Source organism: Lepeophtheirus salmonis, chromosome 14 (assembly GCF_016086655.4).
Source record: "Lepeophtheirus salmonis chromosome 14, UVic_Lsal_1.4, whole genome shotgun sequence".
NCBI lineage: Eukaryota > Metazoa > Arthropoda > Copepoda > Siphonostomatoida > Caligidae > Lepeophtheirus > Lepeophtheirus salmonis.
Genome location: NC_052144.2, coordinates 15,904,418 through 15,975,543, shown reverse-complemented (window position 1 = coordinate 15,975,543; position 71,126 = coordinate 15,904,418). Strand labels below are relative to the sequence as shown.

Below are 71,126 nucleotides of genomic sequence, written 5' to 3'. Positions count from 1 at the left end.
TTAACATAACTCTAAAGGCGTGAAACTGGCTCATTGTTCTTAAATTGAAATGTGAGAATGATTTTAAATTCGAAGTAATGGATGTAAAGACACTCACGATTATTTACCCCTGTAGAACTTCCTGCAGGTCTAAAAAAAATCATTAGACAAATTCAAACAATGGACTTTTAAACCATACAAATTTTATATTTTAGTTTATAAAGGAGATTATTACACCATCCTTTTAATAACTATGGAATCTTTGATGTTTTTTTAAATAACTAGAGAAAACTGTTTTTTATTGATCTGTTTTAATAATTTAAGTTATTGTTATGAGTGGGAATTTTGTACATGTGAAAGGATAATAATAAATTAAATAATATACATATATTTAATATCTTTTCTTAAAAGTAAAAGTAACGCACAAATAAAATCTTATATAGACATGTTCCAAAACAATAATATCTAAGAATGTTCGTTAAGAACATAAATGCATGATTATTTCATTTACTCGTAATACGTTGTGAAATAATTACAAAAATTGATCGGTTTAATCTAAGACTTTTACAATTTAAATCATAACTCTATTAACGATTAGCACGATATGGTGAATGTAAGAAACAAAAAAAAAAAGACATTCAATAGTATGGGATCATTTTTATCAGTTAGATAATGCCTTTCGTTGAGTAGTACATAAATAAACGTATATAAATTTTGAGCCTATTCCATATTTCAATTGTTTTATTTCACATCGAATAGAAAACATACTTGGCTTTCATTAACACGTCCAGATAGTCTTCGAAACGGTAATTGTTGACTTGAAGAGAAAATCAAAACCAAGATGATCCTTTAAAAGGGGATTGGGGAAAAGTGTATTAAAAGTAATATAAATATATATATAATTTACATTCCTTACCCAGCTTTTAATTATTTTTAGTAAAACCTTTCGAACGAGGAGGATCGGATTACACCATCGGTTATCTCTTACTTATTGTTTCAATTCATCTCCATCAAAATTATTAACACGACACAGAACTCTCCCACGACTAAATAGTAAAAGTAAACGATTGCCTGGTAAATTGACTTTTTTATAGATATATTTTTTCTATATGGAGTACATTTTCCGACATGTTTTCTAAGGACACATGTATAGGGAGATTTCATTGCATTATACTACATAGCAATTAATACAAACATTCCGCGAACGATAAAAGTTGCTCTCTACCCCCAAGGCCACCAAATTTCAGTTTCTTCATGTACCAAACGTAGACATTATCTTTGAATGTGTTACCTCACCGAAATTCTATGATCAAATAATATTTTCAAGAATTACAATTTTAAAAAGAGTAATGACCGTTGTGTACTTTCTACAATCCAGATAATCAAGTTGGTATTGTCGTGATTATGAATATATTTTTTTTTTATTATTTATGTATCAATTTTAACCCTTAAATACTTTCTGCACATATGCACTATTTAAAGTTGATAATATTGTAGAGAAAAACGCGTGCAAGGAGAAGGGGAGGAAAAAGACATATGGTATCATTGTTTAAAATACTGATGTGATTATCATCTGCCTGCTTTATTATGATTTTTGAGGGTATAACAAATGTATTTATTAGCAAAATGTTCAATAAAGATATACTACGTATAATTGATTTAGACGTTTTTTATCCGTTACAGTAGATTTGAAAACGTCACACTCCATGAAATCGTAATTCATTATGAATCTTATTATCAGAATAATAGCTAATGAAACGAAAAAGTAAAGTATTTCGAAATATATTTGAAGTTCAAAGTTTAAAAAGAAGGCTTAAATTAAATATAATCTACATACTAAAAAATAAACCATCATACATTTATGTTAAATATACAATATTAAACAATTGGAACCAATAACAATAAATTGTATATACAGAATATTGAAATAATAGATTGATCCAAATAATATTTTCTTGTTCTGACATCGGAATCCAGTTAAATATGTCATAACTTTAGGTTGCAAAACACAAGCGAGACGTGGAGTTTAATCAAAAAGATAATCACCCCTCTTCTTCATGTGGAAGTTGCTATATACAATTGTGCACAGGATAGATATATCTCTACCGATGAGACCTAACTAATTATTAATAATAAAGTAACTGTCAAAATCATAAAATTAGACAATAAATATACTAATAAAAAAAATGTTATAAATAAATCCATCTTAAAGATTTAGAGCAAAAGCTAATTATGTAGTAATGTCTGGCAATATTACTCTTTATTAAGAGTATCAAAAAATATTTCCCCCCCCCCCGTTATTTATGCTTATATAACAACATACTATTATTATGAAGGATATACACAATTGCTGATTATAATGCTACACCCAATGTAACTACTCCCGTTGTTGTGACCATTTAAGCAGTTGTTTTTGCCTTTTATGAGTTTTCTGAACACCATTTCTTGGAGCTTATCAACCATAGCTAATCCTTAAGTGATAAAAAAGTAATATTTACTGACTATGTAATATTGGAAAACCTAATGATCATACCCAAGTCTTTAAGTGAAGAAACTAGTCTCAGACAAACTAGTTGCGAACGATCCAAAGCTACTACCCCCGTTGTTGTGACCATTTAAGCACTTGTATTTGCAATTTAATGAGTTGTGTATCATAATTATTGATATGATTAGCTAAAATAGAATCATATTTTATGGTTAGATTTAAAAAAAATTGAATACTTACTGTTAGATAGTACAAAATTCAGAGTTCCATTTCGAAATTAGTAAATACTTTTTACTGATAACTTGATCGTCATTTGGTGTGGATGACTCAAAACATTTTTATTTGTATTTCTATAAATGACATCAGTATACCAACATCCTCCATTAATTTAATGATGGTTCCTCGTGAAGGGATAGGTTTACCCGTGTATTTCTCCATAAATTTTTTGAACATAGATTATTAGCAATGGATAAGGTTATATTAAATGCAATAATCATCTTTGTGAGATCAGAGTTAAAGTATTATAGTTATGTATTCATCATTAACTTGATTTTTTAGATGAATATCCATGCTCTTGATATGAGATGAGGATAATGAGTGGCGTGTAATTCTAGACAAGGGACTAAAGGCACATTTATATAGACAAATCCGACAAACCATCTGTTTCTCATCTGGTAAGTATTTTCCAAATTCCTGGGCCTCCATTTTCATAAATTTAGACAGAAGGCGACGTTATTTTAGGCATTTTATTCAGTTCTCTATCGACTATCACCATCTAATATTATATTAATATTGAATAATAAAGGCGGGAATGATAACGTTCTTGATTGATAGAAGAAGATGTATATTATTTAATCAATGATGCCATAAGTATTTCTTCTCTTCTCCTCGCACGCTTTTCTATTCTTACCAAAATTATCATTTCTTCTCTTCCCTAAAATTATCACCCTTACTGATGTGTATCTTCCACCACGTGTTTTCTTATTTCTTTTTTTTCCTTTGTCGATGGAGTGTGACGTCACAGCCGATATACTATTAAATATTGTCAATATACCAAAATAGCACTTATTTATCTAATATTTAACTCTTTTTTTTAAATCTGAAACAACTTTGTTGGTAAGTGTGATTAGATTTTAGTATAATTTTGCATCAAAAACATGTTAAGTAAATAATTATAATTGGAAAAAAAAATCCAATTTTTTTTTTGGGTTATATTAATTATATGAAACTTTTAGTGTAAGATTATTCTTTATTCATTAAGACCGGAAAAAGTGAACTTCTATGTTCCCCAAGAGTTATGATCAAAGGAATGTAGAGGGAATCAAACGAAGATTCTTCTAACTTCATCCTCCATCTCAAAAGATCTTCGAATTTGGATTCCGAGTTCCTCGAAGGACGACTGGATAATAATTTATCCGAGGAAAACTACCAGACCTCATAAGGGAGTAGAGTAATTGGTAATGAGATACCAGGATCGAAAAAATGAAGAGATCCATTCACGATGAGAAGATAATTTTAATATTCCAAATATCCAATTAATAATTATTTAATATTTTATTTGAATTTGTAAAAAGCGGGGTAATAAATTATGATATTACTTATTATTATTGATTACGGGTTGACGTCATAAAATTGAAATTAAAATCGTAAACAATATTTATGATACTGTTGCCTATTTGCTAGTACCCCCTCGACCCCCCCCCTTATAAAAAAATAGGATAACTTAAAAGTACAAAATCGAACAAAAATCCTTAGAGTTGCCTATTTTAAATAGATTTAAAAAAAATTAAACATTGAATATTTTTCTATAATTTATTACATACATACTATTCTTATTCTTATTGATTATATTATTCCTTATCACTATGAATGATGAATAAGTTATAAGAATTTAAAAAAGAGAGACATTTTTCATAATTTTTTACCTTAAAAAAGGAAATATATCGAGTTCAAGACAAGATTCAGAATCAATATAACACCTTTATAATCATAAAAAACACTTTTACATAAGCTTTATTAATTGTAGTTTTAATTCCATTAATTGGCCTTAAGGTAAAAAATGACTCTGAACAGTTATAGTCCGATTATTATAATCGCAGATATTTCAGAATTCAGACCACTAAGAGAAAAAATGAGAGCAGTTTTGGATTTCGTGCTCAAAGATAAATTCCGTAATTGGCTTCAATTCAATTTTACAAAAATTTCCCTCTGTAATTGTTCACAGGTTTGTGAACGGAACACAAAATTGAAAGCGGTTAATGAAGGAAACGCTGAACAGAGCAGACTATTATAATTATCATTTTTTTTTTCTTTTAAAGATGAACGCCTCATTTTTAGCGTTCTGTTCCAATAGTACTTCAAAGACATTCAAGAAATCAAAGTTTATACATTTTTTAAATGTGATTTGAAGAGCTGATAAAGCAAAGAAGAACGCTTGGAATACCTATTTTGTGGATGTGTCATAGGGGGAGCTGTAATAAAGACTAAAGTTTGCCGCTTACCTTAGTAATATTGAATATAATCAATTTTATTAGTCAAATGCCTTTAAAAAGTTTCCCCTCCACCTGTATTGCATTTTCCTAAGGAGTTTATATTTTTCCATTTGGATATCCTAGCTACACGTCTTCTGATCCTGTCTTCATGTTATGTTCAAAGGATCTCGTCTCTTTGTGCCTCACTCGATGGATCTCATCTTCTTTAATGAAAGGATCGTTCATTGTCTAGATGCCCCTTCCCTTTCAAGGTCTGTGATAGTGACTTCCGACCTTGTGAATCATTGCCTCTATGTTCAAAAATACATAAATTGTTTGTTTTCTGTCGGAATACTAATATAATAATGTTCTTGCCTCATATTATGGTTGTTTGTCAACCCATGAGTCTTTTCTTGTATGAATAACCCATCATGTCCTACAAATCTTCTACGTATCGTATACTACTTTTCGTATTTTCGTCTTATCAAAAATACAAGCCCTGATTTTCGCAGTTGTAAGTTTAGTTGTATCTGGATTTAGTAACAACGAAGAACAACTGCCTGAATGGTCTCAAAGGGAAAATGGATTTTATTAGTTTTTGATTACTCATTGCATAAAATATGATATTAGCAACTTTAAGGGAAGAAATTCAGGAGATTTCAATGTTAATAGATCTATAATATAGAAATATGAGTTATTCTTATGAGTTTCATGAAGTAAATCAAGTATTCCTGAATTTGAAAATTTGGACGACTTTTTAAATGTTCTAGTGTGATTTGAATATAAAAGATTATCATCTTTTGTTGAATCACGTGATATTCTATACTCCAAAATCGTCACTTAAATCAACAGTACCGTATGTCTCACTCCCGCTTTTTACCCTAATTATCACCCTTAACTATAACTTATACTTAAGGGTGATAATTTTGGTAAGAATAGAAAAGCGTGCGAGGAAAAATAAATAAATACGCATGGCGTCATTGATTAAATAATATACATATTCTTCTATCAATTAAGAACGTTATCATTCCCGCCTTTATTATTCAATGTTAATATAATATTAGATGCTGATAGTCGATAGAGAACTGAATAAAATGCCTAAAATAACGTCGCCTTCTGTCTGGATTTATGAAAATGGAGGCCCAGGAATTTGGAAAATACTTACCAGATGAGAAACAGATGGTTTGTCGGATTTGTCTATATAAATGTGCCTTTAGTCCCTTGTCTAGAATTACACGCCACTCATTATCCTCATTTCATATCAAGAGCATGGATATTCATCTAAAAAAATCAAGTTAATGATGAATACATAACTATAATACTTTAACTCTGATCTCACAAAGATGCTTATTGCATGTAATATAACCTTATCCATTGCTAATCATCTACGTTCAAAAAATTTATGGATAAATATACGGGTAAACCTATCCCTTCACGAGGAACCATCATTAAATTAATGGAGGATGTTGGTATACTGATGTCATTTATAGAAATACAAATAAAAATGTTTTGAGTCATCCACACCAAATGACAATCAATTTATCAGTATAAAGTATAAAATATTTACTAATTTCGAAATGGAACTCTGAATTTTGTACTATCTAACAGTAAGTATTCAATTTTTTTTAAATCTAACCATAACATATGATTCTATTTTAGCTAAACATATCAAGAATTATGATACACAACTCATTAAATAGCAAATACAAGTGCTTAAATGGTCACAACAACGGGGGTAGTAGCTTTGGATCGTTCGCAACTAGTTTGTCTGAGACTAGTTTCTTCACTTAAAGACTTGGGTATGATCATTAGGTGTTCCAATATTATTTTTTTATCACTTAAGGCTTAGCTATGGTTGATAGGCTCCATGGCCGTACGTCAGTATTGCGCTTTGTCCGCTTCAGCGTACCAAAAAAAAAAAACCTTACTGAACCGTCCACCAATCATATAGGTATGTAAATATAGATGAATTAAGTCATAATTAATTATTAAAATCTATTATATATATGTAACTTATGACCAACTCATAATAGTACTGAGTCGCCTGATCCAAATTTTCCATTTCCAACCTTGGGAAATTTGAGTTCATAACATGGAAAAACAGTTCCTCGTTGAAAGTTCATTCTAACAACAAAAAAAAAACTGTCGATGGAAAAGTGGATCAATTTCCTCACATCAAAGAGAAAGAATACCTCGGTTCTCGTCCATGTTCAGTCTCAACATGCTGAGGAAGTCGTGAAGTGGCGAGCTTATTTGAGGTATCTTTTCCAAACTGTTGGGTTCCTCGCAAAGCAAGGATTGGCTTTTAGGGGCGATTCCGAAACAAGAGAAAAGTTGACGGAATCGAGGAAACTTCTTGGAGCTTTTGTCCCTGCGTTCACACGACAATCATATTCTCAAAGATAAACTGGAGGCCGAAGTCAAAAAATTTGGTTCAGCTGGGGCAGGTTTTGCCAAATGGACTTCACCTGACATCCAAAATGAGCGGATAGAGATTATAGCATCCAAAGTGACGGAAAATATAATTGAAGATGTCAAGACTTGTGCCGGCGATGATGACTACTGGTTCTCTGTGATTGTTGATGAGACATCAGATATGTCAAACACGGAGCAGTTCAGTCTGTCACTGGGATATCTGACGAGTGAAGGCATCAAGAAAGAGAGCTTCCTCAAGTTTGTAAAAGTTACCCAGACTGACGGCAAATATTTGTTTGAGAAGCTTCACGAGGCTGTCAAGGATCTCGGCCTGAACCCCGCCCGTACTGTCTCCCTGGCCGCGGACGGTGCCTCCAACATATCCGGCATCAAGAAGGGTCTTGCCGCCAGGTGGACGAAAGCAGCCCCACTGTGTGTCTACATCCACTGCTACGCCCATGTTCTCAATCTTGTAGTCAAGGATCTTCTCTCAGATATAACCCTGTTGAGAAATACAATGGGGACAGTACAAATTTTATACAACTTCATTGAAGGGTCACCAAAGAGGTCAGCAATCTACAAGTCGGTGAAGATAACAAGTAAAGATGAGGAGCATGCCAAGGTGATGACCCTGAAGAACCAGTCTGCTACCCGCTGGAGTCTCCGCTACGATGCTGTACACGCTGTATCTCTAGGGATGGTCAGAATCATGAAGACCCTCATAATAATGAGAAAAGATAAAGATACATTGTCGAGTTCAACAGCAACTTCTCTGCTCAACAGCATCTTTAGTCACGAATTTGTTTTCGGCATTGAACTGTTGAAGACACTCCTCAGACACACATCTAGCTTGTCAGATGAACTTCAAGGCAGAAAGGTTGACCTAACAAAGGCCCGTAAACACGTCAACCTAGTGATTAGGACTCTTGAAGATCTTAAGAATGATAAAATCTTTGAATCAATCTGGAAACTTGCTGAGTTGAAGTCGTCTGAGAGGAAATAAGTATTTGACCAGGAGGACTCAATTGATTTGGAATTCAAGGAGGCGAAGATTCAAGGGGAATAAAGTGGAAAGGAACAACTGAATCCTACTTCCGTGAAACACATTTCGATGTTGCAATCAATAAGATTGTATTAGAGCTTGAGAGCAGATTTGCCACCGACGATACAAACATCACAATGGATCTCATTGCAATCGTCAATGACAGTGAAGTGGAGACCTGTGTCATTGAGCGTGTCGCCAAGCACTACAGACTTGAACTCGAGCAGCTCCAGTCAGACCATGTAATCTTCCAGCAATTCAAGGTTAATATTATAATGTTTCATTTTGCATTATATGTTTAAAATTTATGTTTCTCTAGGCCTCACCCTCTTGAACATGGACAGGGTGATGGTGGACAGGGTGCTCCATGAAGACATGGACAGTTTGATTGACACCTTTGTGTCAAGGAAAGAGAGGAAAAATTTCTTCTTCTAATCATGACACATGCATTTTTTTCTTCATTTTTTTTCAAACACATCACCACGTATGGGAGTGAAGAACATTAAGACTTGTAAACATAATTTATTTTCGGTCGATGTAACCGTTTCATTGTATATTATAATCTCGTTCATTATCTTCATCCGTTATTATTTTAAAAATATTTAAGGAGGTTTAAATTGTTTGACTTAATTGTATAGTTCAAAAATTTTCTCTCATTCTTGCACCGTGCATTTTATACTCCATTATACTCCTTCCTTTATGAATAGGACGGCATTGACTTTCCGTCTAGAGTTTTTCCTTTTCATTTTATTATTCCCAATGTTTGCCTGAAGAAAATAATGGTCAGACAGTCCATTGGACGATATTCTTGCAAGATTTAATCTATGTTGTAGCATTTGCCCTGTTTAAATATCCCACGTTCACCACTGAAAATCAACCGTTCACCCTTGTAAAGCGGACCGAAAAATCTTCTTGACATACGGCACTGATAGGCTCCAAGAAATGGTGTTCAGAAAACTCATAAAAGGCAAAAACAACTGTTTAAATGGTCACAACAACGGGGGTAGTTACATTGGGTGTAGCATTATAAATAGCAATTGTGTATATCCTTCATGATAATAGTATGTTGTTATATAAGTAAGGGTGATAATTTTGGTAAGAATACAAAAGCGTGCGAGGAGAAAAGAAGAATTACTTATGGCATCATTGATTAAATAATATACATCTTCTTCTATCAATCATGAACGTTATCATTCCCGCCTTTATTATTCAATATTAATATAATAATATTAGATGGGGATAGTCGATAGAGAACTGAATAAAATGCCTAAAATAACGTCGCCTTCTGTCTGGATTTCTGAAAATGGAGGCCTAGGAATTTGGAAAATACTTACCGGATGAGAAACAGATGGTTTGTCGGATTTGTCGATATAAATGTGCCTTTAGTCCCCTGTCTAGAATTACACGCCACTCATTATCCTCATCTCATAACTAGAGTATGGATATTCATCTATAAAATCAATTTAACGATGAATACATCAAGTCAGACTTTAACTCTGATTTCACAAGGATGCTTATTGTATGTGATATAACCTTATCCATTGCTAATCATCTACGTTCAAAAAATTTATGGAGAAATACAAGGGTAAACATATCCCTTCCCCAGGAACCATCATTAAATTAATGGAGGATGTTGTTACTGATGTCATTTATAGAAATACATATAAAATGTTTTGAGTCATCCACACCAAATGACGATCAAGTTATCAGTAAAAAGTATTTACGAATATCGAAATGGAACTCTGAATTTTGTACTATCTCACAGTAAGTATTCAATTTTTTTTAAATCTAACCATAAAATATGATTCTATTTTAGCTAAACATATCAAGAATTATGATACACAACTCAGTAAAGGGCAAAAACAACTGCTTAAATGGTCACAACAACGGGGGTAGTAGCTTTGGATGGTTTGGAACAAGTTTGTCTGAGACTACTTACTTCGTTTTAAGACTTGGGTATGATAATTAGGTTTTCCAATATTACATAGTCATTAAATATTACTTTTTTATCCCTTAAGGCTTAGCTATGGTTGATGGGCTCCAAGAAATGGTGTTCAGAAAACTCATAAAAGGCAAAAATAACTGTTTAAATGGTCACAACAACGAGGGTAGTTACATTGGGTGTTGCATTATAATTAACAATTGTGTATATCCTTCATGATAATAGTATGTTGTTATATAAGCATACCTTAATAACGGGGGAAAATATTTTTTGATGCTCTTAATAAGGAGTAATATCGCCGGACATTACTACATAATTAGCTTTTGCTCTAAATCTTTAAGATGAATTTATTTCTAACATTTTTTTATTAATATATTTATTGTCTAATTTTATGATTTTGACATTTACTTTATTATTAATAATTAGTTAGATCTCATCGGTAGAGATATATCTATCCTGTGCACAATTGTATATAGCAACTTCCACATGAAGAAGAGGGGTGATTATCTTTTTGATTAAACTCCACGTCTCGCTTGTGTATTGAAACCTAAAGTTATGACATATTTAACTGAATTCCGATGTTAGAACAAGAAAAAATTATCTGGATCAATCTATTATTTCAATATTCTTTATTTATAATTTATTATTATTAATAGTTATATGATTTTAATTGTTTAATTTTGTATATTTAACTTAAATGTTTAATGGTTTATTTTTTTAGTATGTAGATTATATTTCATTAAAGCCTTCTTTTTTAAACTTTGAGCTTCAAATATATTTCAAATACTCTACTTTGTCGTTTCATTAGCTATTATTCTGAGAATAAGGTTCATAATGAATTACAATTTCATGGAGTGTGACGTTTTCAAATCTACTGTAACGGATAAAAACGTCGAAGTCAATTATACGTAGTATATCTTCATTAAACATTTTGCTAATAAATACATTCGTTATACCCTCAAAAGTCATAATAAAGCAGGCAGATGATAATCACATCAGTATTTTAAACAATGATACCATATGTCTTTTTTTCCCCCTCCTCCTCGCACGTATATATAAGCATAAATAACGGGGATTTTTTTTTTTTTTTTGATGCCCTTAATAAAGGTTAATATCGCCGGAAATTACAACATAATTAGCTTTTGCTCTAAATCTTTAAGATGGATTTATTTCTAACGTTTTTTTCATAAGTATATTTATTGTCTAATTTTATGATTTTAAGATTTACTTTATTATTAAAAATTAGTTAGATCTCATCGGTAGAGATATATCTATCCTGTGCACAATTGTATATAGCAACTTCCACATGAAGAAGAGGGGTGATTATCTTTTTGATTAAACTCCTTGTCTCGCTTGTGTCTTGGAACCTAAAGTTATGACATATTTAAGTGGATTCTGATATCAGAATAAGTAAATATTATTTGAATCAATCTATTATTTCAATATTCTGTATATATAATTTGTTGTTATTAGTCATATGATTCCAATTGTTTAATTTTGTATATTTAACATAAATGTATGATGGTATATTTTTTAGTATGTAGATTATATTTAATTAAGGCCTTCTTTTTTAAACTTTGAACTTCAAATATATTTCGAAATACTCTACTTTGTCGTTTCATTAGTTTTTTTATTCTGAGAATAAGGTTCATAATGAATTACAATTTCATGGAGTGTGACGTTTTCAAATCTACTGTAACAGATAAAAACGTCGAAGTCAATTATACGTTGTATATCTTCATTAAACATTTAGCTAATAAATACTTTCGTTATACCCTCAAAAATCATAATAAAGCAGGCAGATGACAATCACATCAGTATTTTAAACAATGATACCATATGTATTTCCCCCCTTCTCCTTGCACGCGTTTTTCTCTACAATATTATCAACTTTAGGATAACCTTGTATTTCTATTAACCTTGGTTATTTTATTAGTATACCGTTGTTATACTCTATGACGTCCAAATCTGTTTGTCTTGCCCAGGAGTCGGTAGGATACATTAAATTGAAAATTCTGGCAAGCCAGATTACATGATGTTATAACCTTGTATTTCTATTAACCTTGATGGTCAAGAGCAATACTTTTTAAATTATTAATTTTCTGTTAGAGTACTATTCCTAGTAGATAGATTATATGTATACTAAAAATGTTTGAAATAAATCATTGCAGTTATAAGTACATACTGCAGGGATTTGGCCAAGTACTTGTATATAAGTGTCCTTTAGTGTAATAAAATAGTACTTGTACTTCTATATTCATGAAACACGAGTACTGATACTTGATTTAAGTAGTTGTAGTTAAGAATACTTAAGTACTTTTATGTACATTGAAGACGAAATTATGAAGAAAAAAAAAATAACTTATTTCCCTTAAAAATGTTTTAAAAACATTAAACATAATCATCAATTCTAATAATTGTCAACATAAAAAAATCTTCCAACAAAAATCAAGCAGATGAGAAAATCCCAATTATTTTTTTAATTTATGTACATGTATGTAAATAAAGCCAAAATTTCATTGATATATTTAAGTCAATTAAGAATTTGTATTCAAGTTTCAAGGTTTTATTAAATATACTCTACCTTTATTTGATTTATGAGGCTTATATTGGTCTTGATATTGCCTTTCAAATAAAATCACAATTTCTCATTTTTTTATTATTGTAACAATCAATTTCGGATACTTTAAGTGCAATTTGTAGCGCAATTAAAGGGTTAATAGAATAATTTGTGGATAGAAATTGACGATAATTTGTCAATGAATACTTGAAATTAATAATTTTTTTAACTATGAACTAATAATTATCTAGATGCGTCAGAGGAGAAGCGCGGGGCTTCCCTTGGGCAATATTAAAAGATGTAATTCTTAATTTATGATGATTCTATTTATCTGTCGTCTCCATCTGGACGATAAATTGACTTCTTTGAAGGAATTTATTAGCTAGCTTCGAGTAATTTACTTCTCATAATAAGAAGGCGAACTCATAAAATGGAATTGAGACAAAACAAATATATTCTTCATAATATTTGCATTTGTAATCAAATACATTACATGGACTTGAAAAATTACTTAAATACGACAAAGAAAGGTCTAATACTTGAACTTCAAATTTCCCTGAAGTACTTGTAGTTTCCCCCAGCCCTGGTATGTAGGTTTGAATCAAAGGAGACATCCAAAAAGAAAATGTTATCATCATCAGTAATTGACAAATTTAAAATATAAAGTATTCATATATTCGTACATTAATCGATTGACAATAATGTATTTTTGCTTATAGAACTCTTTTAAGTATATTGACATTATGGAACGATAAAATTATTTACAAGATGTAAGAAATAATTTTATCATGGTATAGAGAACGATCAAATATTATTCTTATTGACTAATTATACCAATCATTAAACTTATCAGGAGGGGGTGGCACACCAATCATTGGATTTAAAGGCTCTAATCTTGGTTTTTTAGCAGCTGTATCATCACTAGAGTCTTTAAAAATGTCTATACCTAGACCTTTGACAATAGTTTCTCTAATTTTTACATCAGTAACTTCATGAATTTCCACAAAATGTCCCATGATTCCACACTTAAAACAAACTTTGTCTTTTGACTTGCACTTTGAACTAGAATGTCCAACACGAATACATCTTGGACAAATCTCACTAGAAACTTTAGCAGAAGGACAACTCTCAGAATCCACAGGCCAATCTCCATCCATTCCTATGGCTGTAGGATGTTGAGCAAGAATAGTACGCCGTAATTCATCAAAAAGTTGCTTTGTCCCATAGAGTCCCAGTTTAAGAGGAGAACTTAGCTCGGGTCTTTTTGTGCCAAACCAATTTGTTTTAAAATCCATGTCACCGTCAAATTCAGTCTGTGTCTTTTTTATCAAGAATGGAAGATGCAGAATTTTAATTCTTGGCCAGGGAATAGTCTTAAGCGAATCTTTGACCAGTTCTTCCCAATGTAAATGTACTTCAACTATTTCATCATAGCCTCGAGGTGGTAAAACAACTATAACAGAATTAGAAGGAGATATATTCAGAATTTTTTGAACAAGAGACTTAAGTGTGCAGACTTTTGCATAGAGTATGGGGAAATTATGTTTTCTAACTTCTTCAAGACTTCCTTTTTTAAGATTTATAAGAGACTTTTCACGAAGATCACGGGCTCCAACCGATAAAACAAACGTACGAGACGCTGCTGGAAGAGGAACCACGATTTGTCCCCGTTTATCATCGAAGAGTCCAAAGAGGTTTTGTCCCTCTTTTGAATTAATACGAGCAGTTGGCATTTGTTTTTTAAGTGAGTCAAAGTCTTGGGATTCTTTGAAATTCTTCCAGAGTTCGTCCCCTGAAAAGAGTACATAAAGAAATAAGGAATTAGAAACTGTATGCTAGAAAGAAGAGGGAACAGAGCTCTAACCAATTAAAGAGAGTCCATTGGCCCATTCATATTCATTAATTACAGGCATTGGTTCGGGTTTTTGAGGAGAAGTTGCATGAACCTTGGGTTTAGTGGTGTTCGTACAGGATTTGTTAAAATTCGAGATTTGTTTCATGATTTTCTTCTGAGTGTCTGCACATTCAGAATAAAGTCGAATTAACTTGTCCACTTTCTGGTGCAAATGTTCATCCTGAAAACACACATTAAAACAATCATCTCAGTCAATGAAAACCCCAAGTTTTACTTCGCCCTAAAAGATAAATCACCTGACCAAACGCCGGCTTCTTCATTTTACTTATTTCATTTTCCAATGTTTGTATTCGATTTCCTTTAAGGGCAACATCCTTTTTAAGTCGAAAAACTTCCTTCTGTAGAATCATAGAATCCTCCAATACCTTAAGACGATCGGATATTCCCTTTAACAAGCTATAACAGTCAAATTCAACATGCTTATCCATTATGATTTATACCCCTCATATGACATATGAAGTTCCGTTCAAGTTGTGTTTTGAAATTAATCGTAAAGCCAAAATGTTTGGATATTTATTTACTTCAATAACAGGCATACCAGCCTTTTATATTCTTGACATTACTTACCCTCATGTAGGGGGGAATATATTTTTATGGTTAAAAGTTAGATGGCAAAACATAATTGACTTTGTACAATATCACTCACTTTTTATTTTATTAGCATTAGAGAATCTTCGACAAGTCACGTGTTACAATTAATGTCTCTTCCTCAAAGACAACATTTTTGAACTGAAATAATTAAGTTTTTAATTAAAAAAAACTTGAGTTGATTGAGTTTTTAAACCGGGGAGTTCTACAGATATTAATTATTATCTTAAAAATTTCTCTACAAGTCAATTACAAAAAAATGACGAAAAATGAAGTATAGACGGAAAATTTTATCTGTTAAAGTTAGGAATCATATTTTGCACAGTATATTATGGGACTATATATATATTCGGGGACTTACGACTTTTTTTTGACTCACAAAAACTTTGGACTTAGAGACCCAATTATCAGCCTGGGATATATATATAATAATATAAGTTTAATATGTCTGTGTCTATGGTTTTGCCCAAGGAAGGCGGTATAATATAGCAACTAGTAATGTGCCACAAGCAAAACTCGTAAATTGGTACTCGAGTTTTATTAAGTAAATAAAACAAGACACAAAAAATTGACTCGTGGGCATAAAAAGCCAAGTGTTACTCGGAACTCGTCAAAACTTGGAATTTCTGCTTTTCTTTTCGAGCCCATAATAACATGTAAATCTTCCAATACTGACTTCTTTTCTCTGTTAAATTTAGGATTTATGATCTCCCAGAGGTAATACTATGTCATGGACGTCTCGAGCATAGCTTTAGATGTCCATGATTATGACTATGTGTACTCTTAATTCCATTTCGTTTTAAAAGTAGTCTTTCGTTTGAATGTTTTAAGCCTAGTTGAAGTACTCGACATAGCTTGGAATTATGCAATTTATTAAGCCCACACTCAAAATTCATCATCAGAACAATAGACAAACGATAAACTTGGCTGAATTAATTATAGATTATTGAATATTTAATCTTGAATATATGTAGAATATCGACCATTCTACATATATTCGAATATTAAAATATGATTTTCACTCTGCTAGTAACAAATTCGTTTGGTGTATCCCTTGAAATTTAAGCTAAAACATAATCCCCATTCCTCTTGCAGTATTAGGGTAAATTAACTTTGTAACTATTATTTTTTTTGTTTAAATAGTAGTTACATCTTTAAATTAATTTATTGTTTAAAATTTTTATACATATCCGTACATTTCCGAAAGAAAAATTCATAACAGCTTCCTTTATTTAAAAAAGCGAGCCGTAGATGGAGTCTCCTTCAATTATGATTTATGTATTGTGATGCAATTTAATACCCCAACAACAAAAAAAAAACCCTCACTTTTCTCCTTAAAAAATATGTATTTAGCTGTGTTGTTGCGATATTTCATTCTTAATATTGAATGAATAAAAATAAGACATAAATAGAACATATATTTGAACCGTTATAGTTTATAATATAAATTCATATTTTTCTACTTCAAAATAAAAAACATATACCTACCTAATATAATTTAAAATAAATTGACTAACAATCTTCGTTTCTATATAAATGGGAAATACAATTTTTGTATTCCTCAATAATGGTGTAGATACATGTTGAAAGTTATAACTTAAAAAAATATTTTATATAATTTATCACATGACTGAGACTAATATAAGCCACTGAATCGATCAATAGTCCTATGTGATCTGGTCAAACTAACAGATGCCCTAGATGGGGCATATGAAGACAATCTACTGCTTCGACCTCGACTAGAAGCTTCATCACAAAGACTCTCTAAATACATAACATCTCCTTCGTCTTGAGAAGACAGACAATTGTTCTTTTCATTAAAATGTCCAATGAGTTTCTCAGGAAATAAAATACGAGCAACCTTAAGTCCTCCACTGAGCATGAATATGTTTGTATATCCTCTTTCTACGAGGGTTGTTGCTAATTTGGAACTTAGGGATTCATCCTCATCAATTACAACAATTATTTTCCGTTTACCTGGAACTAAATTGTGAGTATATTACATCTATGTTCCAAAAAATACGGAAAATAGGAATAAAAAATCTTTTAAGAAAGAGAAAAATATAATACTTTTAAATCTTAACATTGACTGTGATTCAAAGTTAACAGATCTTGTGAGTCGAGACATTGGGTAGTTTTCAGCATGAATTATAGATCCATTTTCGTTAAAATCATTTTCTGGTCGTACATCTAAAATTAAAAAGGGTCTTTCAAACTTTTCGTCCTCTTGGCATATTGATGAGCTGAGTTGACCCTCGAAGTTTGCTTCACTCATTAAATCCCCAACAGAAGAGAGTAAATCGGATCTAGAGCGAGTTGTGATCTGTTTTCGATGATCAACAACAGACTGAATAAGTTCACCATTGTTATTGTAAGGATTAGAGATTACATCCATATCATTGGCTAAACTACTTTCAACCTTAAATAAACAAATACATCTTGAATCAAACTAACTACATACAGCTTATTAGTATGGCTTGTTAATTGTTCAAAACACTTACCTCATTTCTTCTCTCACGATTGGATCCATTTAATTCCCTTTCTTGGATTTCTAATTTAGCAACTTCAACCATTAGCCTGACTAAAGCCATAATTTTGATTCTTCTAAATATTTCATCGGACCGAAATCTGTAAAATGTCCGAATTTCCTCCATTCTGTAAGTAATAATTAATAAATAATTATTCATTTCAAACTGAATAAAGTCTTTAATAGTAATAAATAATAACTAATAAATGATGATTACCTTTCAATCTCTTTGCGGATATTATTACCCGAATTAACAATAGACTCCACTCCAGCATATCGAGGATTTGGCTTAACTTTTTTGTCCATGGGAGATATTTTCTTGGGAGTGTGCCTTCGATAGCTCATGATGATGGGCCCAATTTGAATCCCTTAATTATTAATTCCTTATGATATATTATATTTTTACATAAATATTATTTTTTGATGACAATAGTGGAATTTATGAATTTTAAACCCAAGTACCACCGACCATCGTCACACCATACAGTCAGCTCTTCAGCTCCTAGTCGTTTTTATACCTCCTTTTTATCATGAGATTTTGAATACCAAGAATGAACCTCTACCTTAGCGACATCTATTCCCTATATTTTACAGCTATCTTCTTATCTATTTTTAATAAATAATATTTAATCGATATTACTTATACTAAGTTGACAAGTAAAATTCAATCCTTTTTCATTAAAAAGAAATAACTAAAGACGGATATAGATAGCAAAATTAGATTTATAAGTAATTTATTGTTTTTTATTAATATACATAATATCCTAAGTATCAATCATAATTTTTGTGTGTGTTTTGTGAGCAAAAGCGATTATTTAGTTGAAGAAATTAGAGTATAGTACAAAAATAAATGCATTAAAAAATGAAGAATAAAATATCTATCATAATTAGAATTATAATTTATATTGTAACGATTTGATTAACACTGAAGTGTTTATCCAGTTTTACCAATCATCTTTGTCATAATACATTTTGTTTCTGTATAATTTTGAAGACCATATTCACCCAACTCTCTACCAATTCCAGACTCCTTATAACCACCAAAAGGAATGGAAGCACAGAAGGTATTAAAAGTGTTAACCCTATTTTAATAATTAATTGCCATTAAATTCAATATAATACGTAATGATAGTCTTTCTTACCAAACAGTTCCAGCTCGTAAAGATTGCGAAATATAATGTGCTTTATCCAAATCATTGGTAAAAACACCAGCGGAAAGACCATAATTATTGTTGTTGGCTCTGTTTACTACTTCCTCCAAAGATTTAAATTTCTGAATAACTTGAACTGGGCCAAAGATTTCTTCTCTGCAAATTCTCATGTCATCTCCAACATCTGCGAAAACAGTTGGCTAATCAAACACAATCAGGAAAATTAAATTATTTGAAAAAATATGAGGGGATAAACCTGGACAAAGTATCCATGTCCATCTACACTCTTCCCACCAGCGACAAGTTTAGCACCATCATTATTTCCAAGCTTAATATAGTTTAAGACAGTATTGTACTGATCTTGATCTACTTGAGGTCCTTGAGCTGTATTAGGGTCGAAAGGGTTCCCAACCACACGTTTTTTTGCAAGCTCCACGGATTTTTCAACAAAGTCATTATAAATATTCTCTTGAACGAGGATCCGAGAGCCAGCACAACAAACTTGTCCCTAATAATATATATATATTTAAATAAATGAACGGTAAAATGTAGAAATTTATTTTTTCCTTTCTTCATTAAGTGGTAAAGAACAAATAGATTACCTGATTAAAAAATAAACCATTATGAGCTGTTGCCACTGCGTAATCAAAGTCTGCATCATCACAAATAATACTAGGATTCTTTCCACCAAGCTCAAGAGATACTCTTTTAAGTGTATCAGCCGCTTCTTTCTGAATAATTTTCCCAACTGCTGTGGATCCCGTAAATGCTATCTTATCAACATGAGGATGATTAACAATAGCGGCCCCTGCTGTATGTCCATAGCCTGGAATTATATTGACAACTCCGTCAGGAAACCCTGCTTCTTTAGTTAACTGAGCAATATACAATCCAGTCAGTGGTGTTTGTTCAGCCAACTTCATTACAACACAGTTTCCAGTAGCCAAAGCAGGTGCTAACTTCCAGGCCTGCATCAATAAGGGAAAGTTCCATGGAATTATCTGTCCTGCAACACCCACAGGCTCATGTCGAGTATATGCAAAAAAATTGCCATCAACAGGAATTACTTTTCCATGGACTTTATCAGCCCATCCTCCATAATAACGATAGCATTTGATAACGAGGTCTAAGTCCACGTAGTAGGAATCCTGGAAAGTTTTTCCATTATCGAGTGTTTCTAAGGACTAAAAAAGATTTAATGACTATACTTTAGTTATAAAAAGTGCAAAATATATAAATATTAAATGTAATATTATTATTACAGCAAGATATTCTCTGTCTCTTTCAATGAGATCTGCTAATTTGTAAAGAAGCCTTCCTCTCTCTGATGCATCTGTGTTTCTCCATTGAGATCCCAAAGCAAACGCATTTCTCGCTGCGGCCACTGCAATATCCACATCCGCTTTGTCGCCTTCTTGAACATCGCAAATCACTTTTTCAGTAGCAGGATTGATACTCGGAAAAGTTTTACCACTAACAGAGGAACGCCATTCATTGTTGATAAATATCTATAACGAAGCACAGAAGAAAAGTTCAAATCTTTAGTTATTAGTCAGACTCAGGTTATGTTAAAAACTAGTCTCAAAACGTATGAAAATTCGTACTCCAGCATGTTCGATGGATGGAGAGGGTTGAGGTTTGGGGGCTAAAGGAGGAGCAGCAAGTTTAGAGCTACTACTCAGAGCACGGCTCAAGAATAAGCTTCTTCCAATGCCTGACAACATAACAATTAACGACGGCAGTGTTATATATTATATTAAAATAATATCAGAACTAAAATTTTCAATATATATAAAAATATTGATACACAGTTTTTTTGTTTCAGCTTCTCCGTATTTACTAAAGCATCTTTCCTGTCTATAGCTTGCAGCGACAGCGTAGGGCAAGACTTCTAGAAAAATCAATATTTTGCTTAGCCGCATGAAAATGTAATGATGCCGTACAACTGAGAAAATAAAGATTAAAGTGATATTCACTGATAAACAATCAGTAAAATTTTATTTAGATTGTAGATATAAGTCATTATCGAACAAAAAGTTGAATTAACTTGAGATTGGATTTTCAATATTATAAATAATACATAATTTATTAATACCTGGAATTGAGATTTACATAATATATTATGTAACAAGTATCTATGATTATCCTCCTGTGTTATGGTTTTTTTTTTCACCTTTATTTCTGTGCAAACCATGTATCTATGTACCAGCCTGAACTATTCGAATCAAAGATGATGCAAAAAATATATTTAAATAGTACACTAAGTCTTAATATATTGTTATATTAAAAGCGTAGGTATATATTTGTCAGTAAATAGTAAATGGTGTGTCTCTTGACTCAAAAGAAATAACCTAGAAAATAGTCCATAGGACTTACTATCATGGATTACATTACATTTTTATAAATTTTAGGACAAAATAATTTTTATTACTAATCATTGTAGATTTCTATACTGCCCATGTCTGAAAAATTTATATGACAGGGGAACTTGAAATAAAGAAAAACTCCCAGGGAATAGAATTTACATAGGCAGTAATTACTGACGCTGTTAAACAGCTAAAATGTCGGAAGATCAAAATAGTTTAATTTGATCCCCTGATTCCAAAAATGAGCTTAATTTTTCTCTATCGTCCTCAGGGCCTTCAGACACGTTTTAGTTTTTTTTTTGGCTATTTTTAACATTCAAAGCCCTTTTAAGCTATTGAAACTTAAGATATGGATAAATAAGTTAAATATATTTCAAAGTGTAATAATAAAAGATTCCAAAACAATTTTTAAATGAATTTCTCATATTAAAAACTCGATTCAACTTAGTTTAAAGTTGAAAACGTTTTTATTTTATTTTAGAGGCTCATAATAGCTCCAAGATTTAAATAATGTATTAGAAGAGAGCAGCTTTGCTGTCATGGGTTTTCATTAGATCAGCTATAATCAGCTGTGACGAGGGAAGAGAAGAAAATAAACAATGACGTTGACAAGAATTACTCAGATGTCAATCCTCAAGTATAACAAGGACTTTCAATTATAACTCCGCAACCAATCTTGAAGGATACTCTCCGTCTTTTATGAGCAAACACAAATGTTTTATCAGGGTTTGAATCTAATTGAATGTAGTAGAAAAGGAAGTTCAATATATATATATATATATGTAAAAATAAGCCTATATATTTAGATAAATAATTATATTACGGTGTTGATAATTTTTGGGAGTAAAAAAATGAAAGCTGCACTTAGATGCACAAAATGATTTTACTACCCATAATTAAGTTATTAAAGGGAAAAACGAAAGTGACTATCAAATTAATGAGGATAATTATATACATTTCATTATTACTTCTGAAATGTATTTACTATGTATTGAAAGATACATATATAAATGCTGGAAGAATTAGAGTAAAGTAAATGGTTTACAATTTCTTCAATACAGTCTAATTATACTGTTGATTAAATTTAAGAATAAATGGTTGTGAAATACTTTGGTAATAGGCATAAAGATGTGTAATTTTTGTACCACAAACTGCCATAGTTAATTGGATTTGTGTGAAATAACTAACAAATTATAATATTTGTACCTCTTTTTAAGGTAGTCATTTTAAATGTAAGGCAAAGAAAACTTCTTGAATAATGAAAAAATGGATAGCTGCAATAAGAAAATAGTCTTTTCTTTTTGTAGAAGATATCGGATCAGTATACTTTGGTCAAGTTATGGCAGAGGAATGGAGTAAAAATGAGGTTAACTTTTTTACTCCATTCATCTGCCATAACTTGACCAAAGTATACTATACCCTATATCCACATATTCCATTTATTTTAGCACTATCATACTTCAAATAACTCGATATGACAGACGCTACAAATGATTATAATCATTAATAAGAAGACTTAATATATGTATTGATATCTGTATGCTTATTGCACCAATATACAACTATTTTCCGGATATAAAAGCATTTCTACATGTCCTTAATAAGCAACAATGTCAAATCATTTGCTTAAAAAAAGTGCAAGAAGGAATTTGAACTCCTTCATAAAAAAAAGTTTATTAAAAAAACTTAGTCCAAATAGGTCACATTCATAATGGCAACATTAATAAAACCTAATTGAGAAGCCTGTGGTCAATTTTTTGTGGTTCCAATGAGCATCAGATGAATCAGTGTTTCTCTCTTTGGATTTTATGTACTTCGTGTGCGGGCCGCACTAAGTGAGGTCGAGGACTGTGTATGTCCCCGGGCCACCAGTTGCGCATCCCCACTACTACAAGCCAGGATACTTAGAGACTAAGTATTTTGCTACTAGTTACATACAGCTTTGATAATGTAAATATTACAGCTTACTATATTTATATAAATTTATATATTATTCTATAAGTATCTCCCCACAAATAAATATATTATTAACTTTTTGCCATACGAGCTAGTTAAAAGTTGTTTTACTGAAAACGATAGATAAAATGTAACAAAATAATAATATGTTTAGTATTGATTGAGCAAATAAAAAAAAAGATTAGTACATCAATGATATTCTTAAAATTGAAATTCCTCATTTATTAGTTCCCAATTATTCTATTTTTTTATCTTATTGATTAATTCGGTTCTATTATGTACTTATAAATGGGAGTAGAAATTTCAAAACCCCTCTCATTATTAGTTGTAGAACTATTATTGGCCTGTAATTGGTATTTTAAGCAATATGAAAGTTGACATGCTTATGAAAAATTAATTCCCCGAGTATTATTTAAATATTTACTAATGTATATATATAGGGTTACCCGGGGTTGCTTGGGCCAAGGAGGGAGCAGGAAATCACATCGACAATGGGCAATGTGATTTATTCTTAATGTTTAGAAACTCTTCCGTGCAGGAAGCATTAAAATATATAGCCCCTGTATTTTATATAATTGATTTATTATGAAATTTAAAAAAAAACAGTGTGTTGTCAACTTCCAGTCAACTACAGATAGTATTCGGTGAACTTTAGAAATGTATGTTACTAGAACATTGATCTAATAAACTATAAAGCGTTAAAGTTTAACGCTTTAATAAACAAGAACATAATATTTAATTAAATATAATAAAAGTGCCGTCATGACGTCATCCAAATAAAAAAACAATTAATCTAAAGTCTGATGCCATACCATAAGGAAGTGTGTTTGTTTGTTATAATTTAAAATTGTTATTACTCACTGTATTTTATATATTTATGTTGAATAAAATAGAATATTCATTCATTTATAATTTGAATTATAACCTTTAATTTAATGAAAGGTTGCGTTGGACTATAAATAATAAAAGAAACGTAAACCACCTACCTATATTATAACTCGATGCACAACCTATTGAATAAAAAGAAGAAAAAGAGCTACTCGTCATTTAGCTGTTGACTACAACATAAATACTACTTCTACATTGTTTTTTTATTACATAGATATGACCTAAAATATCAGCTGAGGGTTGACTTTGTTTTTCTTTGCCTATAGGTCGGGGATGTAAACAGATAGGGCTGAGTATAGGATGTGGCAGAACCCTATACCTATAAATATAAAATTCAAAGGACCAAATGACGTCATTTTTTTGAGTAGTTATGAGAAGAAATTTCATGTTTTGGCTTAGAAAAAGTGTAATAAGTCTGTGCTTTTCCAACAAATATATGTCATTTTGGTGTCAACAAGATTCTACACTCAATATATATCGCAGGTACCTATTTAAAGTCCTTCATGTAGTTATTTTTGATTTTTTGTAGCCTACCTATCCATATAAATAATAATTATTAATATATAATAAAATATATCTAAATTGCAGAATCGTCAAAACACGAACCTTAGACTACAAATAAATAGATAGTTATTTATGAATCAACTCCGATCACTCCGAGATGGCTGGAGGGAATCGCAAGAACGTACCTAAAGGAGGAACTCGTTCTCCTCTTTTAAATAAGAACTCAACGTAAATATTAATCTTAATAATAAAGTGTTTTTCTAAATTTTTCGTACTTTAAGGTCCAATTTACCCATGAAAACATCCTCCAATCCCCCACCAGAGCCTCTTCTGGTAGATGATAAAAATACACAGACCTGGTAAGTGGCCTTGTGGGTCGTAACTTGATGATAACAACTCACTAATTTGCCAGTCTAGAACACATGTATTTGACAAGATCTTTTAGTTCTTATTTTAGACCCACTCCGGATGACATTTCCGTTATTCTCCCGGAAGACTCAATATTTACGTTCGAGATTTTGGTATTCCTCTATTCATTTGCCACATTGTTGCTTCAGCATTTAATTCTCTACCACTCTGTTTGGTGGCAGTCCCATTCCCACAACTCAAATGCTATGGTAATGAATCCAAACGTTGTCAAATTTTAATACGATTATTGTTATTTTATTCTTTTAATCAGAAATTTTATCTGATTGATACAAACGTTATCAAATTCTCGAGCTTAATTATCGGACGAAGAGTCATTTGGCTCTCAATTAAATCCTTCATTGGGGCTCTTGTACCTACGAATTGGAAGGAAAGTGTCATCATCGTTGCAAGAAGCATCACATCTTTTTTCATTCTAACGACACTTCTTTGTATAGCAAGTTTCTTTGTCCTTTATCATCCTTTGGTCACTAATTTATATTTAGTATATCCGTAAGTATATTGTCTAATCAGATTTTGACTTTTTTTTTGTTAATGAATTAATTATCCTAGTATGTCGATGTATTTTTTTTTGTTTGGTCTGGCTGGTGAGCCTTTTCTGGAGCTTTTTCCCAAACATCCAACTTCAAAAGCACTGAATGGTCTTTTAAAGGGTATTAATATGTCTTTACACCATTTTCTTCATAGGGAATTAATTAAGCTTAAATCATTCTGTAGAAAATTATTTACCAACATCTCCAGAATCAATCAGGGCAGACGTTATAATGTTCAAAGCAGATTACAGTATGAAGAGAAAACAGGCTTTGTTTAATTCAATCATTAGTGCATATTACTCGGCCTACGTACCCTGTTGCTTTACGCCGGTATTTCAGTTTATTCAAAATTGAATTTTCTATTAATATATTATAATTAATTGTTTTTTATTCATAGAGGTCACTTCATTATGACATTGAATGGGTTGGTCGACATGTATTTCTTGTGTGGTTAGGACTACTTTCTTTGTACAATTTCCGGTGCTTCCCTGCTTCATACAATCATCGTATGCATCGTCTTGCTCAGCGCCTTGGACTTTGGACCAAAATTGAGGGAAGATTGTCAGCAAATTTCTATAGTCGGTAAGTAGATGACGGAAGATCTATTCATTACCACTTTAAATAATTCGTCGTCATTTTTTTTTTTAGTTGGACACCCAATACTGTATGGAAAAGTGGTCAAATTGTCAGATATGGGAAGGATTTGTATAAAGCTGAGAGCTTAACAAATTCTGCTGAACCAGGGAATGCTGCTCAAACAAAGTTTTATGTAATAATTTTATTTAAATATACTTTTATTAGTAAATAATTACATAATTTTTTTTTGAAGGAAATATTTAGCAACCCAAACGATTATTTATTAGTTCAACTTATACTTCAAATGATTCTTATCGCTACACAGCAGATTACTTTATTTCTTTGTGTATACTGGTATCAACTTCTTTCAGTTTCAATATTACTGTTTGCAAACTATTACATGTTATTTAAATTATTTCGAAACTATGATGTCCTTGGTAATTTCTATGGTAGATCCTCTCTTTTTACATATATTTATTATTTATTAATGCAAATAAAGTGAATTTTGTCATATATGTGTATAGTCATTAAATATCTTTTTTTGGCGGATTCATTCCTTCGAACTTGTTTAATAAATAAGTTATTCTAAGTTTATGTCATGTATCCTTGTTCGAAGTGCAATAAGGTTTCCTTCTTTACACTGGACATTCCTTGTTGTGGGTTACATTATAAAACGTCTGGACTATTTTCTACAAGATTAACTTTTCTAAAATTCGAAGAAATGATTTTTTGTAATATGACTCCTGATTTTTTTTAATCTTAAAAACTCAAAATATTTTAAATATGTTATTCTCTCCAGCTTCTTTCGATATTGGTATAGCTTATAATTATATTTGTATCATATAATGCTTAATTATAATTGATCTATGACATTGACCTGATATATTAATCAAAGATTCCCTTTAAAAACTGACTAATAAGGGAGCTAATTATTTCGTCTAATTTCTAGATAATCTATGATTTCAATGATCCTCTCCGAACTCAAGGAAATAAATTAAAATATTAATAATTAACTAGGTATATCTCTTAATCAATAACTGATAACTGCATACATGAATAAGGTCGAGTGATACAAGAAAATGTACAAACGTGGCTTGTATTCTATCTGTGTGCTTTGATAGTTTTATAGCTATATCTAGCTGGATATTCTCAGCTATGAGTATCTAATAAATAATAATAGTGGCATTGAATGAACTCCTATGAAGAGTTTAGGATGTCAGATTCTTCGAATTTGGTACAAGCCATCTATAAGTTCAAAGGCAGCAACAATGATGAGGTGGGTTGGAAAGAAAAAAAAATCCCCTCGGGACTTGAGGATGCATCCTTTTGAGTAACTAATAGGCAGGCCAGGGCTTGGGATCCATTCATGAATTCCTGACTTTTCCTGACTTGTAATTAGGATTGGATAGATGGAATGTGTATTTTGGATTCGTGTTGTCCTCCACAGTTGTAGTGTGTCAATACATAAGCAAGCTAGAATGACTCATTTCTACTCTTCTATTTTTTTATGATCCCTTAAAGTAGCCCTATTCTAAACTACACCTAAAACTCATGGCAGTAGTTTGACTCCTAATTTTTGTTGTTGTTATGTTGAGGGAGGCAGAAGTGATTGTGTATGTAATGGGAGTGCTCTTGTATTTGTAGTTAATGTTTGATATCGGAGATGTGATAACGGTAACCCAGCGCGAAGATGGGGGTTGGTGGGAGGGAACGCATTCCCGAAGAGGAAAGACAGGCTGGTTTCCTTCAAACTATGTTCGAGTCTTGGATGATTCCTCCCAAGACAACTCCAAGTATTGCATCCCTAAGACTGAGGACATGACAGACGACGACAAAGCCCAGCTCATGCTCGGCTCCCTTATCATTCAAAAAGGTATTGATAATCGAAAACAAGTGATAGAGGATCTGCTCAAAAAGGAAATGGATTTTATTCGTTGCTTGACCGCTATTCAAAAGACATTCTTGGAGCCCCTCTCATCTACTAATATGTAAGTAGCAAGGGTTTTTTTATTTTTTGTAAATTTCAATTACAGTAGTTTAATTATTAAAAAGTATATTCAAGTGTCAATTAAGATGGTTCATGTTGTGTATAACGTCGATGGGTACTTTGCCGTTCTTCCCTAAATAATTAGGAAAGTCCATTTGTATAAAGTTGATTATTTCAGTTTTGGATTGACAGCCTTCAATAGCGTCCTTCAATCTTGGATTACATATTCTAGCTGATTCCCAAAGACACGGCCACACTTTGAATCCTGCTCCAAAAGCCGATACTTTTAATAAATCGCCTTGATTATGGCATAGTTCCATAGCATTATCCACATAAGTTTTACAGTCTGTGCCGATGGGTCTGAATATAAACAAGAATGTAAAATCGAAGTTATAGTCTAGAACTGTACAAGTATAGTTATTACCCATCTTTATACGTGCTTGTGATGATAATGTCATCTTTAGATAAGGGTTGTTGATGTTTTTTATGAAAAAGAACCTCTCTATGAAATTCTTTATCATCAATAGGATTGTTAGTTCTCATAAAAATAAAGATATTGTTTTTTTCTCCTATTGCTTTTCCAAGAGTCGGCCATTTCTTATTCGTTTTGTAATCCTTATTTAGTCTTTCATTGATTAAAGGAACTTTTAATAGTTTTTCCAGTGCTGGATACGTGGACTCCTCAAAGTCTATAGTACCAAAATATAAAACAACAACGTCTCTATTATTCATTTCATTTAACCAGTTGATCATTTCCTTTACGAATATTTCCAATTTACCGAAACAGCGGTACAAGCCCAATTCTGGGTATTTGCCATGTCCAGATTCTAAGCCATCACAGTTGTATAGGTTTTTACTTAACATTTTTGGAAAGAAGAAAATTATTCGTGCTAATATTTTTTAAAAGTTAAGTTTTTTTTTTGTTCAAACCTCTGAATGATATCAAGATCAAAGAAGCGAACTCCAAAGTCAAGTTGCTCCCTCACATTCAAATCTTGATTTTTAAAAGCACAATTAATCTTGGAAATGCTGGAGATATCTTCTCCAGTACCAGCATTGTGAGTACCAAAAAATGTAAATCGATTAAATGGTATATGGCAAAACCTTTCATCTCCATTACATGCTCCTGTAATATCCGTTTAGTTATTAATATGTATTAAATATGTGGTAAAGAAGAATTTACTATTTGGATCATAAGTGTTTTTTTTTGATGTACATGCCACTTTTATTGAGTTGTAACCATCCAACTTGACCCCAATAGGGCATATGTATTCTTGCCGATTATTTTCTCCATATCCAAAGTCTGAACCATAAAATGTGACATTTTCCAACTCACCTCCGTCATTGCCTTCGTGGATCATTGTTAAAGAAATGCATCCTGTCATTTCAAAGTTTTCACAATCTTGTAGTTGCCTTCCGATGAAAAAGTTGATCTCAGATTGTTCCCAATCATTATTTTGTGTCTCTAATGGATCTAATGTCTCACAACAAATATTTGTCCTCTCATTGCATATCTGATGAGTAGTTTATAAAAAAACATATATATTCACATAGTAATAATTAGAATGTCATTGCTTAAAAAAGTTTAGATTTTCTATACTTTAATGCGAAATTCCCCTCCTCCAAGGTTGAGAAAACCCAGGAAACCTCCATCCATTCCTGCACTTTTCTTGTTCGAAACTTGAAATTGAGCAATGCGTAATTTGAATCCATTAGCCGTCTCAATGAGGACGATAATAGCAACGCATAGACTCAATATAATATAGAAACAACAATAGGTATTGTTCATGAACATGATTTGAAACGAAATATTTCAAACTGTTCTTATATTACACAGCTTTGATACACTGAATATTGATCGTCACGTCTTGTATCTTGGGGAAGATAATAAAAATCATGAATGTTTTAACACTTGATAATATATTATTAGTAATAATAATAAAAAAATGAGTCTCCCTCTGGCCTATTCTGACGTCACCATTTTGATGTTGTCCATTTGGGGGCCTAAACAATAAAGGTTTATAACAATGAAACACTCTGTCATGGTAGAATAGTTGAGTATCTGTTACAAATCTCTTCTGAGGAAATTAATTAGTAACTACCAGATTACGGTACCGGTGTTCATTTTGTCAAGTTTAGGCCTATAATAAATTTACCCAATTTAGGATCAAACTCGAACAGAGACTAAAAATAAATGTTACATTAAATAAATAAAAAATATATATATTTATAAAAACCTTTTCTTATTTGCTTTTGTAAATATAAAGGATTATATCAATCCCTCAAAGTATATATTTCTTATTATATTAATAAGCGAGTATCACATATTGTTGGATATATAAATGAATTATTGAAAGCCAAGATCTCCAAGTTTTAATTTCGCTCATTTATAGTTGATGAAATGAAAGACAATCGTTCACTTAAGTAATAATTATAAATAACACTATAGCTACAGGGCTTAGCCATTATGATTTAGTATTAATATATTTTTTTTATTCTTAATAAATTACAGACGGATAAATTGAATTAATATATTTAATAAAGTGTTGTCGAGATTTTTTATTGGTTTCAAAAACTTCTTTAGTCATATGTATATTCCTCCTACCATTAAATTGAATAAAAAAGAACAGTATTTCGATGAAATTTTATAGATACAATCAGTTTCCTTTCTTTACAATATGTATATATAATATATATGTTTATTTGCATTCCTATGTATCTGTTGTTTAGGATTGTTCTTATATTACACAGCTTTGATACACTGAATATTGATCGTCACGTCTTGTATATTGGGGAAGATAATAAAAATCATGAATGTTTTAACACTTGATAATATATTATTAGTAATAATAATAAAAAAATGAGTCTCCCTCTGGCCTATTCTGACGTCACAATTTTGATGTTGTCCATTTGGGGGCCTAAACAATAAAGGTTTATAACAATGAAACACTCTGTGATGGTAGAATAGTTGAGTATCTGTTACAAATCTCTTCTGAGGAAATTAATTAGTAACTACCAGATTACGGTAACGGTGTTCATTTTGTCAAGTTTAGGCCTATAATAAATTTACCCAATTTAGGATCAAACTCGAACAGAGACTAAAAATAAATGTTACATTAAATAAATAAAAAATATATATATTTATAAAAAACCTTTTCTTATTTGCTTTTGTAAATATAAAGGATTATATCAATCCCTCAAAGTATATATTTCTTATTATATTAATAAGCGAGTATCACATATTGTTGGATATATAAATGAATTATTGAAAGCCAAGATCTCCAAGTTTTAATTTCGCTCATTTATAGTTGATGAAATGAAAGACAATCGTTCACTTAAGTAATAATTATAAATAACACCATAGCTACAGGGCTTAGCCATTATGATTTAGTATTAATATATTTTTTTTATTCTTAATAAATTACAGACGGATAAATTGAATTAATATATTTAATAAAGTGTTGTCGAGATTTTTTATTGGTTTCAAAAACTTCTTTAGCCATATGTATATTCCTCCTACCATTAAACTGAATAAAAAAGAATAGTATTTCGATGAAATTTTATAGAGACAATCAGTTTCCTTTCTTTACAATATGTATATATAATATATATGTTTATTTGCATTCCTATGTATCTGTTGTTTAGGATTGCCGGTGTTGTGCAATTTAAAATTAATTTATTTTGTTCATAATAATGATAGATACTAGTATAAAATCTCAGATGTCGATAAATGTAATTGAAGAGATTGATCATATTTATTCATATAGTATAGTGACAGATGGTGTTTTTTGTACTATATAAATGGGGGGCCTTTTTTAAATTGAGAGTTATTACTATATACTGACTATAGTACCCTGTCCTCTTGCTCGGAGTTATTAGGCGTCGATAAAACAGACAAACTTTGCTTTATTAATATACTAAAAGATAAGTTTATAGCTCTCCAAGAAATCCTCAGTGTTACTCAACATTTTTCATGAGCACACTCCTTCCTAGGATGTTCTCTCTTTAAGAATGAAAGAATAACGGTAACAGCTTGATAAAATTAAAATAATTGTTCAGGCTGCCAGCAACAACAACAAATTTGCACGGTAAAAAATGTTTAGGATTTATAGCCCTAAATATAGTTACTACCCTTTTCTTTTTAATATAATATTTACAGACTTTTCTTGTTAAAAAGGAGTCCTCTGAAGACAAATAAACGGACACACTTTGCTTTATTAATATAGATATTTGGTAAGTAAGATTCTTACTTGTGTTATTTTGTTTAATTTATTTTTATATGATTATGTTTATCACAACAGATAAGATCACAAAGTTAATTTATTACATTATTGAGTGGACTAATACTATATTATTATTGTCTTTATTAATTTTCTGACAATAATGATATAATTAGGTCTTTAATTTGTTAAAACAAAACAAAAACCATTAGAATATCAAATTTCCTCTACAAGTGGAACTGTCTGATAACCTCTTCCAACACGAAGTTTTCTCACTCGTATAAGATATGCAAAAGAGATTAGAAACCCGAAAATGGGTGCTATAATCACTATATATATCCCCACTTGAGCAAATGAGTTAAACCTCATCATGAGGAAGAATGAATCTTCAGGCATTTCTAATTGAAGAATGGTAAACATCTCTCCACCTTTTAACATACATTTTTTCATTCCTTCAACTCTCAGTTGACTTAATCCACACAAATGTGTATGAATACATTTTTTATCACAGTGCTGTTCCCTGTGAAACACTGTATTCAGTTCGTAGTACTTGGCAAATATGCTGGGATGTTTTGAAATGTCATCAAAAACGTTCTTCAAACTAAATAAACGTGTTATTATTAATCATTTCATTCTAATTCAATGATGTATGTACTCACTTATAAACAGATAAATTTTTGACTCCATAAGTGGATCTAAAGTCATAGGCTTCTCTCCAAGAGGGCTCTCTCTCAGTGATGTTGAAGTAATATTGTTTATAATTAAGTAATTCCTTATCTTCATATTCGTAGAGTCGAATAGAGGGATAGGTACTAGAATGTCCATCAACTTTGGGAGTAACTGATGGAGCAATAAAGGCAACGGTTGATATGTTATCTGGATGCCCAAAGAGTCTAAAAGAATCTGTGTGAGTGTGCCCATAAAACTGAGCAAATATTTTATCTGCATATTTTGTGACAATGTCAATATAAAATTCATTGTAATGATAGTCCCCATCTTTGGTCATCATGAATGGTCCATACACTGTGCGTTCATAGTAGCCTGGAGGAACATGAGCAACAAGGATCACAGATCTTGCACCTGCCTCACTCATTTCAGTTTTAAACCATTTTAATTGATCACAAGGATCGATACCAGTATTATTATTTTGATAATATAGATTTGTATTCAAAAGAATAAAAACTTTTCCGTGACTATAACTCTTGTAATATCCACATTCTTGGAATTTCTCCTGCTCAGTGGAATTTTTAATTAAATGAGACCAATGACTGTTATGGAAGTAATCTCTGTAAAATAAAGTATTTTTGTCTTCTTTCGTATCTATTTACAATGGGAAAAACAAATAATATTAGTCATTAATAGATAAGTAAGACAATATTCTTTTACGTACCTGGAAAGAAGTCTGGAGGACTAGAGTCATGATTTCCTAAAACAGGAATAATCGTTGTGTTTGGAAAGTAGTGCAGGAGGGATTTGACAATTATTCTCTCAACACTCGTAACATAAGACATAGGAGGGGGTCTCCTTGTGGCTATGATGTGAGTACTCGAATCTCCATTCCAAATGATGAAATCTGGATCATGTTTTATTTCACTCATTCCTTGAATAGTTCTTTCTATGAGATCCCATGGAGCGTCACATCGAAAGTCTCCATAGTGCGATAAATTATGTGGACTAGATGAATTGTGGCATCCATTCTGGGGATCTCCACTCTTGGGATTGTAGTCCATGTCTACATGCATGTCTGTCAGCTGCCAAAAAAATCCTTTCTGACATTTAGCAGTCGCTAGGAATACGAATTGTAGTAATAAATGAGTAACGGCCCACATTCTGAGGATCCCACCATGTAGGACAGTGAAGGACTGAAGAAAAGAAAATTGAATTTTTATATCTGTGTCTCCTTCGCACGCCGTGAGAGGAACACAAATCCCATATTTTTATATATACATTCATTTATGCGTATTTCCTTTGGTGCTTTCCCTCTATTTGTATCTCAGAAATCGATCATTTTTGGCAGAGAGGTTTTCCTATCTAGACATTGTCACTAGGACATTCGAATATGGCACTTTGAATAATGCACTTTAGTATGTCAGTCAAAAAATCTCTTTTTTCTATCCATAAATGTACTCTTTGAAATCATAAATGAAGTATGGTGCATAATATAATATAATATTATTAATTATTATGCATTTTGTTCATGAAAATTGCGTACGATAGTTGTTCTTACTATCACTCACTAAGTCATTATTAGTTGTTAAATACATGAAATAATTTGATACTTATTTATTTTTTGATAAATATCTTATATTTAGGCTAAATGAGGTTGAGTTTAAACAATTGGTTGGTAATTTGGATGAACTATTGGACATTCATAGAGCTCTGTATGATGAAGTAGAACTTGTGAGTACGTTAAGTCCTCGAGAACAGAGGATTGGGAAAATATTCTTGGAATATGGTGCTGAAATTCGATTGGCTCATATGAAATATTGGGGAAATCATCCCAAGGCTGTCTGTATCCTTGAAAAATATAAGGATACCCTTGATACATACATGGAAAGTCAGTTTGTTGCTTCTCTTATATTATATTTGTCTTGCTTACAATTACTCTCTTTAGGTAAAGGCGCTTCTAAACCTGGACTCACGGTTCTTACGACTAGTCTATCACGTCCATTTCGACAATTAGAAAAATATGCTGGCATTTGTCAGGAGCTTGAACAACATTTTGAGAATGATCACCCTGACAGAGGGGACACACAACGTTCCATTGGATTTTATAAGGACGTTGCTGTGAGTATTTATTTATCTGTTTACTTTTTAGAACCCTACTTAAGTCAATAAAAAAATTATATTTTTTGATTCATTGAAGTAGAAGTTCGATATCAACGTTACTAAATCATCATATCATTGTATCAAATTTTATTTGCATTTATTAATCACTGTCTTCTTCAGGCATTGATTATATCTTAACGTTATGCAGGTCAATATGCTTCATGAATTATTATTATATCCTACATCCCTTCAAATATCTCAAATGATGATTTATTTATCCTTAAAGGCTGAATGTGCTAAAGCTCGTCGACAAAAGGAGCTGGAGCTTGAGGTACTCAAAGGTACTATTCGCAATTGGGAAGGAGAAGATCTCAATTCCTTAGGAGACATCCTGCATATTGGACCTGTTATCGCTACTATATCTGGTGAAAAGAAGGATCGTCACTTTGTTTTATTTTCATCCACACTTTTGATACTCTCCGTTTCTCAGCGAATGTCTGCTTTCATTTACGAGGTAAATCAATTAAATATTACTATAATTATTTAATATGTTAATCTATTTTTTTAAGGGTAAACTTCCATTGTCTGGCATTTCTGTGAATCGACTCGAAGATATTGAATCAGTCAAAAATGCCTTTGAAATAACAGGTATTTTATTGATATATTTAAATTATGTATACATTGAGAATAATTAATTATTGTTTGTTTTATTAACAGGGCCGATGATAGAACGCATACTCATAGTTTGTAATAGCAAAAATGATTCCTTAAAATGGGTAGATTTGCTTAGAGGTCAAATTAAATCTTGTCGGAACACATCTTTATTGAACACTAACAGTCATAGTAATTATGCACCCTCGCTTGCTCCCTTTCCGACACCTCCTCCTCACGTAAGTTACACTCCTCCACCCTATACTAGGTTAACTGAGTGGACTTCTAGGCAAATAGAGTTAGGGTATCTTCCTCTGCCTACGCCCCAATTTGATAAACAACGACGAGACTCTTTCCTATTGAGAGAAAACCCAGTCAAAAAACGCACCAAGAAAGTTGGGTGTATGATTTTCCCTTTCACTCCAGAGACTCTCAAAAGGACTTTACAAGATTATTCTGATAAAAGGATTGGAAATGACAGTGATGATGAATTTTCTCTTATAATCCCTGACTTATTAATGGCTGATGATGAGTTATCGAATGAAGGAAAAGATGATTGTCTGGCAAGTGATTGGAAAAAATTTCCTCATCAACAAAATGAATCCTCTCTTGCCATTCTAAGAAGCTTCGAAAAGGAACATCATGAGATCAATAATCGGAGACTTTCCCTCACAGATTCTGATAATATTAATTATTTAACCAAGGAAATGAACAATACGGAAGGGAATCCAATTATTTTAGATGAAGATGATTATTTTGTGCAGCGTTACATTCAGAAAAAAACCCTTGATAAGTCTTCTGACCTTTATTTTTCATCAAATGTTACTTCCTCAACTGGACTTCCGCAAAATCAACTATTTACCAACTTTCTTTCTGATGAGGAAAGAAGGAGTCTCTATAAATCGTACTCAAAGTACACTCCTCCTCCTCTATCCCATGAATTCAAATTCAAATCTACTCTTGAAATTTCAATTCGTCCGGAAATAAGTCATGACTCATCCTACTTTAAGAGCAGTTGCTACGTTCATTGGTGGATGACTGCAGAGTTAAAAAAGTGGTAAAATGTGTTGTGTGAAAGTGAATTGTGTTTTTCGCCTACTTTCCCTTTACTATAATATCTAACATATTATCACTAATAGTGGTAAGACCACCACCACCCGTGTGTTTGACATCTTAATAGTCCTATCTTGATGTAATAATATGTCGTGAGAGAGGAAGGAGATGATGATATTATGACACTGTTGTAGTAAGAAGGAAGATCCCTAGAACTAATCAAATGTTTACCCTCATGTTTGTCTGGATTTTCACCCAGATATTTTACAGTATTATTATTATTATTTACTTATCGTGTATGTATATATATATACATATCAGTATTTTTATAATCATTCTATATATGAACTATATATGAAGTTATAACTGTACCATCATAGGTGAAAGATGAGAAAAATATGTAAATATTATACAAACATGTCCCTTGTGTACACATGTATATTGTACATATTGATTGAAAAGTGGTGCTAATCTCAAATTAAATCCTACATATGTATCTCTTGATTTACTTGAATGCTACTGACAATGTACCTATTTATAATTTAAAACTGTCCCTTATTGTAATAATATCCCCCACCACTCCTGCACAAAGACCTTTTTTGCTGGGGACACAATTAAAAAAGGGGGTTTAAGCAACATTTGAGGCCTCTCAGGCCTTTGTGCGTCGTAGAGGATATTTTAATTGGAATAAATTGGATTTTGGGTCAAAATGTGCCCTTTAATTAATTTTGGTTATTTAATTGTTGAGTAATAAAATATTGTGCATCTTGTTTTGAATCATATAAAGGGGTCTAAGAGGTGATCTTCTGTTTTTTTCAACAACTATCACTCAACCAGGGCGGTTAAAGGAGGAACATTGTCTTTGATATTCTCCTGTTGAAACGGAGTAAAGAAAAAATATCAACACAAAAATGCGACAGTCTAATAATGTATATTCTATCTACATACATAAGTATGTAGATTGTACATTCCTGCATACATACTCAAGTGTTATATTCTACTACATAATATACATTCTAAATATTTATTTCTTTATGGGCTACATGAATCTTTTAATCTATTACAGAAAAACGTTATTCCTTCAAGTCCAATCCCTCAAAATAAAAGACTCATGCAATTAGGGGAAAATAGCAAAAAGTATTTATGGAAAATGTCCTGTCTTCGTCCCTCTCCGCCCACTCGATACTATTTAACTCCCGAAGGAAAGAAAATGACAATTAAAAAGAAAGGTAATAATTTATTCTCAACTTCTTCTTCCTCCCTTTGTTTTATTATTAATATTTATTGTTGATTTATTAATAATAGTTGAAACAACCTATGAAGATGACATGCAGATATTAAGAGTTATTGAGGCCTATTGCACTTTTGGAAATCAACGACAAACATATGCTGGCTCAGGTATGTATTTTTTTTTAAATTACTGTGCATGGAGATTGACAGCAGATGGGTTAGCTGTTCATTCATTTATTATTAATAATAAAGAATATACATAATTATTAATGTCAAATTGCAGATAAACATGTCTATTAATGTAAAATATCTACAAATTTTAAGTCTTTCTAACTTTCTTTCTTTCTCATTTTGTCTTTTTCTTCCAACTTTTGGTATTTCATTCATTGCTTTCAATATTGGACAACTGTATGTATTATAATACTGTCAACTCCTTAAATATATCCTAATTATTCATTTATTATTCCTGCTTATTATACATACACACACTTGCACATATCTATATGTACTTTATATTATGTTATAGAATTAAATTTAGTATGTAATTTCTCAACCTCTCGTGCCGAGTCCTCCATTGCTCTCCTTGACCTAGAGATCGGAGATGACCAAGAGGGCCTTTTAAGGGATGACGGTTCATGTATTCACTTTGGACAAGAACCAGATAGAAATTCCTCTGATTTTTCGGGTTGTTTCACTCCATCTACAACATCAGGCCTATGCATTCCCATGTGCAAGGCACCTAAATGTTTTAGCGCCTCCTCTGATTGGTGTTGCGATGTTGTTGCTAAAAATATTAAAAAAACTGCCAAAAAACTCTAGAACATGACAAATTTACATAATTTTAGTTTTTTTTTGTACAGTTTCTCCATCTCTCATTTGTTGACTATTCAATATTATTTGCTATCAATTTTATTAATAATATTTTTGTTATCATTGTAAAGGTCAATACGAATATATTATTATCTATTATGTATTTAAATTCATAATTGTTATCGCTACATTTTTCTCATTCATTTTTCAATTATTGGAAGTGATCGCAGGTACTATATGTATACGCTTTTATGTAGGGCATCATTGCATGACATAATTATAATTTTTCTTTTAAACTTCAAGATTCATGCAGAGCATATGACAAATTCTTTCAAGTATCTCTATTTCTTTATAGTTATATTGCCTATATCTTTTTTTTATTTTCGTAGCTTTAATCGAAAATGTACCTGTTCTACTTGCCGAAGATGACAAATCATCCCTTAATCCTGTTCATCCAAAGCTAGATTTAAAAAGAAGCAGTTCAGGATATGGTCCCGAAGATAGGTAAAAAACAAATAAATTGTTATATACATATTAGGGTTTCTCCATTCTTGGTAAAATTGCTCTTCATTATGAAATAATAAAATGCCAGATTTCCTGCGAAATAATTTTTATCTTAGTAATTTCTCGCGAAAAATCCCGATATAGAAATCATAGTACATACTATTTGCAATAGTCATATATTACTTAAATAATTCATTGATTGATTTTTGCAGATTCTTGGACAACTTTGACTGTCTTAAAGAAGAAGTTAAATTATTAAAGGAACAAAATAAGTTTCTTTGTCATCGTATTGAAGAGGAAGTCAATAGTCGAAGGAAGTTGGAGGGCATCCTCAGGAATAAAATATTTGTAAATAGATCTGATATTGATTGGGATTGATTCGCCATTTTTAATCTCTCTCCCTCTGGGTTCTTTTATAATATACAGCGTCTTTAATTCTACCCCATTGATTTGAATGTAAAAAAAAAATTAGTTTTTTTTATAACTAACATTAATAAATGTTAAAAGTACTGCCTAATTAATCTTTAGATCTTGCGATCATGTTTATATATATACTTATCCACTACATACATAGTATGTCTCCGTCATTTGAGATCAAATAAGAAAAAATTTGTCGAATATAAATTATTTTTAATGGTCATTATTATGAATATATTACTAAAATAACTATTCTTTTTACTTGCCTAAGTAGTAATCTGAATAATTATCAAAATGATTCTACTTTTTTCCCTTAATATTGTAACCAATATCATTAATATATATAAATATAATATATCCATTATTTTAGAATACTAATTTCCTCTTATTTAACTCTACAAAAATATGTATTCTAATATGTTGTGTACAATTCCAATTTCTACATCTAATTACTCTTTTAATTAATTAAATCAGCAGTCATTTAATTATCAACTACTAAATGGTGTCATCATTTCATTTTGATCCATTAAATTTACGCATTTATTATTTACCGGGTCAATCTTTACTATTTTATCACCAATATTATGCAAATGTTCACTTGTTAAGAGTCATTTTTTAAAACAATTTTCCATCAAATAATGTTATAAAACACATAATTAATTATCGATGGCTAAGAATGCCATCGGGGAGCTAACTGGGGCTTCGAGAAAGACGCCCAGTCCGCTCCCCATGCATGGGATAGATAGTAAATCATCTTCCTTGAGGCCGTAGTCCTCTCCCCGATGTCATCCGTGAAGATTCCTTATGGAGAAGCGCTGCTATCCCAATCCTCTTCTCGTGCTGTGTGTGGACTAGGACAATGTGTTTTTTTTAGCAATCTACAGATAATTATGTGTTCTACAACATTGCTTGTAGGAAAATTGTAAAAAAATGACTCTTAACCTCTCAAAATTTTCGTAATAGGGATGATTAAATAATAACGGTTGTCATGGCATTTTAATTTAATAATGTGCCACAGAAAATATCTTATCAATTAGTCACTTTTATTAAAAATGGGAAAAATGACACCATTAATATGTCGATCATTCATAGACTATTCAATTGTAACTTGTACAATTTACTTCTACAATATTTATAACGATACCAAAGGAACGTCTCTTTGCAATTTTTTAAGAGCTTTATATACATATAAGTGATAATGAAATATTTCATTTATACATACGTAAATGACAAGGTTAAAAGAAATACATATATTTCTATTAACCTTGCATAAATGATATATTGACTCAAATACTTTTGAATACATCCAAGGAGTCGTCAAACGACAGTAATTTGATATTAATGAGGACTTTTAATGAGTAATTATCATCTTCCTCTAACTTCGCTGCATGTCTAATTTTCAAATTTTGCTATAACTTCATCCATTTTTCCGTGGCTAAGTTATTTTAAATTGAAGTTAAATTACAATAAACAGGAATTCCATTAAAGTTAATAATCAATAATTAAATTTTTTGAAATAAAAAATTCAAATACTCATTTTTTTTGCGAAAAAAATTTCAACAATCACATAAAATTATTTTTTTTGCGAAAAAAATTTCAAAAATTTACACCTGTTTACAAATTTTTCATTTTTTTGTAAAAAATATTCAAAAATCCAATAAGGATAGAATAAGGATGTTTCGTATAATGCTTGTTCGATAATCCATGAGTATTTTCTAGAATGAACAATCCATCATGTCTAATAATAATTACTAACGAAGAAGGGATAAGCAATTCCGTGTGACGATTTGTTGCGGTGTTTATTTTTTTTTCTTTTCTTATTAACCTAATTTTCAAAGCATTAGTGTGCGGTGCTCAATTGAGCGCCGCTCAAAATTCTTTAGCGAGAGCAGGAGCCCCCTCATTGTTTTAAATAACGAGCGAGAGCAGAAGCGCGTTCGCCATTTTAGAAGAGTGATAAGATCGCTCGAATTGTGTTTCATTTATATAAATTTGTATTACATTCCCTGTTTCTACATCTTATGAGATAACATAAAAAAATTGAGATACAAGGTTAAAGTTACGTCTCAAGATAAGCTAGAATCTTTTTTCTATACTGAATCTGTGGCTCTCCATATCTTTGGTTGACGAGTTTGCCTTTCTTGTAGCTGGTTACTCAGACATCAGTTCCATCAGAGACATAGCCAGCTCCTTCGTTTGTGGAGATAACTTTGGAAGGTAATAAATCTTTTTTTTTTTTTGTTAACGAATTTTCCCAACTGAAATATGATTACTACTTATATTTTTATGTAGTAAATTGACATAAAACCTCTCGTAAGTATATGTTCAAATACTTGAGAACCCTATGCTCAAGCTCAAACTAATTATCAGGCTTAACTGGATGATAGTTCACGGAACCTCGTAATAGCATGTCCCCCCTAAGACAGTGGTTCCTAAAGTTTTTGTGCCCAAGGCACAACAAAAGACAAATTTCATGACTTATGTATTTTAATTAAAACAATTATTTGGATTATTATAAGCTATTGCAAATAATGTATGGGCGTCACAAATCGTACTTGAGCTTGCCTCAAGACACACTATTTGGGAACCACTTCCCATTACCACCTAATATTGCATGTGGTAATGTGAAGTCTATCAATTTAATAATAATTATAGAAAGTAATTTGAATATTTTCCAGAATTACCGTTAGATCTGATCAAGTACAAATGTTACTTTCTGATATTACACTACTGTCCTCAGCTACTGTTGAGAGAGTATTTTCTAAAGGTGGTGGGTGTATTATTTTATTTAATTATTTTATGGATTGATGCCCGAGTTTTTAAAACATTAAAACTTTGAAGAAAATTTTTTTGCCAATGAATCAAATATTTAATAGTTAAAGCATTGCATAAATAATTTTATGGATTTTTTTATAATTTAAGATATTTAAGTTTTATTTATTCTAGTACCTTATTTCTCTTCATTTTTTGGAATAAATAATATATCTAAATTTCAAGAAATTAATTACTAGCATAAAGAGTTGTCAAATTCAAATACTCATATACCAGGGAAAAAATGAGCAAGCTCACAAAATTAGTGACTGTGCAGGAGCGCGCTCAAGATTTATTGAGCGGACTAATGCTCTGTTAATTTTGTTACCTATTTTGTCTGGTTCAAATTCATGAGATTGTGAGATTTTTTTTGCTACATGCATCTAAACTTTGAGGCATAATTACATCATTTTTCCATTAAAAAAACAATCATTGAATACGTTTTATAGTAATACACATCACATATTTTCATTAAAAAATTCCAAGGGAACATAATTTTAAACTACAATAATACAAACGACGTATAAATCTCATTCATTGATATATTAAGGGGAAATATCCTTGACGCAAAATGGCTTTAAGGCAAAATGTCCTAAGGAGTAATGGTTTAAGGGGAAACTATATAGCGCCCTAAGTAATACCTTTATACTATTAGTTACTATAAAAGTAATGTTATTACAGTAATATATGTTAAATATGTATTTAATACTATACAACACAGGTATTATTGGCTCCACCCATTACAACAAGGGCTTTCTATCACTTCAATACACGAGACGTGTAACTTTCTCCTAACTATATTCCGTAGATGTAGGTTGCACAAAAATGCAACAATACATTTCTTGTGTGGATGATAGGATGTATATTGTATATGGAGGAGTACTCTCTGTTATATGTAGGCACGATCAATATTTTCTTTTTACCGGTAAATATTGTGTACGTTGTACATTAGGGTGGATCTTATTTTTTAAATGTTAGAATATGAGGTCCTTAATTAAGTGATGGGATCAGTAAGGTTTTCTCTATAGCGTGATGGTCTAGGGCGTTATACATGCGATGAGTGGGGCAAGATATTTAAACAGCCCGGATCCTTGCAAAACCACCGTCATGTTTATTGTGCCCATCTTGTGGAAAGGCCTTTAGTAGAAGATAGGATATGGAGAGGCTTCTAAATAAAAGCAAGTATGGTTGTCCTGCAAATAGTTTCTCAACTGCCTCTTCTTCCGTGGGAGAGTCTCCTCCACAGCATCACATTGTTCAAGTACTTTCACCAGTCCCATCCACAGTTGTATCAAGTGGTGCAAGGTGGGGTTAAGTAAAATCAGCTAGATGTACTTCTAAAATCGGCTAAAAATAAGCTAGTTTCAACAAAAAACAGCTGAAAATCCGCTAAATATTTTTTCTGGATCCATTTTATTCCTTAACTTGGTTTTTATTACATTCATTTGGCTGAATACCCTTTCAATTTTAGCATTGGAATGAGGCAAACTCAATATTGTTTAAGCAAAAGGATTTAGATTAGACGCATCCTTGTATATGTCTACCTTTGTCCAAAATTTTACGACATGAATTTTTTAAACAAGGCGCGCAATGTAGCCAAAATTTGAAAGAGGTTTTTTTTATTTAAAGTGTCCTTGAGAGACATCCGTCCTAACTAATACACCTCCTTCTGTATTTTCATGATTGTGAATATTTGAATATCAAAAATGAAGATTTTAATGTTTCCATCAATAAATAAAAATTGTCAATCTTGGAATCGAGTAAACTTATTTTCAAGTGACAACGAGTCCTGCAATCAAGAACTTAATTGTATGGATAATTTTCCCGATATTTTTTTAAAACATTATCCATATTACCGATTCTCGGAATTCCAATAAGATCGATAATTTATCATCACCACTATTTACCATGGAATTCTAGACACATGTAATAATCATACACGCAGTTTAACTTTTTTATCTTTATTTCCCCTCTTGAAGGAATGGGGTAAAAAATCACTTTGATTCTTTTAAACCTTTTTTCAACCAAGTACCTATTGGATATTCACCTCATGTGGGAATACAAATTATGTGTGATTATTCCAGATCTCTAGAGTTCCATGATATTTACATATCATATACATTTAATGGTCAACATGTTAATAAGTATCAAGTCTTGAACATATCAACTTAAATTTCTCTAAATTTACGTAATGCTGTTAGGATGGGTACAATGTTAAATACTAGAGCCTGGCAAATATTTCGGCGTGTCGATTAAATTGCTCGATTATAAACAGTTTTAAAATAATCGGTAATCGTCCAAAGTTGTCAATTATTACTGATATTTACCCCTAAAAACTAATTTAAAAAATATTTTGTGAAAAAAATAAAATCCCTTCTCCCTTCTCTTTCTTATTTTATCTCCTTAACCCTAACGATGAATGTATTTAAGCGTTCTAAGACACTTTTCCGAACAAACACTTTTGCCTAATGATCCCCTTGCAGAACGGACACATTGCCGAACCCAAAAAAATATATTTAATGATAATTATAGTCAGTGACGACCTCGTGATAGAGGATTGTCGACCACGCCTTGACCAGGTAAATAGGATCTGCAGCACATTTGGTCTAAACAATTGATTCATGCAGATCGTTTATTGAACTCGCCCATTGATTGATTTATTGACTCATTTTCTTCTTTAAACATATTTCCCTATATAATTTATTTATTGGACAGTATGTTCTTTTAAATGCAATGAAATCGACAGGTAACTTCATATTTATACGGAGTGTGAAATGATGAAAGGCTAAAATCCAAGATCTAAGATCCATGCAAAAATAAAATTAAGGGAAAAGGCATGGACTTGCCTTTTCCGACCTATAGAAGGAGGTAGGGAGTAGACCATAGAAAGAAACATATAAGTTTTTATTAAAAATATCAATAATGATTAATAAAATGGATGGACCCACGAGGCCTTTGGAGGTGCTGAAATAATGTCGCCTGCCTTTTTACTAATATCAATTGGATATTTTAATGAAGGAATATGGTTTCTATTTCACCACTCAATCTTACAAAGCTTCTTAAAAAACCAATAATTTGGTTAAAAAAATTCCAGAACAAGCACATAATTATCCCAACGAGGAAGTGTGAACGCTTCTTAAAGCTATTTTTTGATATATTAATTTTTAATGATTTTTTTTCTTTTTTTTTTATAGAATTTCTTATAAAAATGGATGAAACATTAGGATGAATAATGATAATAAAAAATATTGCACAGTTGTCATGATTTTTGTTCTAATAGGGATTCAAGCCAACTGTTGAAGCTTATATCGAAATGAATCAATTACAACTTAATCATTGCAAAAGGTGGCAAATAATTGCACAATTTATCTTTTAAAATTTGTGTAACTTGTATGGGAATCATAATTACATACTATTGCAGCAAAAATCAGCATCAAATATATGTATTATTTTTTTCGGTAAAGTGTCTGTTCGGCAATCTGTTCTAATTATCACATAAAAAGCCTAAATGTAACCACCACAGGCAATCTATAAGAGTTTTAAATACCGTGCGCAGATACTTTACCAAAAACCTTATTGCCGAATGCCATTTTGCCGAACGGACACTTTGGCAATTACATATTATAGTAAATTGTCTTTGAATTACATTTCCCAAATCTCAACTTTTAAAGGACTAAGGAGTATTCTCAAGGAAACGTTTGTTTTTGATTCGATAGACAATGGCGTAGTTAGGATTTCAGAACGAGTATAATGGCCTATTCTTATTCTATAAATGCAGTTTTTCTATGTTTTGAAGAGGCATTGGAGCCTCAAATTCCCAAATTCAATTTTTTTTTGTAACGTGTAATATAAATAGATAAATATTCATGCTAAGGGTATTACGTCCAGTGTTTACGTCCATTATTTGCTTTGTGGTAAGGACTCAACATATACAATATTCATCTGTATAAAAATCAATTTTTAAAACTCCACTAAGACATTTGATCAATATTTTAGTTTGAAAACAATCATTTTTAAATTTTAATTGGAAATAAATAAAATGACTTGAATATTGAGCTCTCTATCTCCCTACGATAGATTAGCTCAAAAAATTACTCATAAAGAAGGAAAATGTCTGATTTTAGATTATTTATATATATATTTTTCCCTCACCAGCAAGGTTTTTATCTCAAGAATATTTGCCTTTATATAAAAAAAACAAACATAATTCAATATCATAGTTTAAAACTAATATCCTTAAAGGTAACCTCATTATTCATAACAAAAATTAAGTAAAATGCTCATTGAAAAAATAAAACAATCAAAACTTTAATAATATAACTTAAATAACATAAACTAATTCAGAATAGCATAAAACACCCTCTAAAGGATAACATTATTCACTAATGTGCTTTTTATATTTACGAATAATTAACTCAAGAGTCTTTTCATGTCGTACGGAAATCTGTGGGAAGTATTGATTAAACGGGATGCATAATTCCACGTAGCCCCATCGGAGGTTGGTGTCTTCAAAGAAAATGTAGCGTACCTTGCAGCAGCGGCTATAAGTATAGATCTTATATCATTAAAAATAACAACCCAGTATACATTAATGTTCTGCCCTATAAATGACTTATAATTACTAAGAGACACGTTTATTGACTTTTCTTCCTGAGAAATATCAGTTTTTCGAGAGGAAACAACAAACATAATATGTCTTTTAATGATCTCTTCATTATAATTCTACATAAATATTTGATTAAGTACAATAAACTGCTTAATTATTGAAAGAACAGGTCAGTCAACAAAAGAGTGGATACTATTATTAAAAATTCCTCCAAAGTATTTGAAAGGATTTGGAAAATTTAACAGCTTTGCTGTTATCCCGAATTGAGCCGTAAATTTCCTCCCATCATTTATCTTCAAAGAGTGTACAATTTTCTTTTCCCAGGATATATCAAGGTTGAGAACAGATATAAATTGAATAAGTATTTTCTTAGCCTCGTTGAAAAGATAAATTTTGTTGACCAATTTTACGCACGAAGGAGTTAGTGGAAGATGATATACAGCCATTTTTTTTGCAAAGGGGAGAAGAATTTACCTGTATCAGAAATGGGGTTCCGTTTTAGTTCATGGAGAGTAAGGATGTTTTCGTCTGTAGCGATTTTTACAAGCTCATTTGGGGCTCGAAATTCTTAAAAAAAAGTTTTTTGTTCATGTTTTGGTAAATTATGTTGATTGTGTTATTTGAATTAAATCAAGGAGTATTTTTCAGATGATTCTATGAGCGGCTGCCCATTCTTTTGATAGATAAATAATGCTGTTATTTGAAAGGTCAGTGCAAAATATTAAATAAGTAAAAGTATTAGAAGCGCATAAAAAAAAAAAAGATTTCCATTCCTGGTGAGGCTTAGCAATTATAAAATAAAAAAATTGAGGTATTTTTGTGTAAAAATTTAATGAAGAACATTGTATACATTTAGCATGGATGAAATCATAGTAATATGGCTATAAAAATATTTAAATAAATATCAACTTAAGGTGGCAGGTAAACACAGAAACAATCTTCAACAAATATCAAGAAAAGTTGAGATATTCAACAATATTTTTTACAGCATATACAGTATGTCCAAAAATTGATAGTGGTATTAAAAACAACCGTTTTATAGTAAAAAAAAATTATTTTTGGTCGGAATATAATGAAATTTGGCTGATACAATCAATAGACAATATTGGATTTTTCTGATGCAATAATTTTCGATGAGCCTTAATTTAGTTAATAAAAATTTGTTGATAGAAATTGACGTTAATGCGACAAAGAATTCAAATATAATCCTTACTCAATTTGACTCAACAACTTATGTTCAAACTCTTTTGTTTTATTAATTAATTATTTAGTATTTGACATGATTGAATATCAAATATTATTTTTTTATAACGCATTGGATGAAAATTCCCCGGCTTAACAAAAAAAAAGTTTTTTTTTCCTTCAAAATTGCCTTTGTTAAAGCAATATAATCTCCATCAAAAGCAACACAGTTATTTCAGCGCCGCTCTGACATTTCAATGCCCCTTTTATAAAATGCTTTATCTTGTATTTTATGAATATTATCCCTTGTGCACCGTAAAATACCTAGGCCATAACCTTTTCAATTGATTGTTGTGCCTTGTGGAGCTTTGGATGTGGTTCACTAGTTGCTGTCCAGTCAGATGATGATCGTTTTAATTATGGAGTGAAGTCATGGATCCAAGTTTCATCCATTGCCACATAGTGGTGCAAAAATTCTGGTTTGTTAAGTTTGAAGTAAGCGAACCAACGTTTAATTGTTGTTTCTGATCGAGCAGAGATTCCATAATACTTTTTAAGCCATTGCTCAGCTTAGACAATTTTTTTCATCAATAACCAGTGTAAAATTAAAATACGAAATTGTTTTTGATCCTTATGAAATTTTAGACAGCTGTCTTTTGAAGGTTAGTGTCGTGTACTTTAATTAAATGATTGGTAAATCTAAGCCCGTGTTTACCTGATGTATTAATGCAATACTTTTAGTAATCTGCCTTTTATTGTTTTACACTTTTGTGTATGTACACGTTTGTGTTAAAACTAGTATCTTGTAGAGCTCAAGAGAATATAGTCACCTGTTATCTTTATCCCTGGCCTAGTGTCTTCTTTACTCCTCACTGCCACCTCATCTAAGCGACAAGACATAATAGTAATATTATTCTAATTAAGCTAATGGTAATACAGTTAGTACTCACTGAAAATGAGATAAATTAAAAAATTACAGAAATTATTACACGACATGATAAAGAAGATGCATTTCTAATCTTTTTAATAGGTTATTACAATTGATTCAATTCAATTTAATAAATATGTATATAATCCTACATATATATTTTTTTAGTTGGTAAATAATTAAAAGTATCTTCTATATCAATAGAAAATATATACATTAAAATTGCTTAAAAATAATGCTTCGATGACACAATTTTCGAATTAAGAATATGGAGTTTTTCTAATTGCAGTAACACTTTACTTCGTTTTTCGTGTGAGACTAATAAATAAAATGGTTTGTTTTTTGTCATAGGATTATGATTGTCCTTGAAAAAGCAATTTAATATTAGAAAGCCCATTAGTTACAAAGTTTTTTAAAAAGACTAATATAATATTTGATTAAAAATTGCCTAAAAATAGATTTAAACAGATAGTTGTGCACATTTTTTTGTTTAATCAATATTGCTTAAGCTACAAATATTTATTATGTACACAGACAAATGATTTTTTTACAAATATTTCGTGTACTAATTCACTTGACAGTTTATTAAAAAATATATTGGTATTGAATAAATATAGAAATAAAAACAATTAGGATTTTTTTCTTTCTTACGATGAGTGAATCAGCCATGCCATATTGGTAACTCATTTTTGTTTAAAAAAGGCCCTTTCAACCAATATTTACTTTTCGACATATTTTTATGCTTTCATTGCAAAACATGGAATTTATGAGATGTTGTCTTCCTTAGCAAATCATAATTAATAACAAAGTCGATTACGATTAATAATCTATATTAACCGTTTTATACGTTAAAAAAAAAAAAAAAAAACAACGAATAAATTGAAATATAATAGAATATTCTTTTGTTGTCTGTTGATAACTAATTCTTTTATTGGAGAAACAACATTACAATTAGCTTTTGGAGGTTATTGGGATACATTTTTGTAAAAGTTCATCTTAATTCCGATTTTTTTTCTCTTTTCGGTTTTAAGTTATTTTTTCTAGACTGGTATAAAATTTCCAGACTTTCTATTAAACTTATATCAAAACAGGTTTTTAGTACTATTTAAATACGGATAAAATGTCCTTTTCTACCTATTTAGAGTAAAAGACGCAATTTTATAGGAAAGTCTCTCTAACCCAGGGATAAAAATTATCATGAATATACTTAACGTAATTTATATACATAATTAGCTATGAGCATATACTAAGATGAATATATTTTCTTTATTATAATTTATGAATATATCATTAATTTTGGCTTATTGAAATATTTTTTCTTAATGTTTTTTTGTGGGCTTATGCATATATTTTTAAAACATCCGAATATCAAATATTTAGATACAATGTGTTAAGTTGATCCTTATTTAGAACTGAAGACTTTATTCCAGATCAGTTTCGGCCCAGTCCTGTTAAAATATATAATTTTTTGGAAAAAAATTTCAAAAATCCACAGCTATTCACAAAAAATTAAATTTTCTGGAAGAAAATTTAAAAAATTCAAATTTTTGACTTAATTTTTGGAATTATCACACTTCAAAATAATTAGGTACTTAATTTCAAGAGGTTAGCTAATTTGGATAAAAAATATACAAAAAAAATTAGCGTCCAGTAAAAAAAATTGAAACAACGTGGAAAATTTTGGTCTGAGCCGAATATCTGTATCTCAAAAACGACTCAGAATAATGTGCTGAAATTTCGCATGCTTAATTTAATTATGAATTTGAGCTTTTCTGCCAATAATCATTTAAATCTGAGGGGGCCGAATGACATTTTTTATTGATTTTCGTTGATTTAACATGTAATGCACCCCCCTTACTGTGAAATGTAAATATACGACTCTGAAGTATTAAACAAAACGGCCACAATAATTTTAATTTACAATTTATCTATTTTAGACTGGATGATACAATATCTCAAATTTCTGCTGAATGAGTGAATTTGGAATAATTTTTATAATGATATCAACTAATAACAAAAGAATAAAACATTCAAATGATATAGGTTATAGCAAAAACAAGGAAAACCTTACTACATTATTTTAAAAATATTGCGAAAATTAGTTTTGTGCCCTCAAAATCAGTTTTTATCCAATCTCTTGAAAAAAAGCCCACCAAATTGATTGATTTTTGTAAAAAAACTAGAAAATTATGATATACGATTGAAATGATAATTTTCTGCCTATAGCTTTTTAATGCACTAGAAAAAGTACCTTTTGTAAATAATCCGGTCTTCCCTATATACAATAATGTTCTAGTTGATGTATTTGTGGAGATACTATATAGACAAAACACATATCCAGAAGTTAATGCATCTGTTATGACGTCAATACATGTACTTTCTTCAAAAATGTTCATAATGAATGAAACTGCGTCATTTTTATATACATATATAAATGGTAGTACAATAATCCTAACTATATTAATAAATGAATGGGCCATAATATCATCATGTCAACTAAATGCTTTAACTAATACATAAGACTAAAACTAATTGTAAATTAAATGAGATTATAATTCAAAATAGACATAAGAGTAATTCCTGCCAATGCTCTAGCTTATTTCCATCTGCCTCTTTATTTATAAAGCATTTTAATAAAAAAAGGGGGTTAAGTTGCTCTGAATACAGATTACAATAATATTCCGGGGGAAAAAATTGAACTCCTCGAGGTTTTAAGTAACAATATATCCTAATACGAAGAAATGATTTAGATGGAAGGGGCATAAAACAAATTTATAGATGTTTTACATTCAAAATAATTGATGGAAATAAAAGATTTAATTGTTTTTCTTTGGAATATCAATGTAATAAATATTCACGCAACCTAACTTGTTTATTTTATTAAATTTTTTAATAAATATTAAACAATAAATTGACCAAAAAGCAATTAAAATCAAACCTTTTTTTTAAGGCATTTTTAAAAATTGAAAATGTAAGGACTATTCTATAACTTCTGCAGGCTATAAAGTATTTAAAGAAACAATAAAAAATATTCGTCTCTATATAATCTAATTAAACTCGATTTTTGAGTGGTTTTATACATTTTTTATGAATTGTAATCAAGATAAAGTAATAAATAATTAATTGTTCAAATGCCAAATGTTTCTATCAATCTGTTATTTACTTTAATTTTCATCTATGTAGTTCTTTGATGTCGAGATATGGTACTAAATCGTAGCTATATCTATCCTTAAAACTTGATTAAAAAAAAAAAGGGGTTAAAGGCTGAACCTTTAGAGGTTAAAAGTTTTAATGGTACTTTTCATGTTCTACAACTTGAATAAAAATAATAATTGTGAGTTTCAGCCTGCAGGCATTTCAAGACCTTCATTTTGCTGCATAGTGTAATTAAGGATGAAAATTGAGTGCATTTTTTAGCTGGTCCATTTTTTTTTTTTTAAGTTGACAAACGGAAGAGTGATTTTTGTTTTTCTAAGCTGTTATTATTATTATTTCACTCCTGAGAAGTGAACTTATTTTTCTAATTCATACAACGATTAATTGATATATACGAAACCGAATTAACATTTGCGTGTGCTTATAAAAGACGGAGAGTATCTCTGAGGGTTAACTGCGGAGTTATAATTTTAAGTTCTTATTGAATTCATTCTTCAAATTGTCAAGGTTACCGTGCTGAGTTTTTGTAATTTTTTTTATTGCCCAAAATGGTCCCGATTAGCATCACTTTTTACAAGTGTAAAAAGGTTGAGAAGAAGGAAAACTATATAATCTAAATATACAACAGAGACAAGTTCAATAAAGCTGTATGTCTTAAGGTATGTATAAGTCTTTGATAATTAATAATCATATTTTTAAATGACCCATTTAACTCTAAAACAAAACATAGATTAGAATACTCTCTTCTGCTTGATAATTTAAGAGTATATCATGAACAATTATGAATTGTACAATATCCCTTCTTCCATTCACAAAATGTTTGAGTATGATGGTAAGATAGTTAGTAATCTAGAGCTGACTATTCCGCTCTACACAGAATATACAAAAAATAAAAATAAAATATTAATTCCACCAGAAACTCAATTTAAACTGACTCTGTCATTTCAAATATCATATTCAAAAAGCATAAAAACGTGTGTGGTCAGTAATTTTTTTTTCAGAAGAAGAAAAAAAAGGAACAAGATTTTTTGATATTCAATAAATATTTCATATGAAAATGAGAAAATGGGTTTTCATTCTAAAAACCCATTTTTTAGAATGGTCTTAAAAGACAACATGTATTCATAATCAGGGCAAGAAAATATAATTTGAGAGCAACAAATGTATCTTTGACACACAGAAAAAAAACCGGACTAATATAACATGATTAATTGGGATGCCATTTTTGTAGAGAAACCACCACTGTTTAGCGATTGGAAGAGGAAACACTATCGGCACCTTCTTTTTTTTTTGTTTATTCTTCAATAGATAATGACTTTGTTAATATCTCACTTTCAAAGAAGAGTTCTACCCTATCTGTGCTGTAAATTGTTTTAAAAATGTTTAAAACAATAAATATATATGAATTTTATAAAATAATTTCTTTTGTTGCACTAATACTATTTTAAATGTCGAAGGTTCTTCTCCTTAAAGCAGTAATTCATTTTCTATTGCCAAAATCATAATAACAGGTAGTTAATGTTAACAAGAGACTGGGTTAGTAATACCATAAGTAGACTTGAGTAGTTTGTAATGAAAAAAAAAAGATTGCAAGGAGATGGCAAGACACAAGGTACACCTGAATTAAGATCTCTGTTAATATCAGCTGTCTGTTATATGATTTTTTTAGGGAAGGAGGGGGGAGAAAGAAAAGGAATTACTATTATAGAGAAGAGAACCTCCTACATTTTAAGGGGCTTTAGTTCAGGGAAAATAATATAATTATATTTAAATTTACATATATACATTTTATTCTGCATTTTTTGCACCAACCAAAAATAGGAGATAATCCTTAATTTAGACGAAGAAGTTAACACGATGACACCCCATTACATAATGAAAAAAAAAAAGAAAGAGCACACGCAACAAGCGCTTTTCCTTTTTTAATTTTTAAAGGTAGTTTTTTCATTACAAACAGCTCAACTCTAACCATAAGTCTTACTCCCGCATTTCTACAAAAACATTATCCCTAAGCATAAGTCGAATTCCCTTAAATTAATTAAAACATTTATTGCTACACATCATATAAATACATACAATCAGTATACAAAAAATAACTGTAACTTATGGTGCCTTTGCAATAGTTAGTCGGTTGGGTATCCTACTGCAGTCTGTACTGAATGTGTTATAGGGATGGTGCATTAATCAGCTAGCCCCTAATAACAGAATTGATTAAGAAACTTGAGAGGCTGGAGACGGAATTTCCTTGAAAAGATCGAATATTGTCTATAAGCTGTGTCCACTCAATCATAAATTTAGGGCATACATAAACCAAATGAAGTGGTGTTTCATCTCTTAAAGTACACCCACGACATAGTGGGCTAACTTCATGGTTCATAATGTGATAGCGTCGGTGTAGGAGACAATCTCCAGAGGTGAACTGAAACAAGAAGTTCATTTTCCTTTTGAAAAATCCAAGAGATGCTTCCACTTCCCGAGTCTAACTCTTGGGAGTATTGCACGGTTTTGACGGCAATAGTCAAGGTTCGACCAAAGTGTCTGCCTTTTGTCTATGTAATGGGCAGATACCTTCTCCCTAAGAGATAACCTAAGGATACCAACCATTCGGGTTGGAGGTTGATCCACAGCTCTAGCATTGGCTAGCATATCAGCCACCTCATTTCCAGTGACATTACAGTGACCTCTTACCCAGCAGAGGGAGAGAAGGACTTAACTAGCTAACGACCTCAAAAGAGTTTTCGCATCTCGGAAAAGATAACTCTTTGTCTCTATCAACGTCTATGCTCCAATTGCTGCTTGAGAATCTGACCAGAAGCAAAATCCCTCAGGATCCCATTTCTCATATTTGTTTTTAATCCAAGAAAGAACCTCCTTTATGGCAAGTATCTCGGCTTGAAAACAGTGTTTTGAGGAGTTAGACTAATGGAGGCTTCCCCCAGTACTTGATCACCATTAGTGATTACAAATCCTGAACCAACGCCTCTTTCGCTTTTCAATTCATTTCAGAGTATATGAGTTTGCTTTTCAATCTTCTTATCAAGAAAGTCGCATTTCCATATTTTCGTTCGATTTATTTCATCTTTTTGGAGGTTAGGAAATAGATTGAAGATAATGGTGCCCTGCCCAAAACTATGACGGCATTTATTAATGCTCTCATCGTAGGTATTGACGATGTGCAGAAGATTCATCGTTGAAAGATGCTGTGTTTCTAAGAAAAGAGGGAGAATTCCAAGGATTAACTCCAACCCTAGTGTAGGCATTAAACGCATAGGATGACAGAGACCAAGTGATCCAGGTCTCTGTATTTTGTCAAGTACAGTTTGTTGCCCTGACGTAATATTGCGGGCCCAAATTAGAGCTCCATATTTTAACGCAGGTTTGACCATACTAAGGTAAGCCCAGAGTGTTTGGTGTGGGCCAAGGCTCCAGGTTTCTCCAATAAGTCTCTTTATTGCATGGAAAAGCTTCTTGGCTTTCGACTATTTTGCTCTTAGAGGAGTGTGGAATCTAAGTTTTGAGTCCAATATAACCCTGATATATTTTATTTCTTAAGAATAATGTATTTGTTGGCCTCCCATTGAAAGGCTTGGCCAAGGTGAAAGTGAATGTTTTGTTTTACTTGTGAATACTATGCCAACTGTCTTGGAGAGGATAAAAATGAGACCCTTGGCATGACCCCATTGATTAACGGTCAGGAGAGTTTGATTAATAGTATGAACCATACATAGAAGATCAAGTCCAACACTAATGGGAAGGATATAATCCTCATAGCCAACAACCCTGACCTTAGTATCCTCAAACTTGAGTAAGATATCTTTGATAGTAATATTCCAGATAATAGGGGGCAACACTCTCCCCTGTGGACTACCCCTTGCTGGGTGTACAATCTAAATCATTCTCCTCAAGTGAACTCACTAAAAATGAATCCCAAACAAGGTCAGGATCCGGATCCAATTCACCCCTGGGAAAGTTACAAGCTAAAACATTTTTGATGTTTTTCAGCCATTGTTCCATTAACATCACAGAGAAGTCATAAAGTGGCTGTTGTTTTAGGCTTTACTAAGCGAACCACCCTAGAAACGTCACCAATTCCCTACAAAATTCTCAATAAAACTACAACTTATGTTTAATCAGTTGAATATGGAACTGTATATTATAACTATAGATACTAATATGTCTTACATCTCCTTTCATAGATAATAATAAGTTAAATTAAACCAATTAATATTTGTTCATTGTGAAAATCCGATTATATATAATGTATAGTTTATAAATGCATAAATACTAATGACATTAATTTAACGGAATAATTTTATAATAATACATTTTCATATCCTCTTTAACCATTTATTTCCACTGAATCATATTTATTATTGGATATCTGTTGCTTGGGTAAAAAGAATTCTACGTTGCAAAAAGTAATTGAGCTTAACGATAATTTTGAATATGCTAAAAAATGTCCTTTATATATTGACTTTCTTTGTTTGCTCAGAGACAAATAAAGCACTCATGAAAAACAGAAAGTAATACCAAGGATTTTTTAGGAAGTTACCTACTATATTATTAAAGTAAAATATGAATGTTCATCGACGCCTAATAAATCCGGACAAATCTGCAAGTATTGCATGCTATTATCATTTAGGGAGTTATATTATTTTTCCAAAAGACAGCACCAACTCCCTGTCACTTTGTTTATAAACTAATATATGTAATGCCTCATTTAATTAATTATAATTATAAATCAAAATAAATAATGAGTATTGTTTAAAAAATTATGATAACAAATCATTTTTATAGGCCGAAAGATATTCGGGCTCGCACTTTTAAGATTGAAGGGACTTGTGCTCCTGTAGTTTCTACGCCACTTACTATATAAGAAACTGATTAACTGATCAAAGAGCAATAGCTATGATATATTCTAGACGCTCTCACTAAAGGATCCTACATTCTTGAATTTAAGTGAACCTTCAAGGGAACATTTAGATCCTCCTACGAATTATGCTTTTTTAACTATATTATTACGATTCTTATTTCTAAATCATAATCTCAAACATAACTATTATTGTTTCCTGTGAACTTTAGCCCTGTTATTTGGCAACATTTTCCATAACAAAAATATGTATGCTAATCCGCGTATTTTTCCAGAAGAGTTTCACAACAGAAAATATCAGGTTTTTGTAGTAATTGATCATAAATGTATTTGGGTAATAAAAAATTCATGAGGTGCAGTATTATTTTTCTTTTTTTTAAATATGGAGTATTTATAATTATTACAATAATAACAAGACAATTTGGGATTGTATAAATAGTAGATACATGAAACATTAAACAATTAGATCATTATAGGGGAGACCGGTGACTGTTGCTACAGACCCCTTTCCCACATTAAAAGTAGAGAATAAACAAAGGCTACTCTATTTCTCTCCCCTCGGCCCCATTATTCAAAATAAACTACCAAAATACCTCTTGGGATAAACATCGTGCGCCCAGAGGTACCTGATATCTATTTGCAAATGGGGCCAAATTATAAAATGATGACTTCATAGTCACCATTCCTCCAAAATTTATTAAAGAAATTGCCTAAAAGGCCCCCTTGGCCCCTATGGTTCCAGTTTAACTGCATGAACTAGATGATAAACATTGGATTTTAGTAATATCCTTAGATGTCACCTGCTCGAGATTGGCAGGTTCCCCAAAGCAATGTAGGAGTTCCTGATCTGATAGCTTCCTATCCAATTTGGATTTTACACGTTGGCTAAATTTTATAGTTTGTACTGAAGGGAGCTCTGGAGTCCTCGAAATTATCTAGTGGAAATTATAACCAGCCCCGATATGATTCCCAGATTGTCCCTACAGATGGTTCTCTAATTAAATGAAGGTGTAAAGGAGGTCAATTGCAGTGCCAAAACTGTTTTGGCTTTGGCACTGAACAAATTCAACTGTGGATACGTAAGAAATAAAGCTCAAGTGTATGATAAGTCCTTGAAAGCTACTTTGGCTTCAATGAACGTATCAGATAATGTACATCAAGGAATAACTATAATGTGATGGTTAAATCAAAGTTAAATTCTTGAGAGGGAGCTCAGGAACCGATAATTTCAGAATTTGTCACTTTAGAGAGTACCATGGGTGGAAAAAATGGCACAGGAGTTGTATTTTGTGAGAAATAGAATATATCAAGCAATGTACCAGATAACTTAGGTAGCATGAAGATGAAAGAACCTATAGCGGAGGCTAGTGATGTCGATGATATTAAAAAAATAAACATAGTTTGTGATGGTGAAGACTTCTGCCACTAGAAGAGAAGATACCCAAGTCAGGGTCTGAATAGTAATAAGGATGGAAGAGAAAATCAAATTATTTCAGTGGATAGTGAAGAAGGATGTGTGTGCATCATTGATCAATACTCTTTAGATGCAGAAGTAGGAAAGGTTGGAGAGGAGTCTAAAGCCTGATAGTCTTTCTTAACCCTATTTGGATGCTAAGCAAATTTTGAAATTTCGTACTTGTTCAGCTTCAACAGGAAAAAGTAATAAACCGCTAAAGATATTTCCCTTTAATGGAGAATAAAATCTGGTGCTTCCTGATTGTTGGTCGACTGATCTTTTTAACATGCCCCCCCCTATATATTAAAATAAAAAATACATACAAAATTGAGGACTTATTATCTGACAGATTTTCTAATGAATTAAAATTAAAGATGGAGATTAACCGAATAATTTCTCAAAACCTCACTTGTCTTCAAGGCATTAAGTCAGAGGTATCTTCCTCCTGTAATGATGATAGCTGTACCATTTATTTTCCCATCAGATATATTTTCTTGGAGAAGGGGAGATCAGATGTTAAGAATGGGTGTGGTTTTGGTGTCTCCTCCATTAGTTTGTTTGTTCAAAACTGCTTCATACAAATCAAAACCCCACTCCGATCCTAAATAATTTTTTATGAAACTTCACAGAAAACAAAAAATAATTGTTTAAAATATTAATATGGATCCTGATAATGGACAAATTTAAAATAAAACTAGAAAGACGCATGGCGAGAAGATAAAATAATGCATTTTCTCCAAATCAAGCAGAACAGATAATGAGAATAATAAGAAAAGTTCATTAAATCAAATTTCATATGAAGGATAGCCAAGTATCAGGTCCTGATAGTATTTCGGCTAATTTTTTTCACTTCTTCTGGATGGGGTTACATCTTATCTCCATAAAGTTGGTTATCCATGGATAGATTCGGGAGAATGCCAAAAATGCAGACAAAGGGAACAATTGCACTCATTCCTAAAAAGGAAACAGACAGAACTGTAATTACTGGATATATATTACAGTTCTCAATTAACCCAATGGGGTTCTCTCCGGAGTACTAGATCGTCAAATGAAACCAATTTTGAATAAAAATATTGGAATTGTACAAAAAGTTTTAAAATCACAGGGAGATATGTGATGTCTTTCACAATACTCAATCTGCCATTGACTCTACGAGGAAAATAAAGAAATTTTAGCTGTTGATTTTTTATAAAGTTTTTGATTCGATTTCTCATCTCAATTATGAATTATAATTTAAATTTAATTTTTGGATTTTTTTCCGCCAAAATTTAGTTTTTTGAGAACAACTGTGGATTTATGAAAAAATTTCCGAAACATTTAATATGTTCCTCCATAAAATTAAATTTTTCTGAATAGCTGTGGATTTTAAAAAGTTTTTGAGAAAAGAAATGTATTTTTGAAATTTTTTTTTTTTAATTGTTTTTTGTGAATAGATAAGGACTCAGAAAAGAAATTTCCCCAAAAAATAATATTTGAAATATTTTTACAAAAACGTTCAATTTATGGATTTGTTTTCGAAAAAAAATTCCAAAAACAAAGCCCCCCCCAACTAAATATAATCCTGCAGACGCCTCTGAAAATTAAGAAGAATTTATATTTTATTGCACCGATATTTTTTACAATTTAGTTGTTCTTATAATAATAATTATTTTAAAGGGCTTCTTTATATCGTAACACCATTTCACTTTTAGCTCTTCAATGACGTACTTCCAAACACTTCAAGTATAAGATATAAATAAATCTTTAAAAATAATAGTAATAACTGAAACAAGCAAGTCCCCCAAAAACTCAAGTGCGGCAAAGTTTATATCTAAACTTATCTGTAAATATTTTATGATATTATTTATGATTATCATATGAATTATTAACATAACATTTTAATTAAGGACGATATTGAAATTTATATCAAAAATTGTATTCTTTATTTTGTTGACGTCATATATTACGTTTTTATAATAAATGTTTTCTTTTCATATTTTTTTCCTCAATAATCTTTTTCAAAAGAGTGTAAGTTTTGCATTGATCACGAAAATTAATAAACATTGACGGAATTAAACATATAGGTGTGGAGATAACATAAAGGTAAGCTGGGATCCTTTTCTTCAATATTGCGAGAGTATGATAAAATTTAAACAAATATCATATTAATAACTCGATAGACACTTTTTCAGTGGTTTAATATTGTATTTGACTCTTTAAAAAATCCTCTTCGGTTTTTCATTTAAGTAAAAAACTCATGATGCGTTTTTCTCTGATTCATCAAAAAAATCACAGCTTGTTTTTATGTTATCGCCACACATATATGTTTCTTCCATATATGTATCCATGTTCTTAATTTTCTTTATCACGCCATAGATTTTTTTTTTTTTTTTTTTTTTTGAAAAATGGAAAGTTGTGTTTGTAGAGGATAGGTTTAGTTTTTATTTATTGATGCACCCTTATTGTACTCTGATTGATTACTACAGAACTACACAATTAAATCCTATAACCTTACAAAAACCTGATGGCCATGTGCCAAGAGGTGACACTCCTCATGGGAAGCCTCTGATTGGTTGACCATTCATATTTTTTAAGGAGTATCAGGTGTCTTTGATAATGATTGGTACCCCAGACGATTGAGATCGTGCCCACAAGAGTTGGCAACAGTTATAGTGTCCCGTAGTGAAGATCAAGTAATTGATATAGTGAAGATTAACGACATCCCGGGAAAAAAAAGCGAATCTCCACCTACCAACTTGGGACTCACTCCTTATTTTTACAACCAGTCACTTAAGTTCTGCAAATATCACATATTTTAAGAATATCATGCTCATCGAGGCGTATTCTGTCGTGAAATGAAAAGTTACAAATGGATTTCCCCTATTCGTTCTACATCACCTAGAAGATTAAATTTCCTCAAACCCCATTCTTTCTCCCCGGTTCAGTCAATTTAAAATCATTTGGAAAACTAGTAAATCAAGCCCATTCAGTGACAGGAAAGATGTCTCTTATCAAAGTGATATCAAATTTTGGATCATCATCCTCACGAGATTGAGTACTTATTGACACAAGAGCTACGTGTTCCTGGAATAGGAAAAAGACAACGTGTAGAAATAGACAGCAACGAACATTTTCGAAAAATCCATCAAAGATTTTCGTGATATTAATAAAGAACGCAATTTATTATGTTAACACTCTTCCTACCCTCCTCGTCCTATGGGTTCTCTATCCATAGGAAATAAAGTCCTTAATAGTCTTCATTTCTTAGCCTATTCGGGCTCAAAAGCCTCAAATAGAATCTTGAAATCTGGATACTAGAGGCTGTATATGGCTAACATTATTAAGCTGTGGGTTAAACAATGTTTTCATATGTATAGACAGAGCTCAACCTATTAAGATGAATACATTTCACATAGTTTCAATAGCCTTTGGATTTCTCGTTTTGGAGTGTCATTGTTCGTAGAAACAGACAGGGGCATCCAATTTGAAAACTTTTTTTAAAAATTATCAAGTTTGGTTGGGTTTCACAGAAATTGAACAACCTCGTACCACTTACAAAAAATATGATGCTAGAAAAGACCCATCCCAAAGTTAAAGGAGGGTAATGAGAGTAAGACAAGATTCCTGATTCTAGTCTTTCTCTAATACTGTTCGGTATGAAAATTGCCCCAGGAGTGATTAACATACCCCCATTTGCTGCTCTAACTAGAACTGATATATCATCACCAAGTAATTTAATATATTTTCCAGGTAACAATGAAAAAGATTCTCGAAGTTACGTAAATAAAGTCTCACGATATTATCGACTTTATTGAGGTAAGACAATGACCATATTGGGGACGACTCTTCAAATAGTTCTCATGTAGAATAAAAAAAAAATAATAAATGAGAAATCAGTCCCATGAATCTTGATCTTTCCTATTTAAAATTCGATCTAGACCAATTTTATATATGAAATTTTGATGACAAAGTATGCCTGTCCGAATTGTAAATATGGTTGGGTGAAATTTAAAGAGTTTTATCTCTTATGAACCTTTATTGGTTGAATTAGAATTACCTCCTTTTATGTTTTTAACAATTCTCAACAACTATTCAATAATTGTTATATAATTATAGTTCAGATCCTCTGCAGTCACTGTTATGAGACGCGGACATTGGAGCACGACTTCAGGGAGTGCTAAAGACTAGAAAAAGAGGTGGGAGTGCTGGTGGAGGGTATTCTCAAAAATATTGGGAGAGCACCAACGCGGCACAAACTACTTGCTGGGCAGCCAAAATGTGACTTTGAGGATAGCATCCAAAGCAGTGGCAAAGTTCCATACGATGGTGCGGAAGAGGGTCTCTATGGGATACTATATCTCAAGAAAAGTGGCCCATGTCGCAATAAGGGAATTTAATTTAAAAAAGTCATTTGCCAGAGAAAGTTTTGACATTCATGCGGCGTTTGTTTTTATAAGTTGTTTATTTATATAATTATTAATATAGAAATCATTCACTAATTAATTCATCGGAACAATTTTGAGAAATCGACAAAACCTCAAGTCGGTGAATTCTATTTCCAAATATGTTATTATTCCTAGTGTAGTTTTTATTTGTTTTAACTGACTTCAATGAATTTATGGTTTGTGTTCGTTATGGATATAAATATATTGTATTTTTCTCCATTAATCAATAAACAGTGATATTGGTATTAAATAAAAAAATATTTATCTATTAAAAAGAAAGGTTCAATGATTGGGAAGAATTGCCTAACTACGAACTGATTTTGGACCGTTTTGTATCTGTTTCTTTGGAAGGAAAGGTTGCGTAATACGATAAAAGGTAACAACGCATTATAGGTATGGGTATAGCTCGTATAACTTAGTGGAAGTGAAAATCGTTCATTAGAATGAGAAGGAAAAAAATGACCCATAGAGTGAGATTTAAAAAATCAATACACTCTTTGAAAGGACTCAGTTCTGATCCGCAAAATAAAAACGTGGTCTGTACCAAAATATCAATTCAAATTGATCAATAAAAACCACCTAAGACATAACCGGATTTGGACCGAACCTCATTACTCATATCTATAGCAAACTTGACTTATTTATGATGAAGGTCGGTTTAAGAGAAGAATACACAAATGAAAAACTTAGAATAGGATTAGTGATGTTTTTGCAAGACATAATAGTTACTTTAAGCTAAAGTCTCCTTGTGGTTACATTTGTACATGTATCCTCCGGAGAGATAAAGAATAATATTATTATTAGTACCCGAAATTGACAAATTGATTGAAGAAGATGGATGAGAAAAGCAACAATGCATATTTTTTTTTGCATAAATGCTTCATTAGCAAGTTTTTTAATGTATGAATTGTAATTTGCATTCGGGAAGTATCAATCTTTTATTATGCACAACTTTAGAACAAGGTCATTAAATGTTTGAACACATGGTGAGAAATACATATTTCCAACATGAATTGATGAGAAAACAAAATAACTTTGATGAATCATTATACATAATTAGAGTTGATCTTTACATTACCTACATATAATGTATATTCACTTAATTTTATGTCAATATTTTATGCACAAACAAGTATCAAAAGTAGAGTAAAAATGCTACATTTTCAAATTTTACGTAAAAGCTAAGGTTAAGATATATATTCATTTTAAATACGGGTTATATTGATTACAACAAACACCATTTGTCTGTACAAGTTAAAACTTGTACACCACATCTACATATACGAGTATGATGATGATTAGTGTTGGGACTCGGTCCAAGTCTATTAAGCTTAAAATATTTTTGGAAAACGATGCTTTGTACGTGATTCAAGCGAATTCTGGTTGAAGATTCTGAATGGAATAAAATTCTGGTACAAACGTTCCTTGAAATAATGGACACTGTATTAGAGGGAAAAAGAGGCAAAATACCTACAGACTTATGCGAATAACTAAGGATATAAGGTCATTCTAGAAATAAATGAAGCAGTTAATTGGGAGCTAACTGAAAAAGTTTTAGAAAGAATGGAATGTCAGGAAACAATTATAGAAAATAGCAGATTGCCATACCTATACATATATCGGGCACGTCAATAAAAAGAAAGATATCTTTCTTGGGAGAGGTTTTTAATAAAATAATAATTAGTTTACGGCAAATGAGATTTGCGAAAGAGAAATAATGTTAAAGAAAGTTGCTTTTTAGAGAAGAGAAATTGCTCCTAGTCTGAAATTGTTTTTATTTAGTACAGAGTGTTTACCAACAACCAAATCTTAGGTAGTTTATATCATAGAACATCGGAAGAAAAAGTTTCTTTAGTAAACAATCAATGGAGACATCCCAACATTTTTTGTTCGATTATACTCATATAGTTTGTATAATGGACCAAGTAATTAATATATATTTAAAAAAAGTTTAAATTGAGCCTTGAACTTAAAGATTTATCCTATTTTTTCACCCTCCAAAATCAAGAGGAAATAAATTATATTTCTACAATGGTGATATTTCTTATATATAAATTTAAAAGCACGAGAACTACTTCACTTAAGGACTTTACTGTAATATTGGAAAATATTGTATCAAAAATTAAAATTAACATTTTTATGAGATGATAAGTTGAAATATTTGTAGTTGTACCGAGGTACAAAAAAAATAAAAATTGATTGTATTTTTAAAAGATAAATACATATAAAAAGTTTCAAATTATTTGTTAGTTACATTTTGAGTTCTACAATACATAATTTTCTTAAAATATTAGCTGATAATAAAAAGACCAAAAAATACAATTCAAATTTTTTTGAAAAACAAGTTATTTATTTTTTAGACTTAGATAAAAGACTTAGAAGTGTGTTATTATTGTTTTTTTCGTACAATTTGTTTTGATTTTTTAAATTACTATTACAATTTTTTAATTGCTTTATAAAGCGGAGTCCCCATAAGAATTTTCAAGCCTTTGCTTAGCTTGAAGAGTATTTTTCCCCCATCAAGAAGTAGTTTAAAATCAAAACACAACATTGTTTTTGATCCATTGGTTTGGTTTTAAAAAAAGCAGTCCCACTTAGCACAATAACTCATAAAATAAAGAAAAACCAGATTGTCAGGAAATTTGACTGCTGTCTTTTGAAAGTTTGAACTAAAGGACTCAAGGGAAAGAGTGGGCAATCAGTAGAAGAAAAGTATGTTTTTTTCTTCTCTTTGCTGATTGGCTTAAAATTTTCAGTTGCCATCAGGGCAATTTTAAAGGTTTTGAATTCAATTTAAGTACTACTTTGTGAGCTTAATTTAATTATTTTTGTTTTAATTAGACAATACAGTGTATTGTAATAATAGATCAACTTTGACTAGAAAGTTTCCTGGCTTATCGCCCAAGAAAATGTTTAATTTTCCAAACGACATCAATCGTAGGAAGTTGTGGATCAATGCTATCAAACGTACGAATTGGAATCCCACGAAAGGACTCAGGATTTTGCCAAGTAATATTATCAACATTTTGTGAGGGATGTGAAAATTAAATTAATGGGTTGTTTTATCATGATGTAACTGGGCTCCATATTATAATTATTCATACTTAAATTATTTACTTTAGGCTCACATTGAAGAATCAATGTTTCTGCCTAAGTCTTTAGAAGGACGTTGGCGTTCGGTACATAATGCAATTTCTACTTTATTTGAACATGTTAAGATAAAAAACAAACCAAAGCTTCCGTTTAACCGAAACAGAGACGCAGAAGAACTTCAAAAGGAGCAAAGAATTCTAATGTTAGAACATTCGTATGCTAAAACAGATGGTACATCAAATAAGGAAGATTATCCTGATCACGAAGCTCAAACCCCATTCTCATTAGACATTTTTAAACAAGACGCCCCTGAGATTAAAGTTTTAACATACGTACCATCATCCTCTAATTGTATCAATTTAGTAGCGGCAAATAAATCTTTATCTGCAAAAATAAAGACCCTTCAAGTGAAACTTGCCAGGAACAAGGCTTCAATAATGTCAAACTAAAAAAATCAATAAAAAGATATCCAAACATGTCCAACAGCTAAAAAAGCACTAAAATTGAGGTAAACAAATAAATAGAATTAATGAATTTACGATTCTTTTATTCCTTATTTTGAAGCTATGTCCTTTCTTATGAATTTTAATAGTTTATTACACTTTTCAGATTTGCTTGTGGTTCGTCAGGTTATGAATCTCTTCTTGATCAAGGATTTCCTTTACCCTCGCTGAGGACACTGTACAGGAAAAATGAAGGCATTTCATTTGAAAGTGGTATTTCGAATGATATTTTTGAGTTTTTGACGTTTAAAATTATTACCTTCAGAGAAAAAGACAAAAATTGTGTACTATTGAGGGATGAAATGGTCATCAAAAAGTCTAAAGACAAACGGCTATAATGTCTAATGGGGCGGGTTACTCTTCCGAGCACACAGGTAAATATGCGACACATATTCTTGTGATCATATTCGTTGGAATTGCAAGTAGATTGAAGCAAGTTGTTGATTATTTCTTTACCCCAAATTCAGTTAATTGTTCTGTACTGGGAAAAATTACAAAGGATGTCGTCATATGAGCTTCTGAAATTGGTCTACCTGTAAGATCAATTACCAGATATATGGGCCCATCAAACCAGGCAATGTTTCGTTGGTAGGGAGTTAATTTTGGAAGAAATTGAAATTGTTAACTTCATCCCAAATTTAGCAAATCCAAAGAAAATTTATAATTTCTCTATGATGTTCCTCATCTTCTAAGAAATCTTCGAACTTCTTTAGTAAACAATATTGAAATCATTTTGCCATCATTTTTGGTGGAAGAAAGACATTTATCAAACCATATTGTTTCTGTAAAACATCTTCAAAAACTGGTAGAGTTAAACAAGTTCAGGAATTGAAAATTGTTCCAAGGCTTTCTGAAAGTGTCATAAACCCCAGCCACTTTTCAAAAATGAATGTTGCTGATGCAAAGACTTTTTTTTCCTATGCAACAAGTGCAAGACTGAGATATTCGACAATCCAGGATGGGTCAATCTTATTAATTACAGAATTTAGTGATATGATTCGTTCCTGGTTCGAACTCATGACCTCAACGATGATGACTTTAAGTCATCAAAATCTTGACAAACATAATGAAGCTATTCAGACTTTAAAGAAGCTAATCGAAGTCATTCGTCAATGTCATGTAGGAAAAAAGGGTTATTGGAAGCCATGACAAACTGGTATTATTTTGTTGACAACTTCCATCCTTCAGTTGCATAAGGAACTCCTAGATGAAGTATTTTCATTCATTTTAACTAAAAGATTTACTCAAGATGCCTTAGAAAACTTATTCAGCCTTCTTGGGTACAAGAGCCCAACTCCAACATCATTAGAGGCTCAAAATAATCTTAGAATAATTGCTTTAAATTAGTTCATGATGGAAAGGGATCTTCCAATTATCAATATGATGATGGCGAATATCTAATCGATTTCTTAGATGATTTAAAAGAAGGAAAAAATAAATAGGATAAAGCATCTTTTCTTCAAGAACTAACTCCTCGGCTAGATGAAGATACTGTGTTGTCTGAACAACAAACTGATGTTTTATATTATATTGTATATTTTAAACCAAATTAAGACATACAGGGTGTCCACGATAAATTGGAACTACTTTAAACTTCATCCAGATCCATAATGTGGATATTTGGGGTTAAATCATACCAAAATAAAAGGTTGCATGAACAATACACTATAACTTCCTCCACAATTGTTTTGATAACAAACAATAGTCATCATGGAACAAGCAAGGAGAGACGCCATCCTCGAATTGGCTCGTGCGGGACACAAGCCCTCTGCTATCTACAAGCTTCTTAACTACCCCAAGACCACGGTGTACCGGGTCTTCAATGCCTGAGAGGTTGAGGGAAGGTCTGCCGCAATGCCCACAACATGAGAAGTGACCAAATCCGCACTTCCCGCTTCCTTGAAGGCCTCCGGAAGTCCATCAAGGCTTCGCCGGGGACTTCCTTGTCCAGGTTGGCCAAGAACCGTGGAGTATGCAAGCAGCTTGTCTCCAAGGCTGTGAATGAGGACCTCGGGTACAAGTCATACCGAATGGCTAAACAACACATCCTCACGGCATCCATGAAGGCCACCAGACGCACCAACGGTAAGCGTCTCCTCAATGACCTGAAGAGCCATGGAGGAATAATCATCTTCTTCTCCGACGAGAAGAACTGTACTGTCGACAGAAGTTGCAACGTCCACAATGACAGGTGGCTTGCCAAGGAGAGAGAAGAGGTCCCTGTGGTCTTCACCACAAAGTTCCCGGCCTCCGTGATGACCCTGGGTGTCATCTGCAACACCGGTGAGGTGATGCCTCCTTTCTTCTTCAATCCCAAGGAAAGGGTTAACGCGATAAGGTACTACGAAGTCATTGAGGAGTTCGTCATACCCTGGATGAAGGATACGGCCGCTGGGAGGGAGTTCATATTCCAAAAGACTCAGCGCCCGCACACATCGCCATGACGACCACTAACATCTTCAACTCCTACGACATCACTTTCTGGGATCGCAACACCCGGCCCTCCAACTCACCCGACCTCAATCTGTGTTATTACTACTGGTAAGGGAAGTTGGAGAGGGGGGTATGCAAGGTCAGCCACAAGAGCATCGCAGCCCTGAAGGTCTCATTACGAGGGAGTGGAATGCTGTCGATTCCACGGAAGTCATCAGGGCATGCAAATCCTTTAGGGGCAGAATGGAGAAGATGGTGGCTGCTGAGGGAGGACATGTTGAATAAATTTATTGATTAATATCATGTCTAACTTTTTTATATTAACAAATACACTCCAAATTCCATTTTTATTAAGCAGGTTGAATTTTGAGATAGTTCCAATTTATCGTTGACACCCTGTATAAGTCTGTTTGTTCGGATTTTCTTAGTTTTGTTATTTTGGATACTAATGATAGTGGCCCGTATTCAAAACTCCTTGATCTAAAAACGGCCAATCTTTATGCCATATCAAGGAAATCTTCGAAAGTATATGGATTTATTGAATATTCTTCAGAATTTACAAGATTTAATGGGGTTACATAAATGTCTCTTAGAATCTCTTTAGACTCGTTTCCTAGACTAAAGACTATGAAAATGCCTTATTGCAGACAATATATTAACAAATAAAGAAAAATAATAAAACACTTCTAAGTTTCACATCTTAGTTTACAAAATATTAATTTTTTTTTTTGAACTGTACTTTTTTGGTCTTTTATATATTTCTGGAAACTAAGAAAAAAATCAGTACTCTACATAAAATTAACTTATTCTCTGAAAAAAGCTATTTTAATTTCAGATATGGTTTATATTCAGTTTTGTTAATTGCCTGTTTTTAGGAGTTGGTTATCTGGAAACTGTTTTCCTCCCTTTTTTAAGCTTTTATTATTATTATTTAATTCCTGAGGTGTAAACTTCCTTTTCTTCTACATGCAACATACTGATGTATTATGTTGGGGAAAAAGTAATTTCGTATTTTTCGCCCTCTTCTGTTTCATAAGTTGTTGGGAACGAGAATCCAATTTCATAATACCGTTCTGGTAGAAACCCTTGCCCCTATCGGCAAAAAACTCGGGCATACCAATTTTCACAGAGCTCTATTGAGGCCAAATTTGTACCCCCAAGCGCGTTGACCATAGACGTGAATAGTTAGTACTCACTTGGTGAATGAATAAAGATGAATGCGGTCTGGTGTTGTCCTGATGAAACACTTGATGTATCCAGGCCTCTACAAACTGTTCAAAACGGCTTTATGATCAATATTTAGCTCCTGAGCGATGCTACAACTGAAAACTTGATGCTCTATTTCAATATTTTCCATGATTTAATCGACATTTTGGACAACATCCCTGCCAGTGTGTGGTACATCATTCACATCAACTGCACCAGAACGAAATCCTTCGAACCACTGAGTATTGGCCCCGTACACATTTTAAATTTTCTTGGTCGCCTCCAATGCGTTTTTCCCTTTCTTGTAGTAAAAATGTAAAATATGGCGAATTTCTTCCTTTGAGACCTCCATACTCGACGCACGATAATTCAGGACTGAACCAGCCAAGCGCAATACTATCCCAAAAACTTTTGTAGTATATACTCACACCTTTACAACGTTTTCTCGTATGATCCGATGTAACCAATTATGAACAAGATATACTTAGATTTA

General features: G+C 31.6%; 7 protein-coding genes and 3 long non-coding RNA genes across 13 annotated transcripts; 4 read left to right on the top strand and 6 right to left on the bottom strand.

The window, feature by feature from the left end:
- Nucleotides 1-351: 351 nt before the first annotated feature.
- LOC121129299 (uncharacterized) lies at nt 352-1,333 on the bottom strand. The gene is made up of 2 exons (XR_005868407.1): nt 896-1,333; nt 352-826 (listed from the first exon to the last, which is right to left on the bottom strand). It is a non-coding gene; the product is annotated as an uncharacterized lncRNA (long non-coding RNA).
- An 8,131-nt stretch (nt 1,334-9,464) lies between these two features.
- Nucleotides 9,465-10,726, top strand: LOC139907189 (uncharacterized). The gene is made up of 3 exons (XR_011783633.1): nt 9,465-10,156; nt 10,209-10,348; nt 10,411-10,726. It is a non-coding gene; the product is annotated as an uncharacterized lncRNA (long non-coding RNA).
- Nucleotides 10,727-13,546: 2,820 nt separating this feature from the next.
- On the bottom strand, nt 13,547-15,302 carry LOC121129487 (uncharacterized). The gene is made up of 3 exons (XM_040725212.2): nt 15,046-15,302; nt 14,759-14,969; nt 13,547-14,686 (listed from the first exon to the last, which is right to left on the bottom strand). The coding sequence occupies exons 1-3, from the start codon at nt 15,235-15,237 to the stop codon at nt 13,719-13,721; spliced, it is 1,371 nt and encodes a 456-aa protein (XP_040581146.1). The 5' UTR covers nt 15,238-15,302; the 3' UTR covers nt 13,547-13,718.
- Nucleotides 15,303-16,723: 1,421 nt separating this feature from the next.
- LOC121128990 (centrosomal protein of 41 kDa) lies at nt 16,724-18,474 on the bottom strand. Its single transcript, XM_040724619.2, has 4 exons — nt 18,142-18,474; nt 17,899-18,052; nt 17,468-17,816; nt 16,724-17,380 (listed from the first exon to the last, which is right to left on the bottom strand). The coding sequence occupies exons 1-4, from the start codon at nt 18,267-18,269 to the stop codon at nt 17,034-17,036; spliced, it is 978 nt and encodes a 325-aa protein (XP_040580553.1). The 5' UTR covers nt 18,270-18,474; the 3' UTR covers nt 16,724-17,033.
- Nucleotides 18,475-18,629: 155 nt separating this feature from the next.
- Nucleotides 18,630-21,284, bottom strand: Aldh (Aldehyde dehydrogenase). 2 transcript variants are annotated; one of them, XM_071893372.1, is made up of 6 exons: nt 21,171-21,284; nt 20,338-20,583; nt 19,678-20,259; nt 19,332-19,583; nt 19,067-19,275; nt 18,630-19,006 (listed from the first exon to the last, which is right to left on the bottom strand). In XM_071893372.1, the coding sequence occupies exons 1-6, from the start codon at nt 21,267-21,269 to the stop codon at nt 18,859-18,861; spliced, it is 1,536 nt and encodes a 511-aa protein (XP_071749473.1). In that variant the 5' UTR covers nt 21,270-21,284; the 3' UTR covers nt 18,630-18,858. The 2 variants fall into 2 exon arrangements, with proteins under 2 accessions (XP_071749473.1, XP_040580552.1); XM_040724618.2 differs by having other exon boundaries at nt 20,680-21,172.
- Nucleotides 21,285-24,625: 3,341 nt separating this feature from the next.
- LOC121129486 (transmembrane protein 39A) lies at nt 24,626-26,837 on the top strand. Its single transcript, XM_040725211.2, has 10 exons — nt 24,626-24,768; nt 24,874-25,017; nt 25,071-25,148; nt 25,235-25,406; nt 25,469-25,707; nt 25,768-25,868; nt 25,933-26,078; nt 26,146-26,330; nt 26,397-26,517; nt 26,578-26,837. The coding sequence occupies exons 2-10, from the start codon at nt 24,947-24,949 to the stop codon at nt 26,824-26,826; spliced, it is 1,362 nt and encodes a 453-aa protein (XP_040581145.1). The 5' UTR covers nt 24,626-24,768; nt 24,874-24,946; the 3' UTR covers nt 26,827-26,837.
- A 603-nt stretch (nt 26,838-27,440) lies between these two features.
- LOC121129850 (rho guanine nucleotide exchange factor 7) lies at nt 27,441-40,339 on the top strand. Of its 3 annotated transcripts, none has more exons than XR_011783591.1 (11): nt 27,441-27,600; nt 27,969-28,312; nt 34,844-35,088; nt 35,146-35,318; nt 35,587-35,814; nt 35,870-35,948; nt 36,018-36,190; nt 38,071-38,233; nt 38,310-38,402; nt 38,761-39,548; nt 39,761-40,339. XR_011783591.1 is itself a non-coding variant. In XM_040725566.1 (11 exons), exons 1-11 carry the CDS (start codon nt 27,514-27,516, stop codon nt 39,924-39,926), a joined length of 1,866 nt encoding a protein of 621 aa, XP_040581500.1. In that variant the 5' UTR covers nt 27,441-27,513; the 3' UTR covers nt 39,927-40,339. The 3 variants fall into 3 exon arrangements, 1 of the variants encoding a protein (XP_040581500.1); XR_011783590.1 differs by having other exon boundaries at nt 36,018-37,008; nt 39,434-39,548; XM_040725566.1 differs by having other exon boundaries at nt 39,434-39,548.
- Nucleotides 28,284-30,507, bottom strand: LOC121129853 (uncharacterized). Its single transcript, XM_040725568.2, has 5 exons — nt 29,912-30,507; nt 29,495-29,825; nt 29,242-29,437; nt 28,736-29,167; nt 28,284-28,671 (listed from the first exon to the last, which is right to left on the bottom strand). The coding sequence occupies exons 1-5, from the start codon at nt 30,104-30,106 to the stop codon at nt 28,389-28,391; spliced, it is 1,437 nt and encodes a 478-aa protein (XP_040581502.1). The 5' UTR covers nt 30,107-30,507; the 3' UTR covers nt 28,284-28,388.
- LOC121129851 (acid sphingomyelinase-like phosphodiesterase 3b) lies at nt 31,698-34,445 on the bottom strand. Its single transcript, XM_040725567.2, has 3 exons — nt 33,922-34,445; nt 33,191-33,851; nt 31,698-33,132 (listed from the first exon to the last, which is right to left on the bottom strand). The coding sequence occupies exons 1-3, from the start codon at nt 34,358-34,360 to the stop codon at nt 32,748-32,750; spliced, it is 1,485 nt and encodes a 494-aa protein (XP_040581501.1). The 5' UTR covers nt 34,361-34,445; the 3' UTR covers nt 31,698-32,747.
- A 26,214-nt stretch (nt 40,340-66,553) lies between the features above and the next one.
- On the top strand, nt 66,554-68,447 carry LOC121129769 (uncharacterized). Its single transcript, XR_011783589.1, has 5 exons — nt 66,554-66,999; nt 67,101-67,207; nt 67,260-67,368; nt 67,462-67,742; nt 68,342-68,447. It is a non-coding gene; the product is annotated as an uncharacterized lncRNA (long non-coding RNA).
- Nucleotides 68,448-71,126: the final 2,679 nt, after the last annotated feature.

Excerpts from the sequence above, each read along its gene's own strand:
- LOC121129487 (XM_040725212.2), bottom strand. The coding sequence starts at position 15,237 with ATGGATAAGCATGTTGAATTTGACTGTTATAGCTTGTTAAAGGGAATA. Across the intron at positions 14,970-15,045 it reads AGAAGCCGGCGTTTGGTCAG|GATGAACATTTGCACCAGAA; the intron begins GTGATTTATCTT and ends GTGTGTTTTCAG. Across the intron at positions 14,687-14,758 it reads CAATGGACTCTCTTTAATTG|GGGACGAACTCTGGAAGAAT; the intron begins GTTAGAGCTCTG and ends TACTCTTTTCAG.
- LOC121128990 (XM_040724619.2), bottom strand. The coding sequence starts at position 18,269 with ATGAGCTATCGAAGGCACACTCCCAAGAAAATATCTCCCATGGACAAA. Across the intron at positions 18,053-18,141 it reads ATCCGCAAAGAGATTGAAAG|AATGGAGGAAATTCGGACAT; the intron begins GTAATCATCATT and ends TATTACTTACAG. Across the intron at positions 17,817-17,898 it reads ATCGTGAGAGAAGAAATGAG|GTTGAAAGTAGTTTAGCCAA; the intron begins GTAAGTGTTTTG and ends TGTTTATTTAAG.
- Aldh (XM_040724618.2), bottom strand. The coding sequence starts at position 20,799 with ATGTTGTCAGGCATTGGAAGAAGCTTATTCTTGAGCCGTGCTCTGAGT. Across the intron at positions 19,584-19,677 it reads ATGGTTTATTTTTTAATCAG|GGACAAGTTTGTTGTGCTGG; the intron begins GTAATCTATTTG and ends ATATATTATTAG. Across the intron at positions 19,276-19,331 it reads GACATGGATACTTTGTCCAG|CCAACTGTTTTCGCAGATGT; the intron begins GTTTATCCCCTC and ends GTGTTTGATTAG.
- LOC121129486 (XM_040725211.2), top strand. The coding sequence starts at position 24,947 with ATGGCTGGAGGGAATCGCAAGAACGTACCTAAAGGAGGAACTCGTTCT. Across the intron at positions 25,018-25,070 it reads CTTTTAAATAAGAACTCAAC|GTCCAATTTACCCATGAAAA; the intron begins GTAAATATTAAT and ends TCGTACTTTAAG. Across the intron at positions 25,407-25,468 it reads CCCACAACTCAAATGCTATG|AAATTTTATCTGATTGATAC; the intron begins GTAATGAATCCA and ends TCTTTTAATCAG.
- LOC121129850 (XM_040725566.1), top strand. The coding sequence starts at position 27,514 with ATGAACTCCTATGAAGAGTTTAGGATGTCAGATTCTTCGAATTTGGTA. Across the intron at positions 35,319-35,586 it reads GATTTTATAAGGACGTTGCT|GCTGAATGTGCTAAAGCTCG; the intron begins GTGAGTATTTAT and ends TTATCCTTAAAG. Across the intron at positions 38,234-38,309 it reads AATGACAATTAAAAAGAAAG|TTGAAACAACCTATGAAGAT; the intron begins GTAATAATTTAT and ends TATTAATAATAG.
- LOC121129853 (XM_040725568.2), bottom strand. The coding sequence starts at position 30,106 with ATGTTCATGAACAATACCTATTGTTGTTTCTATATTATATTGAGTCTA. Across the intron at positions 29,826-29,911 it reads GAGGGGAATTTCGCATTAAA|ATATGCAATGAGAGGACAAA; the intron begins GTATAGAAAATC and ends ACTACTCATCAG. Across the intron at positions 28,672-28,735 it reads ACAAGCACGTATAAAGATGG|ACCCATCGGCACAGACTGTA; the intron begins GTAATAACTATA and ends GTTTATATTCAG.
- LOC121129851 (XM_040725567.2), bottom strand. The coding sequence starts at position 34,360 with ATGTGGGCCGTTACTCATTTATTACTACAATTCGTATTCCTAGCGACT. Across the intron at positions 33,852-33,921 it reads TCCTCCAGACTTCTTTCCAG|ATACGAAAGAAGACAAAAAT; the intron begins GTACGTAAAAGA and ends CATTGTAAATAG. Across the intron at positions 33,133-33,190 it reads AAAAATTTATCTGTTTATAA|TTTGAAGAACGTTTTTGATG; the intron begins GTGAGTACATAC and ends ACGTTTATTTAG.